Source organism: Magnolia sinica, chromosome 11 (assembly GCF_029962835.1).
Source record: "Magnolia sinica isolate HGM2019 chromosome 11, MsV1, whole genome shotgun sequence".
NCBI classification, from domain to species: Eukaryota; Viridiplantae; Streptophyta; class Magnoliopsida; order Magnoliales; family Magnoliaceae; genus Magnolia; species Magnolia sinica.
In genome coordinates this window covers 769,072-838,167 of record NC_080583.1, presented here as the reverse complement: position 1 = coordinate 838,167, position 69,096 = coordinate 769,072, and the positions used below count along the sequence as shown (strand labels likewise).

Here is a 69,096-nt window from a genome sequence, read left to right as displayed (position 1 = left end):
AGTCCTGTGATTTAGACAGTTTATCTGCCAAGCCCATGGATGACTTGTTTCCTAAAAGTTTTTCCAACCACATGATTTAGGGACAGTTTGGATAGAAATTTCAGTAAAAAAATGTGAAAATAATTCTTATATCTTTAGACAGTTTATCCATAGATCTGCTTGTATTGTAGCTACTTTTCATGGTTGACTAAAATAGATGATGAATGCTTCCTTGTGTATAACATGTTTTAGTGAAATTCATATTAGCAAACTTTTCATTGCATCGACTAATCTATTGGGGAATATCATATCAGAATACAATGACTTTTATGTTTGGATGAAATATATTTAACAGGTGTATATCAGGAATCCATGAGAGTCCTTTTTAAGGACGGTCCATGACCGTCCTTTTAAAGGATGGTCTGTGGCCGTCCTTTGAAGGCCCATAAGAGACGGACCATGACAGTCCTTTTTAAGGACGGTCCATGACCGTCCTTTTAAAGGACGGTCTATGGCCGTCCTTTGAAGGCTCATCAGAGACGGCCTACGACAGTCTTTTTTAAGGACGGTCAATGGCTGTCCTTTAAAGGCTCATAAGAGACTGTCCGAGACCGTCCTTTTTAAGAACGGTTCACGACCGTCCTTTTTTAGGACGGTCCATGACCGTCCTTTTTTCGTCAATAAAAATGACGGTTTTTGACCGTCCTTTAAGTAATACGACACGTCAAAATTTGACGGCCCTTGCGACGGTCTATGACCGTCCTTTTTGGTCATTTAAGACGGTTTTGGACCGTCCTTTTTTTGCAGTTTTGGTGTAGTGGGCGGGGGTAGGCGTCCCACCTACTCGGCTCTCTATTTTAAGAGAGACGTATTAGAGACGATGGTCCATACCATGAGAGCCTGTCTCGTTGTAACCGTAGAGGTGACAGCGCCAGCTGACTAATATGAATACTTATATCCTTATAAGGAGGTTTGCTGAAATATATCCTGATGTGTTGTAATACCATACGCATGAACTTTGCCCTTTGAATCTGGGATATCTTGAAATTATCCTAGCCGTTTATACGATGACTATTACTTTTATGTGGATAGTAAATAAAAGCTCTCGATTTATACGAATGGGAGTACAAATAAAGTTCAATCACTTACGTTAAATGAACTTAGGACTTTTATCCATTGCCTACATTTATATTATCCAGAAAAACGGATAGAAAAAATAGAATTTTAACAAAAGGGATCTAGATGGTAAGACCCACGTGATGAACGGATTGGATTTATCACACGTATGCCAGGTTTCGATATGTGAGAGGGCGGGTCCGAAGAAAGTTCAATCACTTGAGCAGTTGATTGCATCTTGCATTTCTGGACACTGAGAATAAAGATATTACCTGCATTGAGTACAAAACAATTATCAATAATAAACTATTCTCATCCTCTCAAATCGGTGACACGTGTACAAGATCCGAATTGTTAATCTGTTGGGCCCCACCATAGATGGGTGATCCATCCAAAATGGCAGCAGCGGCTTCGGTGGATCTCCGGATCCACCAAGGTCGTTGGATCCCTGACTGTGGGGCCCACCTTGATGTATGTGTCCTATATCTATGCTGTCCATCCATTTTGCCAGCTCATTTTTGAGCATGGGCCAAAACTAAAGCAGATCCAAATCTACGGTGGACCGCACCACAGAAAACAGTGGTCATGGATCATTTACAACTCTTTATGGGCCACAAAAGTTTAAGATCACAATGAAATTTGTGTGGTCCCTTTATCCAGGTACGTGTGACCTTATCAACAGATCGGATGGAAAATAAACATTACAGTGGCCCCTAAGAATTTTTTTAACGGTGGTTATTCGATCACCATTGTTTCCTATGGTGTGGTCTACCTGGGATTTGGATCTGCAGCGTGGATATAGGTGGGCCTCACAGTCAGACGATCCTAGCTACTGTTTGGAAGAGTATTTCCTATTGGCTGAACTACTACCGTTCATTTGTAATTCAGGTCCAATAATTAGTGCTTTGAATGGCCAGGGTGGCCCGCTTTGGGCTGAGCTTGGGAGGCTTTTGGAATTTCTCTCTTGGAAGCGGATTGGATGGTGTACCACACACCACCGACTTGGCTGGTGTGGGTACGTGTCGTGCCAAGACGAGGGCTGAAGATCCGAGTTGTACGAACGGTTTAAAAGAGACCAAAGTTACACTGACCTTATATCCACACCGTTCATCTATTTGGCAAGATCATTTTAGAGCATGAACCTAAAAATGAGTCGTATCCAAATCTCAAGTGGACCACACCACAAATACCGTGGGGACAATGACTTTCACCGTTAAAACATTTTTAGGGCCCCATTACTTGTATTTTCCATCTAATCCGTTCATAAGGTTATACAGACCTGGATGAAGAGAGAAAAAAAATATATCATACTGATCCAAAATTTCTCTGACCCCAAAAGGGTTTAAATGGTAGATGTTCAATACCCCACTGCTTTTTGCAGTGTGGTCCAGTTGATCCTTGGATCTATCTTATTTTTGAATCAAGCCTTACAACAAGCTCACCAAATGAACAGACGGTTTGGATATAACACATACCTCATGATGGGACCCACAGAACTTGGTGACACCAAACACACCAGCCAGGTCGCTGGTGTGTGGTACACCAGCCATTCCGCTTCCTGTCCAAATGATCCCAGCCGTTTATATGATGGGCCTTATCCTCGTCCATCAATCGTGAGTGGGAATAACAAGAAAAACCTATCAGGTCGTAGTTGACTTTGGACAGTCTCATTTGCCCGGTGGTGGGTCCCTGGCAACCTCGAGCCAGGCATTAATGATGCATGTATGTTTTAGCTTGTAATTAGTGGAATATATGGGCCGGGCTCGGATCTGTCAAAGTCAGATTTTTGAATAGGTGTCGCCTACGACCCACCCGAAATAGTTCAAAATCTGGGCCAAGCCCGTTGACGGCCCTACTTCTCATAGTTTAAGGTGGGCTCGAGCCTAGATTTACTACATGGATTGGGCAAGGACACAGCTGGCTTAGTGAGAAATTATCATATTTATTTCTAGGTTAATTCTAAATTTCTTTACTTCAACATATGTGACCATATAATAATCAGGAAGTGACAAGTGCAACAAGTATATAGAAAGGACAAAAGGTGGGAGATAATGAAAAGATGAAAAAAAAAAAAAAAAAATTGTAAGAAAAGTATAGGCCGCATGCATAAGAAAGAAAAAAATAATAATAAGGGAGCCAATATTTTCAATGGTACACGACTCATCTATCTCATTTTTATTTGTTGTCGCCCTGCTTGGACTTTCAATCTCCCTCTGCTTTTGGTTGATATCTAGATGTGAGTCGGGGCAATACATAGATGGTATTTCACAAAGTCATCATTGGAGCTGGACATTGAGTGGAGTTGGACGAGTTGGGTTAACCCGGCCCGATCTAGTTTTGAAATATACTTGACCCGAACTTAACCCGACTCCTAACCCAATCCGAGTCCAGATTTGGCCTGAACTAATCCAGACCGAGTTTGACCCGGTCACAAGTACCGAATTGGGTCGAGTTGGCACCGAGTTGCAGTCCAGACCGATTTTGACCTGGTCACAAGTACTGAATCGGGTCGAGTTGGCACCGAGTCGGGTCGGGTGCAACGGGTATCCATAAGCTGAAATCACAACTCAAAACCTACGTGTGTATCTAGGGGTGTACACGAACCGAGCTAGCTAAGTTAGCTCGCTCGACTCGACTCGAAAAAGCTCGATTCGACTCAGTTCAAAGCTGAGTTCGAGCTGAGTCGAGCTGATTTTTTGAGCTCGAAAATGAGTTCGAGCTGGCCCCAGCTCGAATCGAACCAGTTCTATGACTTCGTTACTTTGCGGTTGATGTTGCTTATCAGGTGTTTGATGAAATGACTCAACCAAGTGTGGTTGGTACCTGAAAGTGTGTAGGTTCTCAGTTCTCTTTCCTCTCTATTTATATGCTAATATTGTGTATGAATGAGTCTATACATGTGAATGTGAATTCTTTAGTAATCATTGACATGATTGCATGCATTCTGGTAGCTCATGATCCATCTTCCAGAATTGATTCAAATGGTGAGTGTGTAAACTCTTCTTGGGTCATCGTAATGAATGGTGCTAGTCTCTATAGGCTTAGCAGTTCAAGGATTTTGAAATTTATTTATTTTGTTCTCATTTTGTGCACAAAATTTTGTTCCTTGATAGTAAAGTTTGCAGTGTTTCTTGTCTCAATTTTCAAGGAAGGTATGTACATGAAACAAACACCCTTTTTTTTCTTAGTTTTTATGTTGCATAGAAGGTGTTTGATAAAATACTTGTAAAACCATTGCTTTTGTTTTACAAACAGTGAGATTTTGAAAGTGTAGTTCAGGTGTTTGTGGAAATGCTGCAAAGGCGAACTCGGCTCGAACTGGCCCAATCTGCTGACCAAATCGAGCCGAGCTGGCCAATCAGGCTCGAGGACCAAGCTGAGCCGAGTTCGAGCTAAGGTTAGCTAGTGGCCAAGCCGAGTCAAGCTGAGGCCAGCTCCACTTGGTTCGACTCGATGTACACCCCTACGTGTATCTGCCAGAATTATAGTCTCCAGCTAGCCCCCAGCCACATGACATCTTTTGATACCAAATTTGGAGGTTTATATATATATATATATATATATATATATATATATATATATATATATATATATATATATATATATATATATATATACACAAATCGGGTTTCGAAGCGAGTCAAGCCAGTACCAAGTTGGATTTTGGGTCAAGTCAAGTTGAGTTATTGGGTGACTTGAACTTGATTTGAGTTTGGATTGGATGAAGTCTACTGGATTTGGATCGACTAGCCCACTCGGTTTAGATCGAGTCAGACAAGTCGAGTTTGCTAATTCAAGTCGTCCCGTGCTCAGCTCTAATCCTCATAATATCCCTACCGAGTCTTTGTTGCATGACCACTCTACTATTAAGCTTCACCCAAACTACACACAATAAGGAGCACGTAAGATATAAGTCATTTCAAGACTTTTTTAAGTTGAAATTTGATTCTTAAAATAGGATAACAACTATATTTTTCATTCTTAAAATATACTTAACTTTATTAAAATATCTTTCATGTGTTGGATATGAGTGTGTGGATAACTACTTGTCAATGATCCACACAATTTTTCTTCCAAATATCTCCAAGAAAATATCCCTCTTTTCACTCTCGAAGCTCAAGGTTGAATTTAAATTTAAATAGATAATAGTGATAAGGGCCTACAGGAGCTTTAGACCAAGATGCTAATTGTGTTTCATTCTTAAAATATACTTAACTTTATTAAAATATATTTCATGTGTTGGATATGAGTGTGTGGATAACTACTAGTCAGTGATCCACACAGTTTTTCTTCCAAATATCTCCAAGAAAATATCCCTCTTTTCACTCCCAAAGCTCATGGTTGAATTTAAATTTAAATAGATAATAATGATAAGGGGCCTACAGGAGCTTCTAGACCAAGATGCTAATTGTGTTTCCCTCCCACCCCTGTGTGACTTCACGCATAGGTTGGATGGAAAATGAACATCATGAGCAAACCGTAGGGAGTTTCAATGGTGGGCATTATTGTCCTGCTATTTTCTATGGTGTGATCCACCTTCAACTTGGAACTGGCTGGACTTTGGGCTCCAAGGCCTAAAATGATCAAGAGAAATAGTTGAATTGCCTCTGTAAGCTCTGAGAAAAATATTAGTGGTCCATAGTAAATATTGACAAACTACACTAAATATCAACTATACACAATGAAAATATGGGCGATCAAAAGTAAATATCGATGATTCACCATATAACATTTATCAATTACAACATACTTCCATCTCAATATTCTTCCATTACAATGATTATCCATTCCAACATCCATCACATTAATCGATTACAACATTCTTCTATTATATACACACACACACACACACACACACACACACACACACACACACACACACACATTTATTACAGTATTTTTTTACAACCTTTTTCATTTCACAAACTCTCACCATTCATACCAAATAATAATAATAATAATAAACTTAAAAAACAACTATAAAGAAAATCAAGGAATGAAGAAAAAAAAGTAAAAAGGTAAGAATGATGAATGAGGAAGAAAGAAGAAGGAATAGAATAAAAAAATATCACCCATCCCTGTTATAAAAAAAAATCAAGGAAGGAAGGAAGAAACATTCAAATGACCCCACTTTTTAACCATCTACATCTTACGTGGGGCCCACTAATCTGTTGTGAAGTAAATCCAACTCGTTCAAATGTAAGGAGTTTTAATTTGATTTCATTTATTTATGTTTGATGAGAAAACTCATTATAAATGGACCACATTGAAATAAACAATTTAAAATTAACACATAATGTTAGCGTAGTTGTGGATCATAGAAAACTTCAAATAAAAAAGAATATATATATTTCTTACTGTTGGTTCATAATTGTTCATAGGAAATAGTTGTGATTCGATCATTAAAAACTTCTTATCTTGATATTTGATTTTTTTTTTTTTCCCTTGGTTCCGATTTTTATAACCTCATGATTGGACATAAACATCAACGTGGGCCCTAGGAAATTTTTAGTGGTGAGCATCAATCCCTACTACTTTGGTATAGTCCATCCGTAATTTGGAGATGATTCATTTGTGAGCTCATGCCCTAAAATGAGCTGAAAATTCACATGGACATGCGAATATACTATATATATACATAAAGGTGGGCCCCATGGTTATAGCGACACTGTGGTCAAAAACAGATTGCATGCCACGCTCGCTGATCTCTAGCCATGAACAGACAGTTTGTGGGCGGGCCCACCTATGTATCTTTTTATCATGACTTCTATTCATTTTCTCATATCATTTTAAAGTATGATAATAAAAAAAAATAAAATTTAAGGCCAATCTAACGCTCAAGTGGACCACACTACATAAGACTCTTGCATCTAATGCTCGATCTGCCTCTTTTTTTTTTTTTTTTTTTTGCACATACATTATAATAATAATAATATGAGAAAAAAGGATGGAGTGGGCCCGTCCACAGAACTGCCCCTTCGTGGCTAGAGATGGGCGGGGGTAGGCGTCCCACCTACTCGGCTCTCTGTTTTAAGAGAGACGTATTAGAGACGATGGTCCATACCATGAGAGCCTGTCTCGTTGTAACCGTAGAGGTGACAGCGCCAGCTGACTAATATGAATACTTATATCCTTATAAGGAGGTTTGCTGAAATATATCCTGATGTGTTGTAATACCATACGCATGAACTTTGCCCTTTGAATCTGGGATATCTTGAAATTATCCTAGCCGTTTATACGATGACTATTACTTTTATGTGGATAGTAAATAAAAGCTCTCGATTTATACGAATGGGAGTACAAATAAAGTTCAATCACTTACGTTAAATGAACTTAGGACTTTTATCCATTGCCTACATTTATATTATCCAGAAAAACGGATAGAAAAAATAGAATTTTAACAAAAGGGATCTAGATGGTAAGACCCACGTGATGAACGGATTGGATTTATCACACGTATGCCAGGTTTCGATATGTGAGAGGGCGGGTCCGAAGAAAGTTCAATCACTTGAGCAGTTGATTGCATCTTGCATTTCTGGACACTGAGAATAAAGATATTACCTGCATTGAGTACAAAACAATTATCAATAATAAACTATTCTCATCCTCTCAAATCGGTGACACGTGTACAAGATCCGAATTGTTAATCTGTTGGGCCCCACCATAGATGGGTGATCCATCCAAAATGGCAGCAGCGGCTTCGGTGGATCTCCGGATCCACCAAGGTCGTTGGATCCCTGTCCGTGGGGCCCACCTTGATGTATGTGTCCTATATCTATGCTGTCCATCCATTTTGCCAGCTCATTTTTGAGCATGGGCCAAAACTAAAGCTGATCCAAATCTACGGTGGACCGCACCACAGAAAACAGTGGTCATGGATCATTTACAACTCTTTATGGGCCACAAAAGTTTAAGATCATAATGAAATTTGTGTGGTCCCTTTATCCAGGCACGTGTGACCTTATCAACAGATCGGATGGAAAATAAACATTACAGTGGCCCCTAAGAATTTTTTTAACGGTGGGCATTCGATCACCATTGTTTCGTATGGTGTGGTCTACCTGGGATTTGGATCTGCAGCGTGGATATAGGTGGGCCCCACAGACAGGGACCCGATCCCCTGAACCCTTGTCCATCCAAAACACACCAGTCAGACGATCCTAGCTACTGTTTGGAAGAGTATTTCCTATTGGCTGAACTACTACCGTTCATTTGTAATTCAGGTCCAATAATTAGTGCTTTGAATGGCCAGGGTGGCCCGCTTTGGGCTGAGCTTGGGAGGCTCTTGGAATTTCTCTCTTGGAGGCGGATTGGATGGTGTACCACACACCACCGACTTGGCTGGTGTGGGTACGTGTGGTGCCAAGACGAGGGCTGAAGATCCGAGTTGTACGAACGGTTTAAAAGAGACCAAAGTTACATGGCCCTTATATCCACACCGTTCATCTATTTGGAAAGATCATTTTATGGCATGAACCTAAAAATGAGTCGTATCCAAATCTCAAGTGGACCACACTACAGATAGCGTGGGGACAATGACTTTCACCGTTAAACATTCTTAGGGCCCCATTACGTGTATTTTCCATCTAATCCGTTCATAAGGTTATACAGACCTGGATGAAGAGAAAAAACAAATATCCTACTGATCCAAAACTTCTCTGACCCCAAAAGGGTTTAAATGGTAGATGTTCAATACCCCCACTGCTTTTTGCAGTGTGGTCCGTTTGATTCTTGGATCTATCTTATTTTTTGAATCAAGCCTTACAACAAGCTCGCCAAATGAACAGACGGTTTTGATATAACACATACCTCATGATGGGACCCTCAGAACTTGGTGACACCAAACACACCAGCCAGGTCGCTGGTGTGTGGTACACCAGCCAATCCGCTTCCTGTCCAAATGATCCCAGCCGTTTATATGATGGGCCTTATCCTCGTCCATCAATCGTGACTGGGAATAACAAGAAAAACCTATCAGGTCGTAGTTGACTTTGGACAGTCTCATTTGCCCGGTGGTGGGTCCCTGGCAACCTCGAGCCAGGCATTAATGATGCATGTATGTTTTAGCTTGTAATTAGTGGAATATATGGGCCGGGCTCGGATCTGTCAAAGTCAGATTTTTGAATAGGTGTCGCCTACGACCCACTCGAAATAGTTCAAAATCTGGGCCAAGCCCGTTGACAGCCCTACTTCTCATAGTTTAAGGTGGGCTCGAGCCTAGATTTACTACATGGATTGGGCAAGGACACAGCTGGCTTAGTGAGAAATTATCATATTTATTTCTAGGTTAATTCTAAATTTCTTTACTTCAACATATGTGACCATATAATAATCAGGAAGTGACAAGTGTAACAAGTATATAGAAAGGAGAAAAGGTGGGAGATGATGAAAAGATGAAAAAAAAAATTAAAAAAAAATGTAAGAAAAGTATAGGCCGCATGCATAAGAAAGAAAAAAAAAATAATAAGGGGGCCAATATTTTCAATGGTACACGACTCATCTATCTCATTTTTATTTGTTGTCGCCCTGCTTGGACTTTCAATCTCCCTCTGCTTTTGGTTGATATCTAGATGTGAGTCGGGGCAATACATAGATGGTATTTCACAAAGTCATCATTGAAGCTGGACATTGAGTGGAGTTGGACGAGTTGGGTTAACCCGGCTCGATCTAGTTTTGAAATATACTTGACCCGAACTCGACCCGACTGTTAACCCAATCCGAGTCCAGATTTGGCCTGAACTAATCCAGACCGAGTTTGACCCGGTCACAAGTACCGAATCAGGTCGAGTTGGCACCGAGTTGCAGTCCAAACCGATTTTGACCTAGTCACAAGTACCGAATCGGGTCGAGTTAGCACCGAGTCGAGTCGGGTGCAACGGGTATCCATAAGCTGAAATCACAACTCTACGTGTGTATCTAGGGGTGTACACGAACCGAGCTAGCTAAGTTAGCTCGCTCGATTCGACTCGGTTCAAAGCTGAGTTCGAGCTGAGTCGAGCTGATTTTTTGAGCTCGAAAATGAGTTCGAGCTGGCCCCAGCTTGAATCGAACTAGTTCTGTGACTTGGTTACTTTGCGATTGATGTTGCTCACCGGGTGTTTGATGAAATGACTCAACCAAGTGTGGTTGGTACCTGAAAGTGTGTAGGTTCTCAGTTCTCTTTCCTATCTATTTATATGCTAATATTATGTATGAATGAGTCTATACATGTGAGTTCTTTAGTAATCATTGACATGATTGCTGCATTCTGGTAGCTCATGATCCATCTTCCAGAATTGATTCAAATGGTGAGTGTGTAAACTCTTCTTGGGTCGTCATAATGAATGGTGCTAGTCTTTGTAGGCATAGCATTTCAAGAATTTTGAAATTTATTTATTTTGTTCTCATTTTGTGCACAAAATTTTGTTCCTTAATAGTAAAGTTTGCAGTGTTTCTTGTCTCAGTTTTCAAGGAAAGTATGTACATGAAACAAATATCCTTTTTTTTCTTGGTTTTTATGTTGCGAAGAAAGTGTTTGATAAAATACCTATAAAACCATTGCTTCTGTTTTACAAACAGTGGGATTTTGAAAGTGCAGTCCAGGTGTTTGTGGAAATGCTGCAATGACGAACTCGGCTCGAACTGGCCCAATCTGCTGATCGAACCGAGCCGAGCTGGCCAATCAGGCTCGAGGACCAAGCTGAGCCGAGTTCGAGCTAAGGTTAGCTAGTGGCCAAGCCGAGTCAAGCTGAGGTCAGCTCCACTTGGTTCGACTCGATGTACACCCCTACGTGTATCTGCCAGAATTAGTCTCCAGCTAGCCCCCAACCACATGACATCTCAGATTTGAAACGTTAAATCTGAGGTTTATATTTATATATATATATATATATATATATATATATATATATATATATATATATACACAAATCGGGTTTCGAAGCGAGTCGAGCCAGTACCGAGTTGGATTTTGGGTCGAGTCAAGTTGAGTTATTGGGTGACTTAAACTTGATTTGAGTTTGGATTGGATGAAGTCTACTTGATTTGGATCAACTAGCCCACTCGGTTTAGATCAAGTTAGACAAGTCGAGTTTGCTAATTCAAGTCGTCCAATGCTCAGCTCTAATCCTCTTAATATCCCTACCGAGTCTTTGTTGCATGACCACTCTACTATTAAGCTTCACCCAAACTACACACAATAAGGAGCACGTAAGATATAAGTCATTTCAAGACTTTTTTAAGTTGAAATTTGATTCTTAAAATAGGATAACAACTATATTTTTCATTCTTAAAATATACTTAACTTTATTAAAATATCTTTCATGTGTTGGATATGAGTGTGTGGATAACTACTTGTCAATGATCCACACAATTTTTCTTCCAAATATCTCCAAGAAAATATCCCTCTTTTCACTCTCGAAGCTCAAAGTTGAATTTAAATTTAAATAGATAATAGTGATAAGGGCCTACAGGAGCTTTAGACCAAGATGCTAATTGTGTTTCATTCTTAAAATATACTTAACTTTATTAAAATATCTTTCATGTGTTGGATATGAGTGTGTGGATAACTACTAGTCAGTGATCCACACAATTTTTCTTCCAAATATCTCCAAGAAAATATCCCTCTTTTCACTCTCAAAGCTCAAGGTTGAATTTAAATTTAAATAGATAATAGTGATAAGGGGCCTACAGGAGCTTCTAGACCAAGATGCTAATTGTGTTTCCCTCCCACCCCTGTGTGACTTCACGCATAGGTTGGATGGAAAATGAACATCATGAGCAGACCGTAGGGAGTTTCAATGGTAGGCGTTGTTGTCCTGCTATTTTCTATGGTATGATCCACCTTCAACTTGGAACTGGCTGGACTTTGGGCTCCAAGGCCTAAAATGATCAAGAGGAATAGTTGAATTGCCTCTGTAAGCTCTGAGAAAAATAAGAAAAAAAAAAAAACCATCTCTCTTCGTTAATCTTGTATCTCTATTTCTCTTTAGAGGTTTTTAGAGAGAAATAGCGGATAGAAAAATAAAAAAGACTGTAGGATCCGACTCTTCTCAGAGCTCTAATCCGACAATGGTGCAGCTCGAGAAGAAGCGGAGGAACAAGTTCACTTTTGCTTGCACGATGATCGCTTACATGACTTCACTTATATAAGAGAATTGGGTCTCTCTCTCTCTCTCTCTCTCTCTCTCTCTCTCTCTCTCTCTCTCTCTCTCTCTCTCTCTCTCTCTCTCTCTCTCTCTGAATTTAAAAGAAATGATTTTATTCTATAATAATACATTAAGAGATTATCAACCTATTAGCAAAATTTCCTAAAATCGTGAAGTGGGTCTCTTTTGCTTTTGTTTTGCATTTCTTGATTTTTGGAGATTATATTGAGAGTTGAAAGTTTAAAAATCCGAATTACTTTTCTCATGGCACGGCCAAATGGGAATTTGATTATCTTGTTTTTTGGTTTTTTGGCTTATATATTGGAGTGACGAGTGGAGCAGCTCTCTTTATAGAAAAGGATCTAAAGCTCACTAATGTGGAGATCGAAGTATTCATTGGGATTCTCGATGTCTACTGTTGTAACACCCCGTACTTTCTATACTTGGGTGTTACCATGAAGACCTAACTTAGTGTTTACATAAACCTGACTCACTTGAGCATTCACTCTAACATAAATCAAATCAGTAGGAACCATCTTCGTCCATAGATTAATTCATCCAACCGTTGATTTACAAGAACTATTACTTTGTCAAGGGACTCACATTGAAGCGTAAAAGACCAAATTCTGGAAATCCAATAGGGATGAAACATCAACTAGAGCCTTGATAGATTGACTGAACCGTATGAACTCAATTTTGGGAACCAGATCGTTAGATCCGCCATCCATTAGTCATTGATGTCTAATCCGATAAAACTCCCACCCTAATGTAACAGATTGGCTATTCAATCTCATAGTAGCTATTAAATTCTAAGTAATTAGTCATATAACGCAAAATCATTGAGAAATTCATTTTATGGAATAATTTAACCATCAGATTTTCACAAATTGTGAATTAACCATTAAATTAGAGATCGTGACCATATATCTCAGAAATCAACAGCAAAACCCAATCCAGATTAAACTAGAAAACTCCATTATTGATAATTGAATTGTAAAGTAGTCCAACGGTTGGATCACATAGCATCAATACTTAAAAACCCAACTTTTGTATGATAAGAACCCTTGAATGAATGTAATTAAACATTCATCATAGAATTTGTGGCCTAGATCATTAGGTCCACATATGGTTAGGCTAACATCACTCAATGTAAAGATTCAACACTAACCATCAAAATTAAATGATCTAATCACTAAATCCACCACTAACTAAACCTTTGTATGAAAAGATCTGACCGTCAGATCTTTGAGGATCGTCAAATGATACTCATTTAGGCACATAAACTAAGCATTATGGCCACTTGGACGTTAGATCCTCCTCATCTTTGGCCTGATGACACAATAGTTGTGTCCAAGACGAGTGGATGGAGCAGATTCCATTAAACAAATTTGGAACCGAATTCATTACATCCACAGTTCAACAAGCCTACGACATTCAAATTCATAATTCACTATGTGATCATCATTATCCCAACTTCTGGTAGTTGAACCTACTATAGAAATTTACTTAAATAGGCCTAGAGACCTTTAGAAATCCAATGATCAAATGGAGTAACAATCTGATCGTTAGATTGCTGATAATCAACACGTAAGACAAGGTCGCTTGGCCCACCCAAGTTTTGGATCTAGCCGATCTTGAGCCAAAGGTCCCTACGGAGTCCTCCAAAGTAAATGGATGGATTGGATTCCTCACAAGCATTACAGTGGACCCCACTCTAGTTGCATGTATACCAGTGTGCGGGTGCACTCACAACACACTGAACAAGCCAACTGGTCAAACTGGTGTTGACCCGTAGATTTTGCAAAAAGGCTTTTCTCCATGCGACTGCGATTTGAAAGGGAGACTATCGTTTGAGTCGATCGTGGCCCACCATCACGGACCATTGCACGATCCGAATCGTCTATCACGTTCACAACGCAGATCTGACTAAGATTCCATGGGTCCTACATGTAGTTGCCTTTATGTACGCCCACAAGCACGGGCTCAGGAAGAGCTGTGCATGCGAATGCTTTTCGAAAACGGAAACCGTTTTCTAGGCTAGCTAGCATCACGCGTGTCTCCTCATCCTTTAATACTAGCCCTTCGTGCAGGAATTTCTCAGCCATCCATTCCAATCTACACGAGTAGGGCTTCCATCGCTTAGCAAGAGCTGCCGCTGCATGTTGCACTCAGACCCATTAGGAAAAACACTAATAGTCGTCGGTTGGTGGGTCCCACAATGATCAGGGAACCCATCCAATCCATCCAAAAGATATGGATAAGAGGATGGGGCCATGGATCAAAAACCACCATGATCGGACCCATCATCTTCGTCGTTCATCCGAGAAACCCATCACCTAGTGATGGGGCCCATTCTATGATCAGGGTCGTCCACCTAGAGGACCATGATTTCAGAAGATCGCCCACAACTTCCAATCTCAGCCATGCATGCAAACAGTTTTTAAAGATATCAACAACGATCTCTCCTTGTTAATTGAGATTAGTGGACGGAGCTTGTAACTAATCGGTTGATTAAGAGCCAATCCTTCTAGGTATTTTGGGAGAGTATATAAAGGATCTTTTAGGGCTTCCCTTACCAGGTCGCACCAGGTCCTCCAAGGATAGAAAGTGATAAAAAGAGAGGAAGGAGCGCCGCACCAGGTCGAGTTTGGAGCTTGACTAGCTACTGAGTTAAGGACCGAGTCTAGGGCTTTACCCAGTTGCTTCCAACAGAGAAAGATGAAGAAGAAGAAGAAGAAGAAGCAGAGAAGATCGAGAGAGAGAGAGAGAGAGAGAGAGAGAGAGAGTGTGTGTGTGTGTGTGTGTGTGTGCGGCTAGCGCCGCATTGCATAAAGTCGGATCAAGTCACGATCCAAGTTGGATTGAGATTGCTGAGTTCGGCTGCTGCACGTGAAGGAAGCAGAAGAACGAAGAAAGAAAAAGGGAAATGGAGAAAAGAATGAAGAAGATCAAGAAGAAAGGAAAGGAAGAGAAGATGGGAAAGAGAGAGAGAGAGAGAGAGAGAGAGATCAGACCTGTGCGACCCATCTGCCGCTGCTGTCGTGCCGCACCGGGACTCGGCCCGAGTCTGTCGAATCTGGGCCGCGTCTAGGTCATGTCCAGACCCATTCAAGTTGAAGATCAGATAGAGAGAGAAATCTGAGGTAGAGACAGGAAAGAGGAAGGAGGAAAAGGAAGAGAACAGAAAGAAAGAAGAAGAGAAGGTTGAGAAGTAGAAGAAAAGGGAAAAGAAGGAAGGAGTTGAGTTGCTGCTGCCGAGTTAACTCAGTTGATATATAGCGAGTCGTGAGCTAAGTCCAGACCCATTCATGTTCAGTGAGAGTAGAAGAAGAAAGCAAAAGGAAGAAAGAAGAAAGAAGAAAGGAAAGAGTGGAGAGAAGAGAAAAAAGAATCAGGGAACTCCTAGCCTACTGAATCGACTCGATCAAGGTATGTAGTGTTGAATAGTTTAAAATTCTTCCTCTGTTCTATGTTGTAATTGACGCATTAGTAGCAGAATTAAGTGTTCATTCACCTTTAAAACAATGTAGCGTAAATATCCATGTATGCTATTTTAGGTTAGGTTAGGTGCCTTGAACCCCTTTGTGACCCCTAGCCTGGCAAGAAGAGAATCCACACTTCAAGGTGAGGATTACCCTTCAAGCTTTTCCACATCTTGATAACTAGTCCTGCTATTTTTCCTTGCTCATTTATTTCATTAATTGCTTAATGTAGTGGATTACTTTTATTAATTTTGATTCAAGATAATTGATGAATCGGATTCGATGTGAATTAAATGCCTCTAATCTAATTTAAAATGTATGCTTTAGATGTGCAAGTGATATTTCGATATTATTCTACATGATTTAGTTTATCATCCATAATTACTTGATGGAATGCTTGGAGGTCCTTAAACTAGTGGTCATTCAGTCTAGTAGATTAAATGAAATTCATTTGTGGTGGACTTATCATCTAATAGATCATTGCGCCTTTATGGCTTTTGAGGTCAATTCCTTCTATTGTATCATTGAATGAACTATTTGCCCTATGTGGCGTTAAGAAATCATCTTCATATAACCTTGCAATGATAAGTTCTACTTGTAAAACTATAATTGGCCACTAGTTGTGTAGGTTACCTTTAAACATCATATTTGTTAGTCTCATGAGCCAGGGATGGTGGAATGGGACATTATGCCTGAACTGTCAGCCTATGCTCAGTGATAAACCCCCTATAGTGACCTTTGAACTTTCTTAAATTGATTGTTTAAAATTAGAATAATAATAGTTGGGCTAATCATGCATTTTCATAGCATGTGGACTTTTCCGGGTGCTTAGTTCTCCTTGGACGTACCTTTAAGTATTTTTTCGAGAGACTAGTCAACCTTGGGTGTCCTCATTGCTTGGTTTTTTGTAGGTAGATAGTTATCATTGGGCTTACCCTTGAGTACTTTTCCCGATGGCTAGTTCTCCATGGGCGACCTCGTTGCATGGTCTTTTTCGGGTGGCTAGTTCTCCTTCGGCGTACCTTTGAATACTTTTTCGAATGGCTAGTTCTCATTGGGCGACCTCGTTGCATGGTCTTTTTCGGGTGGCTAGTTCTCCTTGGGTATACCATTGAGTACTTTTCCGAGTGACCAATTCTCCTTGGACGACTTTTTATCAACTGGATGTGCATCCCCAAGTCTGTAAGCATATGCAAGCATTCATATATTTAAATAAGATTATCTTTGTGAAATTTATTTAATAAATGCGTATCTGATGAACCTTGCTTGAATTATATGATAATCACGGTGAAATAATTGTTATACACTGTTCCTGATAACTATATTTAATTATATTGATGATATGATAAATCTTCGGGGTTATACCTCACTAGGATAGCCATTGACGCTATTAAACCATACTCAATGTGCAGGAGACATAGGCGACACATATGCTGGCGTTCATATGGAATAGGAGGAGCTAGATGATCTTGCGACTCTCTATTCCTAATTTCGTTTATATTTAATTGGTACTGTTATTTATCTTAAAAACTTAAGACATTGATTTATATAAGTTTTCGGGTATATAAGTTTTCGGGTAACCACTTGAAATCTTAGTTATGTATATTTGGACTCCCTCTTATACTTAATTATTTTCATCCCACTATATTACTAACTTTGATAATAAATTTTTTTTTAATATACGTGAAATTCGGGTGTTTTCAAATGTTAATACTCGGGTTCTTGGAAAATGAGTAGTGTACTTAGGTTTTGGGAACCAGAGTGCTACAACTATCTATACAGGTCAACACTGGCCGGAAGAACATCCGATTGGATAGGCCGCAGATACACAGTCATCCTCGCCGGGGTGATCTTCTTCGTCGGCACTCTACTGATGGGCTTCTCAATGAATTACACGTTTCTAATGGTTGGTAGATTGGTGGCAGGGATTGGAGTGAGCTACGCCCTCTTGATCGCACCCGTCTACACCATTGAAGTCTCGCCCGCCTCATCTCGAGGCTTCCTCACTTCCTTCCCCGAAGTCTTCATCAATGTCGGTATCATGTTCGGATACGTATCTAGCTATGCCTTCTCCAAGCTCCCCTTACATCTAGGCTGGTGACTGATGCTCGTTGTCGGTGCAATACCGTCCGTCTTCCTGGCCGTTGGAGTCTTAGCCATGCCCGAGTCTCCACGGTGGTTGATGATGCAAGGCCGCCTTGGAGAGGCGAAACAGGTGCTCTACAAAACGTCTGATTCTAAAGAAGAAGCCGAAAGCCGTATCGCCGATATCAAAGAGGCGGTCAGAATACCAGAGAATTGCAATGATGATTTTGTTCAGGTACAAAAGCGTAGCCATGGAGAGGGTGTATGGAGAGAACTACTAATTAGCCCAACGCCAGCTGTTCGTCGTGTCCTCATCGCCGCAGTTGGAATCCATTTCTTCCAGCAAGCATCCGGGTCGATGCAGTAGTCCTCTACAGCCCACGCATTTTCGAGAAGGCAGGAATTAAAGGCGACGACCCAATCCTGTGTGTGACCGTAGCCGTTGGATTCGGTAAAACATTAACCATCTTGATTGCAACATTCCTAGTAGACAGGATCGGAAGGCGGCGTCTCTTACTCTTCAGCAGTGGGGCTGTTTTCTTATCTCTCCTCACACTCGCCGCAGGATTGACGATCATCGATCAAAACCCAGATAAGAAGATCACAGGGGGCCATCGTCATCTGCATCGTCATGGTCCTCGCTTTCGTTTTTTTCTTCTCAATTAATGGACTGGGGCCCATCACATGGGTCTACAGCTCTGAGATCTTCCCTTTGAGGCTACGAGCCCAGGGTGCAAGCATTGGGGTCGCCTTGAGCCGCACAACGAGCGGTGTTCTTACGATGACTTTCATTTTTTAAAATTTTTCTTTGGGTTAGCTTGTTAGTACACACCCATGTCAGTACACACACTCCATGTTAGCCACCCCCGCTGGGGATCGATACCAAGACCTCAAGTGTTGAGACGAGGTATCTCCACTCAGTCTGCCAGATGACTTTCATTTCTCTCTACAAACGCTATCACAATCGGTGGGGCCTTCTTCCTCTACGCAGGAATCGCTGCCGCCGGTTGGATCTTCTTCTACACGTTCTTGCCAGAGACTCGAGGGCAGACGCTGGAAGATATGGGAGTTCTGTTTGAAGAGTCGAGATGGGCATCGAAGAAGAAGGGAGAAGAAAACAATAGCCAGGTGCAGTTAGATAGCAATGGCCAGGGCCATGGCCCAGCTCAGCTGTGATGGCTGTGAGGGTATTTTAGTCATTTTCTTGTGAAGTTTGGACACTTACGTGACTTTGCATGTTTTACTTAGTTTTTAATGAGAATGTCTCTGGTACGGAGACGATTGGCTACTCCCCCTGCCACTAGCCAATGGCTGATGGTCGGTGGTCCGTGGGCCCCACAATTACGTATTTGTTTCATCCATTCCGTCCATTTATTTTTCTAGATCATTTTAGTCTTTGAAACAAAAAATGAGGTATATTTAAATCTCAAATGGACCACATTACAGGAAACAGTGTTGAATGAACTTCAACCATTAAAAACTTTTTGGGGTCCATAAAAGTTTTGGATCAAGCTAATATTTTTTTTTTCCCTTCATCTAGGTCTGTATGATCTAATCAACAGATTGGATGTACAGTGGGCCTTAGGAGGATTTTAATGGTGGATATCCAATCACTATTGTTTTCCTGTGGTGTGGTGCACCTGAGATTTATATCCCTCTCATTTTTGGGATCAAACCATAAAATGAACTGTAAAAATGGATGAACGGCATGGATGAAACACATAGATCATGGTGGGGCCCACGGAGCACCTGCCACCGGGCTAGTGGCAGGGGGAGTAGCCAATCCATTTCCCTCGTGTACAACTCGGTTTCACTACAGTTATGTTCCACCAAGTGGATAAATTCCATCCGTTGATGTATGTATGAGATCTAACCCGTATAATGGGTTTCTACGAATGCTTGCATATTGTTTTTATGGCTGCCCACCTGATGAGTGGATAGCATTGAATTTTGTAATAGATGATCCTGATGGTGGTTCCAACCTATTCGAAGAATTAGATTAATTTTATATTCACAAAAAATTATCAAAGTTACCGTTGGATGAACTGAACCTTATGGTCCAGCTGGTTGAACTTTAGACATTTTCGTTTATTATTAGCTAATCAAGAGACAAATTGTGAAAATGGACAAGGGCTCCTTTTGTCTGTACTGGCTTCCACACGTTAGCTTTGGGCACTAGAGATAAATCCATTCCGGTCATCATTTTCATTTGAGTTCTTTAAAACTAAGAAATCACCATTGGTCGATCGGCAATGATAGCTCTCTTAAGGTCTTTTCTTTAATCCAAAGTGTGAGCGGCTTGGATCTATTGCATGTGTTATTGTGTTAGATGGGTGTAGGTGAAGGTGCAATTCATTAACTACACATGCATTTTTTCTTTCCATAGACTTGGGTAAAATCTAACGGAGACCGCTAGCTAATTAAATAATTGGTTGAGGAGCATAACACCAGATGCACCATATTACGCACGGAATGATGTCACCATGCCGAGCACTTCTCTCTGTAGGGAAAATATATATTTTTTAATAAATTCGAAAATAAATTAATTAATGATAAAATTACAATCCTTTAAATAATAATATCAAAGGTTTCATAATTAAATTCCAACTCAAACTCCCTAATGTGACTTACTATAAATAGTAAACTTATTATTTATAGACGGTCATTATTTGTATAGTTTTTGGCCAAAAATAATAAGTGTCGAATTTAGCCTAACGAGGGCATACCTTGTTTAAAGGATCAAGAGTTATGATCAAATTAAAACTTAATATAAATAGTAAAAATAAAATTAAAATAGACTTTCGATCGTTGATATGATGGAATCTTGCAAATCCGGCATGGCAACCCAACATAGCGGGATTAGATTTAAGAAAACCGTATATTATATGTCGAATAAGTTATTCTGATTTGTGAGATACGCTTGCTTTAGGGTTCTAATGGTCCTGATCACTTCTGTCTCCAATCAGGCCTTCTTCGGTCCATCTTGGCCATAAAACTATCCGCGACCCACTCTATATCAACATATGTGGCACATATGTATAATGATTTGAAACATGTTTCCCGTAGGTTTAGCCATTGATTGGAACATCATAATTATCTTTGATGGGTAGAAAGAAAATGGAATTATAGTTGGGATAAATCCATAATCATATCCATACAAGCCTATCTTCTTCTTTTTCGAAGGAGAAATTATATATAATTTTTATTCCTTTTTATTCCGTTTGGAAGCCGATACTGTGGCTCCCATGCCTTCGCGTATGTTTGAAATGTGGGACATGAATGAATTGCCTGTGTCCCGGCCTGTGGTCAGAAGCTATGTTGGGGCTCACAGAGATGCCCGTGACAAATCCACATCATGTTCGAACAGTGGAAGTTATTGTAGACATTGTTTTATGTGTCGTGTGGCCCATCTGAGTTTTTAATCTAACTGATTTTTAGACTCTCATCTCATTTAAGGATTTGTCACGAGCATCTCCATTGGTCTCACATGGCTTCCAATCACAGGAACTTGTGTCCGTGAGCACAGGCAATTCGCGTTCGAAAATGTGGCCCACATGAATGAGATCAAAACTGTTAATTCGTATCTATTATGGTAAGTGGACCGTTGTCCAAAATAAATATTTAGTCAAAAATAGTATGGGTAGCATACCCATGAACGAAGGGGCCGTTTAGGTTGAGGGATATCCAACCACGGATTTGGGATAAATATACTAAATATGGGAAAAGTTGTTAAAAGCCATATAATATCCATTACAAATAAATGCCGTTAAATTGCCATAAATATTTGATACTTTCTTTCCCAAACAGGACTTCCCCATCTAAAAATAAGGCCGATTTAAAAACCACCTGGAACACCCCCGAGATTACTGAAAAACTTTAAATTCACGTGTTTTGGTCCACGTGAGTTCTGAAATTCTGTGATTTTTCTTAATCCTTTCATCCTAACGAGGAAAATCAGATGAATGGATATGATGGCATGTAAACACTACAATGGAACATACACAACAAATGGTAGCAGTCCCATTCCAACTTTTTTTTTCACTCAGTTGTAAGTTGTTCTCAACGTTGTTTCACCATGACTGTCATTTCACCAACCCAGCATTTCAGGGCTGAAAGCTAGACCCATTAAAGTTAGCGCGAAGTGTAGTCGAAAATATGGCAAATGAGTGCTTAGTCATACACCACCTGTACTAATCAGAGGAGGTAGTGGAGAAGTGAGTGCTTAGTCATACACCACCTGTATTAATCAGAGGAGGTAGTGGAGAAGTTTGCCCTGCATCGCCAACTTCATTTTCATATACCCTATTCTCAACATATTTTTCAGTTGTCCCCAATTCTTCATAAATAGTTGGATTTGCTAATGAGATATCAGAGAGAGGTGCACTCGCAAAAGGCATCAAATCACGAATGCCGTGGGTCTTCTTTGGGGCCATTGATCCTATAAGAAGAAAATTTTATTTGGTAAGGGGGTAAATTTTTTTTTTAAATTATAGTTGAATATATAGTGTTCATTTTACTGAAACAATACTATGGAGTAATGAGATTTTGTTGGAGAAAATCCTGTCGATTGGGCCAACAAAGCACCAACCAGAATAGAATGTTTTACTATTTACTAAGTGCTTTTCCAATTTCTGTTTCACAACTTTATAAGACTCAAATTCTTTTCAATATATTTTTTTACAGATCCAGATATAAATTTATTGAGTTCTTGTAAAATTTCAGTTCATTTTGATAACTACCGAAAATCCTAAAATTCATGTAGTCCTACTTGTCCAAAAACAAATAGAACTTGACCTATCTGTACTAATTCACTATATCAATATAGAATTTGCCATGTTTTAAAGACTTGTCCAGCTACGATCTGGCTTTTGGAATCGCCTCGATCGACTTTCTATTTTAATAGTCATGAATTTTTTAAATTAAATGATTTATGTTATCCAATGTTGCCCAACAGAAGGTAATAGGTTAAAATTCATTAAAATTATTTTCAATGCTTGATTTTTTACAATTCCATACTATAGAGTGTAGTATAGCAGAGGCAAGATTATCTACCAAACGAAGTCATTATAGGGGATCCTAATTATTTTTTTTCTAAGTTCTTCTTTCAACCATAACAATCAAACAAAGAATCCTACCTGTAGGGTTTCTAATTTCAATGACCTATTGTTTATGTTTGTATGTGGTGACCATAACCTACAGGCCACACACTATTTAAAACTTAAGGTCTTGACGCAAGGAAGGACGTATTGAGGTCAAGCACCATCTTTCTCGGTGTAACGCCCTGAAATTCGGGGGTCGAGCATAACTCAGCTCCCGAGTTTCAAAACATTACTTATGCAACATATGTAATGATGAATGTATGTTGTCTGTATGAGTGCATAAAACATGGAATAGATTAAGCCAAACTGCAAACATAATTTAAGGATAAGTGAAAGACGTGAGCAGAAGACTTAAAGAAATATATGTGAACATGTGCAAGTCCCTGTGATATGTATGCTCTGCCAGGTCATAATTACAAGTGTTTGTTTTCAAAATATAAGTATCAAAATGAAATCATCTATTACAAAGAAAATCCAAAATCTCTGTAGATCAGGACACGGCTCACATGAACCTGCGTGAGAACTGCATAAAAGAAAACGCGTCCTCGTCATCCTCATACTCCTGCTCTGCCTCAGGGGTCGCATCATCATCTGCATCTAAGACAGAGTTTGGTTGGTGTTGAAACACCGTCCCAAAATGTGGGAGTGAGTGATCAACTTAGTGGAACTATACAGTAAAAGTTAACATGTTATCAAATCAATCAAGCAGTAATGATAAGGCAATACAATCAAACACGTCCTAATTACTCTTGTTAATGCAAGGATGTATGTAGAAATGATGCATGCTCTCGCCTACACTCCTTCAGCGTCTTCATCTTACGGTACGCATGACAACCTCCCGCAGTGCCAACGACGCCAAAGCACATACAATGTGGTGCATGAACATGATTACCAAGTTGTTATTAGTCATTTTCATACAGCAGGATTGGAAAGCTAAGGTACCTTCCTCATATCAATTTCCAAACAGTGATCCATTCTAGAGTCGTCAGTCCTAGACAATCTCATACGATCATATGGTTTTAGGTCACTACAAAGGACTCGTCACCAATCAATACATGCCTATCATACCTTAGTTACTACCCTAAGGCTCGTCGCCTTAATGCAGTATCAAGGTATGCTCGAAGTCACTACAAAGGGCTCGTCACCAATCAATGTAGGCCGACAGCACGAATATAGCGTCTCATACCACCATAATCAGCTCACGAGTCTGGTGTGCTCACTGGTCACTACGGGGAGGTTCGTCACCCTAGCGTACGCCGACAGCTCGACCACGGTGTCCCATACCACCATGCCCAGCTCATGAGTCTTAATGGATCAAGGTACAATGGTTAATGGGATTGCATTGGTAAGTTTGGTACCTTAGATTCAAACAATAGCATCCATACATGGTGTACATCCACCGGGACATATGGGTTACTTGACGAGCTCGACTAGCACGAGCGCACGTTGAGTTGAACGACATAGAGTGCGCAAACCTCCGTGTGGCCAAAATACTGCCAACAACCCTAATACAACTCGGTTTCGTCAAACACGTCTTACGTGGCAAAATAACCTCGGCCACGAACTCAAGGTTTGTTACCGATTCCCTGGACTATTTCATAGTCCCAAACATCTTCAATTATATCAGATATTCATATTAACAATTTAGAATAGTAATGGAGCAACAATTCTAATCATACAGTATGTGAGCATTTGATGAATATCAACTTAACATGGATTTACACATAAGTAGTGCTTGAAGTTAAACAACAAAGAATGTAAATTGCATGTAGGAAATCATACACACCAATAGGATAGTTGAGAATCTCTTCTCAACGCCCGTAAACAGGATAATATCTTACACACTAGATCATTCAGACATTTCTACAGACACTTAGACTACATATTCCAACATACATAACGTATGTTGGTGATAACACACATTTGGACAATTCCTTTCGCCAAGGAGTTGACACACATACAACTAGCACAAATACATGACAATTAATCATGGCAAACACATATTCGTATTTCATACGTATACGATACTTTCTACCTATACATAGAATACACAAATCACAATATATCTCATATATATCAGGAATGCAATATAAACATCGCATTTGGCATGTGAAATTGCACCCACAATAATAATAAACCATTAACCAACATTGAAAGCCTTGAAAACCATAACCTATACGAATATAGTCCGCACCTTAAACCAGAAAATGCACACAGATCTGATTCAGACGATAAGTCTTCGTCAACGGCGACTGGAAAACCCAAGGCATGAATAAAATGAGCTACATCAACACTTAGACTATTCTAAGCTCTAAAACAGACTAGGGTTTGATTGACTTACCCAAGAATGAACTTAGAATCGCCGGAATAACGATTCAGAAGTGATGGTTTAGGGACGTAGAATAACAAGGAAGAATCTCAAGATGATTCACCAACTTTTCTCTCACTTTCTCTCTCTCTTAGCTAGGGTTAGAAAATTCATATGGAATTGAGAGTGAGGATTTAAGGTCTTTATATAGGCCTAAAGTTGATGAAAATAGCCCCAGGGCCAAGGTATACTTAGGTTATAACCAATTCGGGTCTATATCGGTCCAACGGAGCACTTCTGGTGGTCCCTTTTCCACGTGCGGTCGAACTTAAGCTCACTGACCATGGATTTAGGTCAGGCTGAGTTTTTGTACCGATCGGATTTACAGATCAGCCGTGGCGGACCAATCTCAATTCAACGGTCACCGAAACTCGATCAGGTCCACCGGCACTATGACATGCCTGGGCCATCTTCCCTGATCGGAGGATAAATTTGGGTCAGAATCCAATGGTCAAAAAGCTTAGAATCGGCGCGCAAGCGACACGACTCAGATTTCATAAATTCATATTTAATTTCTCACCTTTCTCACACTCTTTACTCCGGACTCAAGCAAATCGACTCAGGACATCATCTAGTCTTAATTTTTGAGGTGATTGTCAAGCCCAACAAGGTGATCATAATTATTTAAGATCATCGCTATCGGACTTTCGACGCACGGTCCAAGTCCGATACAAAGTTTCCAAGTACTCCCGAGAGCAACTGGATTTAGCGTTGAATCCTAGATTTCAGGGTAACATAACGCTAACGATTTTACAGGTTTAGATTCTTGCAGATCAAATTTAAAGTGATTGGTGCTAATTTTACTAGCAATTGAGTTTAGCGCTAATTAACCCACATATTACTTCTAAGGAATTTGAGGTAGTACTCGGGTCTTTACACGAAATTTTTCGGGTCATTACACTCGGGGGAATAACTACTCCGAATCCACGGAGCTTCTCTGGATTCATCACAGAGAGACCTCAAATCCATGAGGAAAATAAGAAACTAAAAATAATTCTAAAAAAATCATAATAAATTACTTGATACTCAAAAACGAGTTTACAATCATTTAAATAATGCTATGAACCCTAGGGAAAAGTTTCGGAATCAAACTATAACTAAAACTCCCAGAAATCATGACTTACTATAAATAGTAAACTTACTATTTAGGTCATGATTTCCACTAGACCTCATGGTTTTCAGCCAAAAATAATAAGTGTCCTATTTGGCTCAACCATGCTATTCTTCTAATTTTTATAAGCACTTTTCATGTTGGACACAATTGCTAAAGCCCAATTGATGGAGAGTTACAATCAAACTAAAACTTACTATAAATAGTAAAAATGAAATTAAAATTGCTTTTCGACCTTCAATCTGATGGAATCTCGCAAATTTGGCGTGTGCAACCCAACGTAGCAAGTTGGGTGGCTAAAGTAGCTTCTCCTACCCCAAAATCATATATGGCACGTCTGGTAACTCATTTTGATTTGCAAGATATGACTGTTTTAAGTTTCTGACGACCTGGATCACTTTCATCTCCAATCGGGCCTTTTTTTATCCATCTTGGTCATTAAATTGTCTGCAACCTACTCTGAATCAGTCCCTTCTACTTCAAAAGAGCTCGTCCTTGTGTTCTCGATCTACGAAGTGTGATTTTTGAAAAGATGATGTGAAATTATTGGGTCATGTGCACTACGCCAAAACTGCGAAAAAAGGACGGTCCAAAATCGTCTCAAATGACCAAAAAGGACGGTCATGGACCGTCGCAAGGGCCGTCAAATTTTGACGTGTCGTATTACTTAAAGGACGGTCGAAAACCGTCATTTTTATTGACGAAAAAAGGACGGTCATGGACCGTCCTTAAAAAGGACAGTCTCGGACAATCTCTTATGAGTCTTTAAATGACGGCCATCGACCGTCCTTTAAAAGGACGATCATGAACCGTCCTTAAAAAAGACTGTTGTAGACCACCTGTGATAAGCCTTTAAAGGACTGTCATGGTCCGTCTGTTATGGGCCTTCAAAGGACGGCCACAAACCGTCCTTAAAAAGGACGATCATGAACCGTCCTTCAAAAGGACTGTCATGGACCGTCCCTTATAAGAGGGTCAATATACACCTGTTACATCATTATATTCTTCCTGATATACACCTGTTATATAATATATTTCATCATATTCACATTCACATTCATCTAAACCTAAACTACGTAAATCCAACATAAACTACATTCATCCAAACACAAACTACATCTATCTAAACCCAAACTACGTAAATCCAACATAAATTACATTCATCCAAACACAAGCAATCTTATCCACATTACATTCATCCACACATAAATACATAAAAGTTTAACATCATAACTAAAAAAAGAAAAAAAATCAGCAACAATTTTCTGTGTCTTTCGCCTGAAAAAAAAAATATTAAACCAACAAAACATTATAATTCAGAATCATGAAGAATTGCATAAACTTCTTCCAAAAAAGTGAGCACTTTTTAAAAATAAAACTGATCATTAAAATAGGTTCAGGTTTAGGTTTTAGGTTTTAGGTGTTAGGTTTTAGGTTTAGGTTCAGGATTAGGTTTTAGGTTATAGGTTATAAGTTTAGGTTATAGGTTAAGGTTTAGGTTATAGGTTTTGGTTTAGGTTAAGGTTAAGGTTTAGGCTTAGGTTATAGGTTTAGGTTTTAGTTATAGGTTATAGTATATAGGTTATAACTTTAGGGAATTAAGAATAGGTTAAGGTTAAGGTTAAGGTTTAGGTTTAGGAAATCGGGTCCGAGTTCGGGATCGGGTTTAGGTTTGGGTTATCAAGTTTAAGTTTAAATTTAGGTTAGGGAGTTGAGATTAGGATTAGGTGTAGGTTTAGGTTCAAAGATTTGAAAATACATTTCGATTTTAGGTTTAGGTTTAGGTTTAGGTTTTAGACTTATGTTTAGGTTATAAGTGCAGGTAATAGGTTTAGGTTTATGTTAGGTTATAGGTTAACGTTTAGGTTTAGGAAATCGAGTTCGGGTTCGGGATCGGGTTTAAGTTTGGATTAGGGAGTTGAGATTAGGATTAGGTGTAGGTTTAGGTTTAGGGATTTGAGAATACATTTAGGTTTAGGTTAAGGTTTAGGTTTAGGTTTAGGTTTAGGTTTAGGTTTAGCTTATAAGCAATAGGTTTTAGGTTTAGGTTTAAGTTATAGGTTACAGGTTTAGGTATAGCTTTAGGCTTAGGTTTAGGTTACAAGATAAAAGTTTAGGGAATTGAGAATAGGTTAAGGTTTAGGTTTAGGAAATCGGGTTCAGGTTCGAGATCGAGTTTAGGTTTGGGTTTTCAAGTTTAGGTTTAGGTTTAGGTTAGGGAGTTGAGATTAGGATTAGGTGTAGGTTTAGGTTTAGGGATTCGAGAATACATTTAGGTTTTAGGTTTAGGTTAAGGTTTAGGTTTAGGTTTAGGAAATTGAGAATAGGTTAAGGTTTAGGTTTAGGAAATCAGGTTCGGGTTCGGGATCGGGTTTGGGTTTTGGTTTTCAAGTTTAGGTTTAGGTTTAGGTTAGGGAGTTGAGATTAGGATTAGGTGTAGATTTAGGTTTAGGGATTTGAGAATACATTAAGGTTTAAGTTTAGGAAATCGGGTTCGGGTTCGGGATCGGGTTTAGGTTTGAGTTTTCAAGTTTAGGTTTAGGTTTAGGTTAGGGAGTTAAGATTAGGATTAGGTGTAGGTTTAGGTTTAGGGATTTGAGAATACATTTAGGTTATAAGTTTATGTTTAGGTTATAGGTTATAGGTTTAGGTTAAGATATAGGTTTAGGTTTCGGTTTAGGTTATAAGCAATGGGTTTAGGGAATTGAGAATAAGTTAAGGTTTAGGTTGAGGAAATCGGGTTCGGGTTCGGGATCGGGTTTAGGTTTGAGTTTTCAAGTTTAGGTTTAGGTTTAAGTTAGGGAGTTGAGATTAGGATTAGGTGTAGGTTTAGGTTTAGGGATTTGAGAATACATTTAGGTTTTAGGTTTATATTTAAGTTATAGGTTACAGGTTTAGGTTAAGGCTATAGGTTATAGGTTTAGGTTAAGGTTTAGGTTAAGGTTTAGATTTAGATTTAAGGATTTGAGAATACATTTAGGTTTTGGGTTTAGGTTTAGGTTATAGGTTACAGGTTTAAGTTTAGGTTTAGGTTTATGCTATAGGTTATAGGTTTAGGTTACGGTTTAGGTTTAAGTTTACGTTATAAGCTATAGGTTTAGGGAATTGAGAATAGGTTAAGGTTTAGGTTTAGGTTTAGGAAATCAGGTTCGGGTTCGGGTTTAGGTTTGAGTTTTCAAGTTTAGGTTTAGGTTTAGGTTAGGGAGTTGAGATTAGGATTAGGTGTAGGTTTAGGTTTAGGGATTTGAGAATACATTTAGGTTTTACGTTTATGTTTAAGTTATAGGTTATAGGTTTAGGTTAAGGTATAAGTTTAGGTTTTAGTTTATGTTATAAGCAATTGGTTTAAGGAATTGAGAATAGGTTAAGGTTTAGGTTTAGGAAATCGGGTTCGGGTTCGGGATCGGGTTTAGGTTTTGGTTATCAAGTTTAGGTTTAGGTTTAGGTTAGGGAGTTGAGATTAGGATTAGGTGTAGGTTTAGGTTTAGAGATTTGAGAATACATTTAGGTTTTAGGTTTAGGTTTAGGTTATATGTTATAGATTTAGGTTAAGACTATAGGTTATAGGTTTAGGTTAAGGTTTAGGTTTAGGTTTAAGGATTTGAGAATACATTTAGGTTTTAGGTTTAGGTTTAGGTTTAGGTTTAGGTTTATGCTATAGGTTATAGGTTTAGGTTAAGGTTTAGGTTTAAATTTAGGTTATAAACTATAGGTTTAGGGAATTGAGAATAGGTTAAGGTTAAGGTTTAGGTTTAGGAAATCAAGTTCGGGTTCGGGATCGGGTTTAGGTTTGAGTTTTCAAGTTTAGGTTTAGGTTTAGGTTAGGGAGTCGAGATTAGGATTAGGTGTATGTTTAGGTTTAGGGATTTGAGAATACATTTAGGTTTTAGGTTATGTTTAGGTTATAGGTTATAGGTTTAGGTTAAGGTATAAGTTTAGCTTTCAGTTTAGGTTATAAGCAATTGGTTTAGGAATTCGGGTTCGGATTCGGGATCGGGTTTAGGTTTTGGTTTTCAAGTTTAGGTTTAGGTTTAGGTGAGGGAGTTGAGATTAGGATTAGGTGTAGGTTTAGGTTTAGGGATTTGAGAATACATTTAGGTTTTAGGTTTATATTTAAGTTATAGGTTACAGGTTTAGGTTAAGGCTATAGGTTATAGGTTTAGGTTAAGGTTTAGGTTAAAGTTTAGATTTAGGTTTAAGGATTTAAGAATACATTTAGGTTTTGGGTTTAGGTTTAGGTTATAGGTTACAGGTTTAGGTTTAGGTTTAGGTTTATGCTATAGGTTATAGGTTTAGGTTACGGTTTAGGTTTAAGTTTAGGTTATAAGCTATAGGTTTAGGGAATTGAGAATAGGTTAAGGTTTAGGTTTAGGTTTAGGAAATCAGGTTCGGGTTTGGGTTCGGGTTCGGGTTTAGGTTTGAGTTTTCAAGTTTAGGTTTAGGTTTAGGTTAGGGAGTTGAGATTAGGATTAGGTGTAGGTTTAGGTTTAGGGATTTGAGAATACATTTAGGTTTTAGGTTTATGTTTAGGTTATAGGTTATAGGTTTAGGTTAAAGTATAAGTTTAGGTTTCGGTTTATGTTATAAGCAATTGGTTTAAGAATAGGTTAAGGTTTAGGTTAAGGTTTAGGTTAAGGTTTAGATTTAGGTTTAAGGATTTGAGAATACATTTAGGTTTTAGGTTTATGTTTAGGTTATAGGTTATAGGTTTAGGTTAATGTTCACACCCCAAGTGCAGGGTTGTGATGTAGTAATAAACTCGGTAAGACCGAGGTCAAATCCACAGGGACTGATACCTGTACGTTATCTGAAACCAAGTAGAACTAGAACTAGACTAAGATGTGATCTAAACCAAATAGAATTTAAGAAATAATTGTGGAAGAATTATCTAAAACTTTAAGGAATTCAGAGGAAGAAACTAGGGATTCAGAGGATCCACTTGTAGAGATCAGGGAGATCTTATGCCTGCATCAATGTTTATGGAATTTAAACTGAACTTACTTGATCTGGTTTTCAAGAGATGAAAGGTATATGAATTAGAATGGATTCCATCATCTAACCATGCCCAGGAGACAAAGCAAACAACAGGATTAACTAATTACCAACCGATCAGCATTATATGAAGATCAGAAAGGGTACTGTCATCCTACCATGCCCATGGGACAATGATGAACAACAGGAGTTCCTGACATAAAAAAAAAGAGAAAAGGAATACTCAAAACCATTGCAAACCCATTGTAATTTCAGTCACAACAGACCATAAAAGACTAAAGAAATATTCCTTTAATAATCAAACCAAAATCAAAGTTAGTTTAGAAATTTAAATTACCAGCATACAATGAAGTCTCCCATCTCGCTACAGGCTTCACCTCTTAGCCCTAGCTAAGAGGTTTAGCCACACATGATATGGCCTAAATAATAGAAATATAAAGGAAAGAGAAAGAAAGAAAAAAAAACCAGAACCGAGGCTTGTCCAGTTTCTGCTCACGTTCCAGCCCAAACCCAAGCCACCAAACTCCGTGTCTCTTTCTTTTTCTCTGACGTGCAGCAACCAAACCGAGCACAGACTTCTGCTCCTCTTTCTCTCTCTCTCTCTCTTGCTGCCAGTCCCACGGTCCAGCAACCCTTCGTTTTTTCTTCCCTCACGTGCAGCAGCAACAACTCCTTTCCTAAACCGAGCTCCTCTCTCTCCCTAGCTCCCTCCGATATTTTAATAATCCTCCCAGCTTTTTTTATTCTCCTTTATAGAAAACCCCTCTGGTAGTCTTGAGTCCCAAAAGGAATAGGTTGGGAAGCTTGTTTACGCACCTGCAGAGATTGCGCAGCTCCAGAGATTTCGCAGCTGCCAAGATTACGCAGCTTAGCTGTCTTGCGTAACCGGAACGGCTGGAATCCCGTTGGCTTGGTTTGTGCACAACGGTGTATTTCCAAAAAAAGGGGAACGTCCCTACGGTCGGTTCTGAATGACCTAACAGATGGATGTTGTGGATTGTTTGGACATCCACTCATAGTGGCCCACAACCCCTCTAAACCGATGTTATCCTTTAATCTCGTAACGCAGGGGCTCTCCTTTGGCTGAGAACTGTGAGTTCGTATGTGCACCCCAACCTTTGATACTTTCATGATTTTAATCTTCGGCAAACCATTTTCATGATGGACGGTTCAGATTAGCCACATGATCATCGCCGAACACACACCACAGCTCGCAAAAAATCGGCCAGCGTCCGGCGCTAAAACAGGGCCTGCGAAAGGCTTTCGCTGTGACATGGTGGGGCTCACTGTCTATTTCAAATGAGAGATCCAAGCCGTCCATTGAATTCCTCTCAGAATTTCAGTTGGGAAGGGATGGTTTTGGATCAGATTCGGCGTGACCCACGAAAGAAATCAGCTGCAATAGTTGTAGGGCAGTCCATTTGTGACCATTGAAACCAACAAGTGTGCATGCATGAGTGCATAAAGTCAACATGGGTTTGGCTAAATCGAGCCCCTCTGCATGATGGACGGCTCGGATTGAGCATTTGGACCATGATGATGGCCCACTGAGATCATCTTCAGTCTCTGTTTCATGACAGAAACGGAGTTCACTAAAGAGTTCACGTCCCTGTGTTGCCATGCACTCTTAGTGCAAAAAGTGTAGTATATACACTGTATAATGATTATGAGAAATCCACACCATTCATCTTGTTCTCCATTTCATTTGAACCGTGGGGACTAAAGTTAAAGCGTATCTGGACAGCGGGTGGGCCCCAAATCAGGATTTTATGGACTGATCTGTTAGTTCAGCCACTTTCACGAGGATCCAATGGCTGAAATTTGACGTGTACGGTTAGTTTATGGTCCTCAGGCCACGTATGAAGTTTCGAACTGATCAGATGGTGGGAACCCTATGATCTTGCATTCTGGACACTTTTCAGGCCACTTGAGCTTCAATTCCTTGATTTTCTTGGGTCCCTGATGTGTAATTCTGTTGATCTTGGGTCTCTGGAGTCCGTCCCACGCTTTGGTGTCATCAGAGCGTTAAGTCCATGCTTTAAGCACCCATTTCGGTCCAGGCTCGTACATACACTCTGCATTATAAACACGATTAATCAGGCCATTAAGCAGTATCATGCGTGTAAATCTATGCAATAAATGGGTCTGATATGCAATATTTGACCCTCAACACAACCCCCAACTAGCATTTTGCTAGTCCCGAGCTAAGTATGCGAAAAATGAGTTGAGAATTACAGAACAATTTATAAACTCGAGTGATTTTTGCAGAGTAATCCAGATACGAGAACTTTTAGATTCATGACTGTTAGATATTACTTTCTCCTAGACTCCAGTACATGGTAAACTTCATAATCAAGTTCAAAGTATTATTCCATTAATTAGAAAAATTCTAATCATTGAGATCCATGAATGTATAATCTAATCTCGACTTGTCAACATTAAGATTTACCTTGATATTTAAGGATATCATTGGTAACAACTGAGAGAATTCACGATAACTCTTCTTAGCTTACACATTATCTTTTTATTCTTTTAATTTTATTTTTTTTAATTTTTTGATTTTTTTCATTAGAAGTAACGCCAAGAAGAGGGATCAGATCCTCACCTATAGGGAGCAAACCTAAGGTAAAGTCTGTACACCCAACTTTTTCACATATCATTCATGGGGAATTAAATCTACACCTATAGGGAGCAAACCTAAGGTAAAGACCATTTGCCCAATCCTTTCAGTTTTCCCAAGTTAATCCTTTAATATCGAACTGAAACCTTAATATGCAAGCGAGATGTGTCCTGCGAATTCATGACTCAACCAATGTTTACAAATTCTAATAATGGATTAATAATTCAAACTTAGCTGTGAAATTTAATAGATAACTGAATCCAAGAGTCATAAAGTACCAACATCACGCATCTTGAAATTCTAAGTGCCCTAAATGGCCGTCAAAATCACTTCGACTTCAACAAAATGTCAGAAATTTTTTTTAAATTTTCACAACTTTTGTTCAAGACCAAGAAAATGCTTCAAGACCAAGAAAATGCTGATTAGGTGACCTAATCTCCCACCCCCAACCTAAAATCTACATTGTCCTCAATGTAAAAAGAAATAGACATGCAATGCACATGAGACAACGGAAAAATAAGAGTGATGGAAAGATAGTACCTGAATGAAAGAATCAAGAGGATTTTCAAAGATTTCTACGTAAGAGCGGTCAGCACAAGAGAGAAACCAACAAATAAAATAACAAAAATACAATCCTACCTATACCACTTTCGCAGGTGCTCTCGATTGCATTTAGCGTATGCAACAAGCCTTTAAACCCCTAGGTTACCCCTAGTGGACGAGTTGTAGTCTCGTGAGGGTTTGCAGCAATGTTACCCACAAACATTGAACTAACTAATGATAAAAATGAAATGAAATGAAGAGCTGGGTTGCCTCCCAGGAGCACTAAGTTTACCGTCTTCAGCCAGACAAATAAAGCAACTACCCTAGTCCTAAGAAAACAGGAAACTTACCTATACCTCCATCAGACTAGGAGATTAATCCTGGTAAACAGGATCAGTCAGAGGCATGGACATGTCCTCTGAATCAAATTTCTCGACAAATGGTTTCAATCGATGTCCATTGACTTTAAACTCCTTGCCATTGTCGGGATCTCTTATCTCAACGGCCCCATGCGAAAAAACAGTAACAACAATGTAAGGGCCGGTCCAACGAGATCGAAGCTTACCCGGAAAGAGATGTAATCGAGAATTGTACAAAAGGACCTTCTGACCAGGCGTGAATGATTTTCGCAAAATGTGTTGGTCATGAAATGCTTTCATCTTGTCCTTGTAAATTCTCGAATTATCGTACGCATCATTCCGGATTTCTTCAAGTTCATTCAATTGAAGTTTGCGTAGCGAGCCAGCATTGTCCAGATTGAAATTAAGATTTTTGATCGCCCAGTACGCTTTATGTTCCGGCTCCACAGGCAAGTGATAAGCCTTCCCATAGACAAGTCTAAAGGGAGACATTCCAATAGGAGTTTTAAATGCAGTACGGTATGCCCATAAGGCATCGGTCAATCGGATTGACCAATCCTTACGATCTGGGTTAACCGTTTTCTCCAGAATGTGTTTGATCTCCCTATTGGAAATCTCAGCTTGTCCACTTGTCTGAGGATGGTATGGGGTGCTCACCTTATGAGAGATACCGTATTTCTTCATTAAGCTCTCAAATGGTTTATTACAAAAGTGTGAGCCCCCATCACTAATGATGGCTCGAGGCGTTCCGAATCGAGAAAGGATGTTTTCTTTTAGGAATTTAATGACCGTGCGATGGTCATTCTTTCGACACGGAATCGCTTCGACCCATTTAGTGACATAATCCACGGCGAGCAAAATATACAGATTTCCAAACGATTGGGGGAATGGTCCCATGAAATCGATGCCCCAGCAATCAAATGCTTCAATGATAAGAATGGGATTCAAAGGCATCATATTTCGACGGGACAATGCTCCCAATTTCTGACAACGCTCACAAGCTTTGCAAAACTCATGAGTGTCCCTAAACATAGTGGGCCAGTAAAAGCCACACTGCAGAATCTTGGCCGTGGTCTTTTTAGCAGAAAAGTGACCACCACAGGCCTCTGAGTGACAGAAGGAGATGACGCTCTGATGCTCATCGTCTGGTACACATCTCCTTAGAATTTGGTCTGGGCAATATTTAAATAAATAAGGATCATCCCAGAAAAAGTTGCGCACCTCGGTGAAAAATTTCTTCTTATCTTGTGCAGTCCACTGTGTCGGTATGGCACCTGTAGCAAGATAATTAGCAATATCAGCGAACCAAGGTGAATGGGAGACTCTGAACAGCTGTTCATCAGGGAACATGTCATTGATATGGGTCGCCTCAAGGGAATCAGAGGTATTAAGGCGAGAAAGGTGATCGGCCACTACGTTCTCTACTCCCTTTTTATCTTTAATTTCCAAATCAAATTCTTGGAGTAGAAGGATCCATCTTATCAAGCGGGGCTTAGAATCATTCTTAGAAAGAAGATACTTCAGTGCCGCATGATTTGTATATATAATGATCTTGGATCCGATCAGGTAGGACCTAAATTTGTCCAAGGCGAACACTACGGCTAAGAGTTCCTTTTCCGTAGTCGAGTAGTTCACTTGGGCAGGATTTAGAGTCCTACTTGCGTAGTGAATGACGTAGGGCTTCTTATCTTTTCTCGGCCTAGGACCGCCCCAAGAGCATAATCGAAGCGTCGCACATAAGCTCAAAAGGAAGGTTCCATCGGGTGGTCGCATGATAGGTGCAGTGGTTAATGTGCCTTTAAGCTTGGTGAAAGCTTCCTGGCATTGCTCAGTCCACTCGTACGGAACATCCTTTTGAAGAAGATTACATAATGGACGAGAGAGGAGACTAAAGTCCTTTATGAATCGCCTGTAAAATCCTGCGTGTCCTAAGAAGGATCGCACGTCTCTGATGTTCTTGGGTGGAGGTAGGTTAGAGATAAGATCGATTTTTGCCTTATCTACCTCGATTCCTTTGGACGAGATGATATGTCCAAGGACAATTCCCTTCTGAACCATGAAATGGCACTTCTCCCAATTAAGTACCAGGTTCTTTTCTTCACATCTTTTCAGCACACATTTAAGACTTTCCAAGCACTTGCTGAAAGATGGACCGTAAACAGAGAAATCATCCATGAAGACCTCTAGATATTGCCCTACCATATCAGAAAAGATACTAAGCATACATCGCTGAAAGGTGGCAGGGGCATTACATAGTCCGAATGGCATCCTTCGGTAGGCAAAGGTGCCGTAGGGACATGTAAATGTGGTCTTTTCCTGGTCTTCAGGGGCTATCTCTATTTGGTTGTAGCCCGAATACCCGTCAAGAAAACTGTAATAGGAATGACCAGCTAACCTTTCCAGGATCTGATCAATGAATGGTAAAGGGAAGTGGTCTTTCCTCGTGACGGTATTCAACTTCCTGTAGTCAATGCACATTCTCCAACCAGTAGTGACTCTAGTTGGCACGAGTTCATTATTAGCATTGGCTACGATGGTGATTCCGGACTTTTTAGGGACCACTTGAGTTGGACTCACCCATTGACTATCAGATATAGGGTATATAATACCCACATCCAATAGTTTAAGAACCTCGGCCTTAACCACTTCCTTCATGTTGGGATTTAGTCTACGTTGTGGTTGCCGAGCGGTTTTTGCATTATCCTCAAGGTATATGTGATGAGTACAAATCGAGGGATCGATTCCTTTGAGGTCCGCTATCGTCCATCCCAGGGCTCCTTTATGCTCAATGAGAGTAGATATAAGCATACTCTCCTGTTCTTTCTCCAGGTGGGCAGAGATCACCACCGGGTATGTCTCATCTTGACCCAAATATGCATATTTCAAATCAGAGGGCAAAGGTTTTAGGTCAAGCTTCGGCGGCTTGAGGTTAGACGGCAGAGGCGCTACATCAGTTTGTGGTAGTTCTTCAAATTGTGGCCTCCATCGGTTAACTTCAAGTACCGGTGCAGTATCAAGCAAGGCGCACGTCTCCCTAATCATGTCATCATCAAAATCATGGGAGTAGGCCAGGCACGTCTCTAGATGGTCGGAGGATAAGGTCAGAGGTGTCGTATCTTCCACGAAAGAGTCAATCATGTTAATATCATGGAAATCGTCATCATCCTCTGAGTTGCTGCCGTTATTGAAAAAAATGTTTGACTCCAATGTCAAATTTCCAAAAGACATAGTCATGATACCATTCCTGCAATTGATAATTGCATTTGACGTGGCAAGGAATGGGCGACCAAGAATGACGGGAATCTGAGTGCTCATGTTATTGATGGGTTCGGTGTCCAGGATGATAAAGTCTACAGGGTAGTAGAATCTATCAACTTGGACAAACACATCCTCAATTATCCCTCTTGGTACACGAACAGAGCGATCAGCAAGTTGTAGTGTGGTTAGGGTGGGTTTTAATTCACCCAAACCTAACTGTTTGTATACCGAGTAGGGAATCAGATTGACGCTCGCTCCTAAGTCAAGAAGTGCGTGATCAATTCGATGGTTCCCGATTACACATGATATGGTTGGGCTACCGGGATCCTTGAATTTCTGCGGCACGTCTTGCTTCAGGATGGCACTCACTTTCTCAGTCAAGAAGATTTTCTCACTACAAGAAATTTCACTTTTAGCGACGAAAATTTTCGTTGCTATAAGTCAAATTTTCGTAGCTAAAACGTTTTAGCGACGAAAGTTTTCGTCGCTAAATTCGTCGCTATAAGACCGATGTCGAAGCGTTTTCTCAGCGAAAATTTTGAATCGTCGCTAAATGCAAGCTTTTTAGCGACGAAAATTTTCGTCGCCAAAAAAACTGTACAAGACTTTTAGCAACGAAAATTTCCGTTGCCAAAAATAAATTACAAAACTTTTGGCTACAAAAATTTTCGCTGCCAAAAAAAATTACAAAACTTTTAGCGACGAAAATTGTAGTCGCTAAAAATAAATTAGAAAACTTTTAGCGACGAAAAGTTTCGTCGCTAAAAAAACTGTACAAGACTTTTAGCAGCGAAACTTTTCGCTACTAAAAAAATCGTTCTATTTTTAGCGACGAAAAGTTTCGTCGCGAAAAAACTGTGCAAGACTCCTAAAAAATCGTTCCACTTTTATCAACGACAATTTTCGTCGCTAAAAAAACTGTACAAGACTTTTAGCAGCGAAAATTTTCGGTACTAAAAAAATTATTCTACTTTTAGCGACGAAAATTTTCGTCGCTAAAAAATTGTACAAGACTTTTAGCAGCGAAAATTTTCGCAGCTAAAAGTAAATTACAAAACTTTTAGCTACAAAAATTTTCGTTGCTAAAAGTCTCTTTTTAAAAAATTATTCTAGCTCAAAATTCCGCACAAAATTCCTGATATACACCTGTTAACAATATATTTCATCATATTCATCCTGATATACACCTGTTATATAATATATTTCATCATATTCACATTCACATCCATCTAAACCCAAACAAGAAAATCCATCCAAACATAAAAGTACATTCATCCAAACACAAACAATCTTATCCGCATCACACTTATTCACGCATAAATACATATAAGTTTAACATAATAAACAAATATACAAAAAATCGTCGTCTTCTTCCTATTTCGACTACTTCCTTACCACCTACTTTCTAGTCAAGTTCCATAGCCATGCACACTTGTTTCCTTGTCCTTGCATCTTAACATCATCGCCATCTTTCTCTTTTATCTACACCACCCAACATTTGGAAGGATCATACATGTATTCACTAAAGAAGATATGCTCAAAGATTGCAGGGTCATCCAGAGATGGAAGATCATGCTTCTTTCTAGCTTCACACTTCCCTACACTGTAATACACCTGCCAATTGAACTGAAAATCATGTGACATCATTTCTACTAGTCACTGGAAACAGCCATATGATTTGTGACTCCATAACATGTCCGTGGGTTCTCTATGAACTCTAATCACAGAGTGATACCCAAAAACCTGACACACTTGGTGGTCAAACTACAACTCAATGCCAACATGGACTGGCACATCAGCCACTTTTGTTGTAACAGGAATTGTTTGATAACCATGATGAAGAAGAATACTTTCCAACAAAGAGCTACCAGTTAACAGCCAAGAAACTCACCTCCATCGTGACATGGCAAGCCAAAAGTTGATAAGGCATGTACTTATAGCCACTGCAAAAAGAAAAAATGAAAAACTGAGTTGTGGCTTTTGGGTTTTCTCAATGACATCATATCTTTTATTCAAGTCACAATACAGAATAAAATTTAAATCTTTCAAGGCCTGATTGAGTTTCATCGACTTAATGCAAAGATAATCTACAAGCTCAAAACAGAGCTAATCACAGGTTCACCAGGCTAGAAATAATCCATTGATCTAAATGCATCTTTTACGCTGCATTTTGAAACACACCTGAGTTGGATTGCAATTGCTCAGTTCAATTAGGTGGCAACGATTGAACTGTATTGACGGTTAGTGTTATTCATAATGGAGTACAAATTGCAATTACATTCCTTTCTAGTTGAACTTGGAGTAATGATCACACAATACAAATACTATGATAGTTTCAAATTGGTCATTTCAGCTTCACTGAAATGATTATTGCATTTCTAGATGATAGCTTCACTGAAAAATGGTCTTTGTGAAAGCTCAGGAGCATTGGACTATTAGATCTCCTTCAACCTTCTGTGTCCAATGCACCTCACAACTTTCTGTGACCAGTTGTGGTCCTTCATTATGGTGTAGAGAACACACAAAATAGTCACTTAAATACATCCAGACAAATCACGGTAGCACTTCTCCAACATTCAAATTTTTCAAAACCAAATTGGAAAAAAGAGAATCAAAGTAAACTAAATCAGATTTGAAAGTTGGTCAAATCATAAATAGGCAGATTATGGACGGAGACATTGTTTTCATTAATAGGCCACCTAGTACTCATAAACATTCATTACAAGCATTTTCTGTCTATGTGCATGACGACCATACTGTTAAGATCAATCCCCTTATTTGTGCTCCCCTAGGTGCAGATTTTGATGGGGATTGTGTTCATATATTTTATCCAGTCTCTAGCAGCAAAGGCAGAAGTTTTGGAGCTGTTTAGTGTTGAAAAGCAAATTTGTAGTTCTCATAGTGGTAGTCTGAATTTACAACTAGTACATGATTCTTTATTGTCACTTAAACTCATGTTTAGGACTTTTTTCTTGAACAAAGCGACTGCGCAACAGTTGGCTGTGTGTTTCACCAGTTTACTGGAACCTGCTTTGCTTAAGGCTCACCATACAGGTCCTCTGTGGACTGTTTTGCAAATGGTACAGAGTGCTTTACCTGCATTTTTTGACTGCTTTGGGGAGAGGCATTTGATCAGTAAAAGTGAAATGGTGAGGATTGATTTCAATAGAGATTTACTGCAGTCATCATTCACAGAGATTGTTACTTCTGTTCTTGACAAGAAGGGAACAGAAGAGGCTGTTAAGTTCTTTAATATGTTGCAGCCATTGCTGAAGGACATTCTCTGTTTAGAAGGATATAATGTTGGCCTGAATGATTTTGACATTCCCAAGACTGTTACTGAAGATATAAAGAAGAAAATTCAGGACATATCACCTTTGCTGCTTCACTTGAGATCAAATTACAATGAACTTGTAGAGTTGTTAGTGGAAAGCTACCTGAAAACTATAAAACTGCCAATCGTGACTCGTATTCTAAAGTTATCTGCTTTGGGTAATTTGATAGATTCTAAAAATGATTCAGCTATCAGTAAGGTTGTTTAACAACTTGGCTTTTTGGGGCTTCAACTTTATGACTAAGGGAAGTTTTATTCAAGGCGTTTGGTTGAGGATATGAGTTTCCACTTCCAAAATAAGTATTCTGTTAATGGTGATATGAGTTTCCACTTCCAAAATAAGTATTCTGTTAATGGTGATATGAGTTTCCACTTCCAAAATAAGTATTTTATTAATGGTGTTGACTATCCTTCTAAGGCATTTGGGTTAGTTAAGAGCTCCTTTTTTCAAGGTCTGACCCCCTATGAAGAGTTGGTCCATTCCATATCATCCAGGGAAGTGTTGATCCGTTCTTCTAGAGGACTTACTGAACCAGGAACTTTGTTTAAAAATCTAATGGCCACACTTAGAGATGTCGTTATCTGTTATGATGGGACAGTGAGAAACCTCTGCAATAATTCTATAATTCAATTTGAGTATGGACAGGTGGACAAAAATAGTCCTGGCAGGTCTCTTGCTGGTGAACCAGTTGGTGTATTAGCTGCTACTGCAGTATCAAATCCTGCATATAAAGCAGTTCTTGATTCTTCTCAGAGCAACAACTCTTCATGGGAGTCGATGAAGGAAATACTTTTGTGCAAAGTTAACTTCAAGAATGATATTATAGATCGGAGAGTTATTCTATATTTGAATGAGTGCTTCTATGGGAAAATGCATTGCAAGGAGAATGCAGCATATTTAGTTCAGAATCGTTTGAAAAAAGTCGCTTTAAAGGCATCGACAAATACCTGAAAGTTCAGAAGCGGATACAGGCCTTGTTGGCCACATTCACCTTGATAAGATGCGCTTGAAAGTACTCGAGCGGAGCATGGATGAGATCATGCACTCTTGTCAAGAGGTTATAAATTGCTTTGGGAGAAAGAAGCACGCTCTTTCACCTTTATTTAAGAAGATTTATTTGTCTTCCTGCGAATGTTGCACACTTCAACAATAATGTGATGAGAAGTGGTCTCAGCTGCCATGCCTGCAGTTCTTCTACAAACAGCAGGAACATTCATATCAAACAGCACTGAGTAGATTGTCTCTTTCAGTTGTCTTCTACATGAGTTATCAGTTTAACTGAAAATGACCCAAAAAAATTGAACGTACCCTATATGGTTGACTTTATTTTTCCTTTCAATCATCTATCCAGTACTATTGCCCCTATCAAGGAGAGATGATACCATTACCAGTTAAACTTCTGATTCCCATTGGGACACTATGCTAACTACACTTTGGGCATAACTTCCTCAATTGGGTCAGGACCACATTCTCCTTTTTTTTTTTCTTTTTTTTTTTCTTTTTTTGCACATAAATAACTAACTTTGCATATGCATTCCATGTTAGCACTAATGCCATTAAGATCTTTTTCAATCAAGTGCAGATTTGAGAACTTGATTATGCTCTCGTATCAATAGAAGACTTTATTTATGTCAGATCTCTCCAAATTAGTAGCACTCCACGCTTGCTTTGAAACAGCATTTATAATTATAGAGACGATATCCTGTCAGCTGAACGAAGTAAATGGAGCACAACAACAGTAGCAGCAAAAACAAAAAAAACAAAAGTCCATGTACCCTGAGAGTATCCAATTCAGGCCCTCCTAAGGCATCATAGTAGTGATCTATTGGTAAAACATCAATTTCAGCAGTCTGTGTACTGTTAACCTCTGGTTCTCATTTTTTTGGAATTGTATAATCATAAAGCAATGGAAATAATGTGAAATTAGATGATATTTTTTTTGGAATTGTACCTTCTGATCACGCATAGGCTGCAGATGAAACACATTCCAGAACTTCTTACCTGCATCAGTTCAAACAACTTAGAAGCACTTTACAGAAGAAATGGTAAAGAAAAAAAAATCAAAGAAGACCAATGATTTCAATGTCCATCTTATGCATTTGAACCAAAATCCCATTCTTTCAAGCATAGAGAGGAAGAGAAGAAATCTAAAATTGACATCTTATTATATTAGAGCAAACACAAAACGTAAGTTCATAATATAATGGATATAGACTAGAAACAAAAGAAGTAACGAACAATGATATATTTATGCCATCAGGGGTATATCCATTCAACTCACAATTTCTGCATTTTGGTCATATCCCCCAATGCAGGGAAAGGCATGCTCGATCCATTCAAATCAGATATCCTCCTGAAAATCAAAATATATTGGATTCAATAAAGTAATTCATTTCATACCACTTCCAAGGCTGGGTATGAATCCAAGAAAATTCTAAGTAATAAAGCAGCAAGAAAAGAACATGGAATGTGCCCTCACAGTTCAGTTAGATTCACCAAGAAAGAGATGTTGGAAGGAATAGGTCCCGTCATAGATGTGCCTTGCATATGCCTGCAGTGGTTTAGAATCATGGTTCATATAGATGTTCTCATATAGAAGCAAGAAGCAATTTACATTGAAAACATATCAAATAAAGTTCTTACAGCCTCTTGAGTCGTGTCCAGTTCCCGATGAAATCAGGGATCTTACAGAAATAATATGAATGGAGTTTAATAAGTTATAATTTCTAAATGGAAAAGACAACCCCAGTGACTAGTGAAGAATTGATATACAAGTCCGTCAAGTTTCTCAAGTTGCCGAAGGTAATAGGTATTTCTCCTGTCAAGTTATTCGAACAAGCAAGGCTGCACCAGTAATATATTGGATTATGTTAGGAAAAAAGTTTTTTTTTTTTTTTTTTTTAAAAAAACACCTATTGTTTATTATCACCATAGGCTGTATGCCAATCACTACCAACTGATCATGATCAGATGGTGGTGATAAGTGAGGCCCACACCTGCTACACGGTGTGGACCCAGTGGGGCATTCCACTCCTTAAAATGGTCGTGGAGTCCTCTCAACACCACATATTGACCGTCAACTGATAGCGTTGAATAGCATAAACACTTCACAATTGGTTGACCCTCGGCCATTCTGTTCACCAATGTAACCTAACAATGGCCAGCATATATTTACACATTAATCACATTTTCTGTTTAATTAGGACATAGGAGGCAACCAGAACTAATAAATAAATAAATAACATTTAAATTTTAGAGATTCTCAATTCAGGTCACAAATCTTAGCAGCTGCTCAAATGTAATAAAGATAAGGGTGACACTATTTGCACCTGCCCTGATTGATAATGGCAACCTTCTTTCAACATTGGTGATACAACAGTACAAATTTGTACTCCTGAATTACCAAAAGTAGAAAGAAAAGATGCTAATGGAAAATATCAATCAAGATGAGTAAAGATATGAATTCCCTGAAAGATAACTATGAAATGAGAATTAGGTCACTATTTTAAAAAAAGAAAAAAAAATTTGCAATGGCAGAACAGAGAATCTTACAATCTCTCCAAGCTGCGCAAATTACCAAGCTCTGGAGGAAGAGGTCCTTCGACCTCGTTAACTTCAATGACTCTGCAAACTCACGAATTGCATGAATAATAGTAGCTAAACGCAATTTCATCTGCCTAATCAAATGAAAGTTGTGAATCACATACAGTGACTTGAGTGTCATGATGTTTCCTAGCTCCTTTGGAATTGTTCTAGAAATGTGATTTCCCAAAAGCGACCTACAATGTTCAAACAATTTTTTGGGTATGTCCCTCAGAGAGTGAGAGAGGAAGAGAGGGTTTTGTAGATTAGTTATAGAAGATTCCAGATGCAATTATGGAAGAGGACTTACAAATCGGTGAGAGGAAGGGAAGCCCATGCTGCAGGGATCGATCCATTGAGATAGTTGCGAGAAAGATCGCTGTTGGACAAGAGCAGAAATTGCGATCTAAGACCCCGATATTTGCTACGAGGCAAAATAAAAGCGAGAGAGAGAGAGAGAGAGAGAGAGAGAGAGAGTGAAATACCTCTCTTTGGGCGCGGCTCTGTTTTGAGCGCGCGCCCAAATTTGGGAGACGGATTGGCTACTGGTGGAGGGTGCTCTGTGGGCCCCACCATGATGTATGTGTGTCATCCATTCTGTTCATCTATTTTTAGAGATCATTTTAGGGCTTTATAGAAAAATTGATAGGTATATAAGTCACAGGTGGACCACACCACAGGAAATCAATAATGATTGGATATCCACTATTAAAATCCTCCTAAGGCCCACTGTATTGTTTATTTGAAATCTAATATGTTGATTAGGTCATAAAGACCCGAATGAAGGGAAACTATAAATATCAGCTTGATCTAAAACTTTTACGGCCCCCATAACGTTTTTAATGGTCAACGTTCATCCAACACTTTTTCTTGTAATGTGGTCCACTTGAGATTTAGATATACCTCATTTTTTCTCTTATATCATAAAATGATCTATAAAAAAAGATGGACGGCATGGATTAAATACATACATCATGGTGTGGCCCACAGAGTACTAACCACAAGCCAGTGGATGGTGTCAGGGGGAGTGGCCAATTTGTTCTCTTTTCTGTGGTGTTGTTCATTTAATTAATATTTGGATATGAATCATTTTTTAAATAGTTCTCTAAAACGATCTTAAAAAATGGAGGAACAGTGTGGGTTAACTCCAAATTTTCGATAAATATAAAACTCAAGTGGACCATGCGACACAAAATAGTTTGGAATAATGATTTCCACCGTTGATACCTTCCTTGGGCGCATAATAATGTTTATTTGACATCCCTCATGTTTATAATATCAAAAAGATATGAATGAAGAGAAAACACAATATGATATGAATTGTTGTGCGCTAACTACGATAACAGTGTAAAATCTACTTCGTCCATCATTTTCTCTGAACCATGATAGAATGAGATTTAAAAAATGAGATAGATCCATTGTCTAAGTGGGCCATACTATGGGGAAACAGTGAGAACAAATACATTAACCATTGCAATCTTCCCGGGGATTACCATGATGTTTTATTATAAAATATTTTAAAATTTTTTTATATATAGATGAGCATGTTAGAGAAAGTATGTTTTTTTAGGATTTCCTAAAAAAAAATTCAATCATTGGCTGTAGATGAGCATGTTAAGAGATAAAAAGCTTTTCACCAATAGATTTTATGCCAAATCTCTACTATGCAAAACCAGAGAGAAGACCTGATCTTGTCAGGTCCAAGTCCTTTTAGGTCCGGATCTTATTTTTGAAGACCTGGACCTAAATCCAATTGGCTTTGTGCACTTATCGAATCATTGGATCTAAGCTTTTAAGTCGGGTTTGAGATAGATAAGATTATTTACATGGTCGAGCTCACCCCAATTAGTTGGGATATGGCTTAAATGATGATTTGTATTTCATTTGTATCAACGAGTTTGTGCAATAGATGTTTGTAGGAGCATAAGAGAGCATGATAAAGTTGTGTTTGTGTTTCTATAAGGTTACACTAATCCTTGTTTAAATCATAAGGAAATTTTCTTGACAAATGTATTTGGACATTTCTTATTTTTTAGTAGTATTTTATATGGTTTCAAATAAGGTCGGGATCACTGCATACATATATATATATATATATATATATATATATATATATATATATATATATTATTTGAAAAGGTTCCATACGGTCAAGCTGTGTGGGCCCCACCGTGATGGGTGTCGAACATGTACCCCATCAGTCAGATGCACCATTCCATGGTGGGCCTGCGGCTTAAAAATCAAGTCAATCCATGGCATGGGGCCCAAAACAGTTGCAAGGTTAGTTACGGTGGTACCAGCGCCATGGGTGCGCGCCTCATATACACGCACATGGCTTGAGAGTCACATTTATATAAATATCCTGCAGACTACTGGATTATTTCCGTCGCCAAAACGCCCTAATCCCTCCAAAATGCCCAAAATGCCCAAACGCGAGCTCCATCTCCCTCTCTTTCGATCTCCCTCTCCCGATCTCCCTCTCCCTCTCTCAATCTCCCTCTCCTTCAATCTCAACCCTCTCCCTCGATCTCCCTCTCCCGATCTCAACCCTCTCTCTCGATCTCCCTCTCACTCTCCCTCCCTCTCTCGATCTCCCTCTCCCTGCAACATCAACCATCCCATGACAGTCCCCACACATGGGGTTTCTAATATTGTAGAAGCAACAACAGCAGCTCCATATGGGGTATGTGATTTGTCGTCCACGGTTGAATAGGGAAGACTGAAGGGAGGGAGTGAGTGCAGTAGCAGCAGTAGAAGCATGCAGACAAGTACATCAACGTTTTCACCATTATTTGCATCTGCTTTGTATAACAAGATAGGCTTTTGTAACTTACCCTGCTCGGACTTGGGTTGAGCTTTGTGTATATGTCCTGGGCTGTACTCGGTCTAGAATATTTTGGCTTATCACGAGCATGGCTTAGGTTCAAAATTACAGGCCGGGCTTAAGCTTGGACAGAGCTCGACCCAGCCCTAACTCGGCCCATTGACAGCCCTAAACTTGCCTCCTCCGGTAGAGGATCAAATGTTTTACGTGATAGTATTGTCCTCGGCCCGAGGATTAGGTTTATCGCCCTCCATCCAATAAGAAGCGGGTTGCGTACTGAGTAACTCAGTACGCCAAGCTTACTGAGTAAACTCTGTGCGCCCCACTGTCATTTATGCATTGTATCCACTCCATCCATCTATTTTAACACATTATTTTAGGGCTTTCTACCAAAAATAGAGTATATAAAAATCTCAATTGGATCACACCATCGAAAACAGTGTGAATTGAACATCTACAGTTGAAAATTCTTGGGGGCAACCGAAGTTTTAGATCAAGCTAATGTTTGTTTTTTCCCTTCATCCATGTCTGTCTGATATCATGAATAGGTTGGATGTCAAATAAACATCACTGGGGGCCTTAGAAAGTTTTCAATGGTGGAAATCAATACTTTCACTTTTTCCTGTGGTATGATCCACTTGAGCTTTGTATATGTATCAATTTTGGGTTGAACCCCTAAAATGATCTGAAAAAATGAATAGACGGCATGGATAAACCACATGCATTCTCGGTGAGCCCAACCGAGTTTACTCTGTACGATAAGAGCGTACTGAGTAACTTAGTATGCAATCCAATTTCCATCCAATATTAGCGCTGCCTGAGTCAATGCGACTCCTGGCCTTCTTCCAAACCAAACCCTAGGCTATACGGTCTCTCTCTCTCTCTCTCTTTCACAGAGATTTCCAGATGGTGGAAGCTGTGAAAATGCCGCAGCCACTACCAGCTCCGCAGCCGCTTCCGGCTCCTTCAAAACCTCGTAAGCTTCTCTTCGAAAATCTCTATCTCTCTCTCTCTCTCTCTCTCTCTCTCTCTCTCTCTCTCTCTCTCTCTCTCTCTCCCCTTGATTTCTTGAATTTTAATCCATGTAGTTCGTTTTTCTCTTGCGGTAGTTGAATCATGTCAAAATATAGAAATTTCATTTCGTAAATGCCGATGCGATCTTGTCACGTGTGCCATCTTGGCACACTTGTTGCCTGATATGGGCCACTCATCTAGTGGGGTTGGGGTGCCACCGGGGGGTTTGCGGCTCCGTGACCACAAAATCGAGATTTCCACTCATTTGGTGGGTCGTTGTCATTTTTCTCATACGTATGTGGCCCACCTGATCTTTTGGGCAAGGGTATGTTTACAGTTGACTCCACCTGATGAATTGATGGGGTCTTTGAGACGTGTTCTATGGTGGCATGTGTGGTGGAATGGCTTGCATTTCTCCATGCATTTTGTGCTCAATGTGTTAATTTTCATTGAGGCAGCTTGTTTTATTTGATTTCAAGACCTGAATTCCTGATCAAGCTCATTTTCAAATCTCTACACTTTTTCTTAGTGGATTACATAGTCATTTTGGGCAGGACTGCAACTGGTACATCAGTGTGACTTGAACCCTGGTCTTTGCCAGTCTGGGGTGTTCACTGCCGGCTCAATCAACATGTTAGGATCTACTCTTTAAGTGTTGTAGGGTGTGGATTTTCACTAATTGTATGATCCCTGTACAAGGATATGCACAATATGGGTTTTTGGTTTGTAATGGTGAACCCATTACCACAGTTTAGCCATCTAGGCTGTTGGGTTGTTGCGCATGCTCGTGTATGGACTATACCCCAAAATTTGCCTTGATGGAGCAATCCTACCCTTTGAATATGTTGACTAAGAATTAATTGTCAGTAAATGAAATACGTCAATGGTTTGCGTTCAACTAAAAAAAGGGATCAAGCTTGGCGACCTAGATATTCCAATTGATGCTGGCACAATTACCCATAGGCAAGATTGCGTGAGTAGCTTAGTAGATTGAAAGAAGCTGCACCAACCCAACAAGCTTCTTCTCTAATGACACCGCCAACTACCAAGCCACCAAGATTCCCCCTTGAACTTCCATATTCAATTTTCACAAGCCTAGGCACCAAAAGCTCAATCTTCTCCCAATGCTTGACATAATTAAAAACTGACCAAGTTCCAACCACCACCCCATATTGAGGCATTGGTGCCTTAAAAGCTTCAGTACCAGTCTTAACTTATGATGAAGTGTTCAATTCTTTCCTTCACTACAAATATCAATGACAAGATATTACAAGAAAGCTCACCTACTTTCTTCTTTCCATATTCCCCACATACAAGCTAAAGGGAGCAACCTCCATACAACTCACCGACTCAATTGGAAGGACCCTACAATCCACCATTTAAAAGATCCACAATCTACTTTGTAATGACCATGAACGTTGAGTAACTTAAAGAAGAAACCCCCAGACTTTCCTCACCATTTATAAGTCAAAGGCTTAAGAGAGGTCAGCTTTCTATAGTCAGAAGAAAGGTCTACTTACTTTTCTATAACCAGAAAAAAAGGTCTGGTTATAGAAAAGTAAAAATATCAATGCAAGAAGTTTTTAATGGTGAGATTTCAATCAACACTGTGTGACCAACTTGAGAATTTGATCTACCTCAGTTTTGGGTTCATAGTATAAAATTATCTGAAAAAATGTATGGAAAGCATGGATGGGACATATACTTCATGTTGGGGTCTACAGAGCACCAACCTCTAGCCATTCCTTAAAATAGAGGTTTTATATGAACCTTTAGCAGATGGTTTGTTGTCATGCAACCTATTCATAAGATCATACGGGCATGGGCAAAGGGGAAACATTAAAATAAGCTTGATCCAAAACTTCTATGGCCCTTAAGAAATTCTATATAGTAGATGTTCATGGGTGACATTGGTTCCATTTCTTTATAGGCCAGAGCATTTTATGAAGAAGTCAACATCTTTTAATATTCATATATTTCTTTTGTTAATGATTTAAATAATCCCTTCCCTTCTCTAATACAATATATATATATATATATATATATATATATATATATGGACACACACACCTGCACATGCACACAGACATATATGTTGAGGTGCATATGAAATAGACACACACAACATCCATGTTGTAATTACAATTATCTATAATGGCATTTATATTTCTAAGGTCGATTATAATCTTTATATGCCATTCTACCCATTCATAAGTGACTCCAACATCCATGTTGTAATTACAGATATCTATAATAATAATAATAATTTGTTCATTATAGTGCATAGACAATAGTTATCATTGTGGTTACAGTGATTCATTATGTGACAGGTTTTTAGGTGAGATGAACGAGTTTCAAAACAAAACCAGTCTGCGGTTTTGAGAAGCAATTCCCAAGATGTATGTGTGTTTCAATGGCCATCTGCACCTTGAAAGCATCCAATGGAAGGTAAAGAAAGCCTAAACTATTGGAGTGGCCTGGCCATTTGGACAGGCCGTGTTTATGTATTTGCTCAAAATTAATGGAGCAGACCCGGATGTGCGTCGGAGCTATCCGGATGAGCGGGGGTCCCTGGAAGGTGGGAACAGCTGTTATGACCATGATGAAGCTGTCCATTTCCTATGGACAACATTGGAGGGGCCTGGCCATTTGGACAGACCGTGTTTATATATTTGATCGAAATTAATGGAGTAGACCCGGATGTGCGTCGGAGCTATTCGGAAGAGCGGGTTCCCTGGAAAGAGGGAACCGCTATTATGATCATGATGAAGCTGTCCATTTTTTATGGACAGCATTGGAAGGGGCCTGGCATTTACGTCGGATGGCCTTGTTTATATCTGTATTTGCTTTGCAGGGACCATACCCTTAACCTAAACCAAAACCTATGACCTAAAACCTTAACCTATAACCTAAACCTCAATCTTAACCTAAACCTAAACCTTAACTTAAAACCTAAAACCTAAACCTAAATCCAAAACCTAAATCTAAACCTTAACTTATTCTCAGTTCCCTAAACCTATATCTTATAACTTAAACCTAAACCTTAACCTATACCTATAACCTTAACCTAAACCAAAACCTATGACCCAAAACCTTAACCTATAACCTATAACCCAAACCTATTCTCAAATCCGATTTCCTAAACCTAAACCTTGACCTATTCTCAATTCCCTAAAGCTATAACCTATAACCTAACCTAAACCTATCCTCAAATCCCAAAACCTATAACTATAACCTAAACCTTAACCAAAAACCTATAACTTAACCTAGCCTAAACCAATAACCTTCACCTAAACCTAAACCTAAACATATAACCTAAAACTATTCTCAAATCCCTAAACTTAAACCTAAACTTATAACCCAAACCTATTCTCAAATCCCTAAACCTAAACCTAAACCTAAACCTTAAAAGCTTCTCAAATGCCTAAACCTAAACCTATTCTCAAGTCCCTATCCCTAAACCTAAACCTATAACTTAAACCTATTATCAAATACCAAAACCTAAACCTTTTCCTTTAATGTATTCTCAAATGCCTAAACCTAAACCTACACCTAATCCTAATCTCAACTCCCTAGCCTAAACCTAAACCTAAACTTGAAAACCCAAACCTAAACCCGGTTCCGAACCCGAACCCAATTTCCTAAACCTAAACCTTGACCATTCCTCATTTCCCTAAAGCTGTAACCTATAACTTAACCTAAACCCATAACTATAACCCAAACCTATTCTCAAATCCCTAAACCTAAACCTAAACCTACACCTAATCCTAATATCAAGTCCCTAGCCTAAACTTAAACCTAAACTTGAAAACCCAAACCTAAACCCGGTCCCGAACCCGATTTCCTAAATCTAAACCTTGACCTATTCTCAATTCCCTAAAGCTATAACCTATAACCTAACCTAAACCTATCCTCAAATCCCAAAACCTATAACTATAGCCTAAACCTTAACCAAAAACCTATAACCTAACCTAACCTAAACCTATAACCTTCACCTAAACATAAACCTATAAGCTTTACCTAAACCTAAACCTATAACCTAAACCTATTCTCAAGTCCCTATCCCTAAACCTAAACTTATAACCTAAACCTATTATCAAATACCAAAACCTAAACCTTTTCCTTTAATGTATTCTCAAATGCCTAAACCTAAACCTACACGTAATCCTAATCACAACTCCCTATTCTAAACCTAAACCTAAACTTGAAAACCCAAACCTAAACCCGGTCCCGAACCGGAACCTGATTTCCTAAACCTAAACCTTGACCTATTCTCAATTCCTTAAAGCTATAACCTATAACCTAACCTAAAACTATACTTATAACCTAAACCTATCCTCAAATCCCAAAACCTATACCTATAACCTAAACCTTAACCAAAAACCTATAACCTAACCTAACCTAAACCTATAAACTTCACCTAAACCTAAACTTATAACCTTAACCTAAACCTAAACCTAAACCTAAACCTTAAACCTAAACCTATACCCAAATCCCTATCCCTAAACCTAAACCTATAACCTAAACCTATTCTCAAATCCCAAAACCTAAACCTAAACCTTAATGTATTCTCAAATACCTAAACCTAAACCTACACCTAATCCTAATCTCAACTCCCTAACCTAAACTTAAACCTAAACTTGAAAACCCAAACCTAAACCCGGTCCCGAACCCGAACCCAATTTCCTAAACCTAAACCTTGACATATTCTCAATTCCCTGAAGCTATAACCTATAACCTAACCTAAACCTATTCTCAAATCCCATAACCTATAACTATAACCTAAACCTTAACCAAAAACCTATAACCTAACCTAACCTAGACCTATAAACTTCACCTAAACCTATACCTATAACCTTAACCTAAACCTAAACCCATTCTCAAGTCCCTATCCCTAAACCTAAACCTAAACCTATTCTCAAATCCGAAAACCTAAACCTAAACATTAATGTATTCTCAAATGCCTAAACCTAAACCTACACCTAATCCTAATCTCAACTCCCTAGCCTAAACCCGAACCCGAACCCGATTTTCTAAACCTAAACCTTGACCTATTCTCAATTCCCCAAAGCTATAACCTATAAGCTAACCTAAACCTATCCTCAAATCCTAAAACCTATAACTATAACCTAAACCTTAACCAAAAACCTATAACCTAACCTAACCTAAACCTATAACCTTCACCTAAACATAAACGTATAAGCTTAACCTAAACCTAAACCTATAACCTAAACCTATTCTCAAGTCCCTATCCCTAAACCTAAACCTATAACCTGAACCTATTATCAAATACCAAAACCTAAACCTTTTCCTTTAATGTATTCTCAAATGCCTAAACCTAAACCTACACCTAATCCTAATCACAACTCCCTATCCTAAACCTAAACCTAAACTTGAAAACCCAAACCTAAACCCGATCCCGAACCCGAAACCGATTTCCTAAACCTAAACCTTGACCTATTCTCAATTCCTTAAAGTTATAACCTATAACCTAACCTAAACCTAGACTTATAACCTAAACCTATCCTCAAATCCCAAAACCTATACCTATAACCTAACCTAACCTAAACCTATAACCTAACCTAGCCTAAACCAATAACCTTCACCTAAACCTAAACCTATAACCTAAAACTATTCTCAAATCCCTAAACTTAAACCTAAACTTATAACCCAAACCTATTCTCAAATCCCTAAACCTAAACCTAAACCTTAAAAGCTTCTCAAATGCCTAAACCTAAACCTACACCTAATCATAATCTCAACTCCCTAGCCTAAACCTAAACCTAAACTTAAAAACCCAAACCTAAACCCGGTCCCGAACCCGAACCCAATTTCCTAAACCTAAACCTTGACATATTCTCAATTCCCTAAAGCTATAACCTATAACCTAACCTAAACCTATTCTCAAATCCCAAAACCTATAACTATAACCTAAACCTTAACCAAAACCTAAAACCTAACCTAACCTAAACCTATAAACTTCACCTAAACCTATACCTATAACCTTAACCTAAACCTAAACTTATTCTCAAGTCCCTATCCCTAAACCTAAACTTATAACCTAAACCTATTCTCAAATCCCAAAACCTAAACCTAAACCTTAATGTATTCTCAAATGCCTAAACCTAAACCTACACCTAATCCTAATCTCAACTCCCTAGCCTAAACCCGAACCCGAACCCGATTTCCTAAACCTAAACCTTGACCTATTCTCAATTCCCCAAAGCTATAACCTATAAGCTAACCTAAACTTATCCTCAAATCCCAAAACCTATAACTATAACCTAAACCTTAACCAAAAACCTCTAACGACCCAACCTAAACCTATAAACTTCACCTAAACCTAAACCTATAACCTTAACCTAAACCTAAACCTATAACCTAAACCTATTCTCAAGTCCCTATCCCTAAACCTAAACCTATAACCTAAACCTATTCTCAAATCCCAAAACCTAAACCTAAACCTTAATGTTTTCTCAAATGCCTAAACCTAAACTTGAAAACCCAAACCTAAACCCGGTCCTGAACCCGAACCCGATTTCCTAAACCAAAACCTTGACCTATTCTCAATTCCCTAAAGCTATAACCTATAACCTAACCTAAACCTAAACTTATAACCTTAACCTTAACATATAACCTTAACCTAAACTTAAACCTATAACTATAACCCAAACCTATTCTCCAATCCCTAAACCTAAACCTATAACCTAAACCTATTCTCAAATCCCAAAACCTATAACCTAAACCTTAATGTATTCTCAAATGCCTAAACCTAAACCTACACCTAATCCTAATCTCAACTCCCTAGCCTAAACCTAAACCTAAACTTGAAAACCCAAACCTAAACCCGGTCCCGAACCCGAATCCAATTTCCTAAACCTAAACCTTGACCTATTCTCAATTCCCTAAAGCTATAACCTATAACCTAACCTAAACCTATTCTCAAATCCCAAAACCTATAACTATAACCTAAACCTAAACCTATAACCTATAACCTAACCTAAACCTAAACCTATAAACTAAACCTAAACCTATAACCTTAACCTTAACATATAACCTTAACCTAAACCTATAACTATAACCTAAACCTAAACCTTAACCTGTAACTTAAACCTAGACTTATAACCTTAACCTAAACCTATTCTCAAATCCTAAAACCTATACTTATAGCCGAAACCTAAACCTAAACCTTAACCTTAACCTATAACCTATGCTTACAGCATTAACATAAACCTATTCTCAAATCCCAAAACATATACCTATAACCCAAACCTAAACCCAATCTCAAACCCGAACCCGATTTCCTAAACCATTCCCTAAACCTATACCTATAACCTAAACCTAAAACATAACCTTAACTAAACCTATTCTCATAATCTATAACCTATACTTATAACCCAAACCTAAACCCGATTCCAAACCCGAACCCGATTTCCTAAAACTAAACCTTAACCTATAACCGAAACTTATACCTATAGCCTAAACCTAAACCTAAACCATAAACTATAACCTAAACCTAGACTCATAACCTTAACCTAAACCTATTCTCAAATCCCAATACCTATACCTATAACCCAAACCTAAACCCAGTCCCGAACCCGAACCCGATTTTCTAAACCTAAACCTTAATGTATAACCTAAACTTATACCTATAACCTAAACCTAAACCTTAACCTATAACCTAAACCTATACCTATAACCTAAACCTAAACCTTAACCTATAACCTAAACTTAGACTTATAACCTTAACCTAAACCTATTCTCAAATCCCAAAACCTATACTTATAGCCGAAACCTAAACCTTAACCTTAACTTATAACCTATATTTACAACCTTAACCTAAACCTATTCTCAAATCCCAAAACCTATGCCTATAACCCAAACCTAAACGTGATCCCGAACCCGATTTCCTAAACCTAAACCTTAACGTATAACCTAAACCTATACCTATAACCTAAACCTATACCTTAACTTATAACCTAAACCTAGACTTATAACATTAATCTAAACCTATTCTCAAATCCCAAAACCAATACTTATAGCCGAAACCTAATCCTTAAGCTTAACCTATAACCTATACTTACAACCTTAACCTAAACCTATTCTCAAGTTCCAAAACCTATGCCTATAACCCAAACCTAAACTCGATCCGAACCCAAACCCGATTTCCTAAACCTTAACCTTAACCTATAACCTATACCTATACCTATACTTATAGCCTAAACCTAAACCTTAACCTATAACTTAAACTTAGACTCGTAACCTTAACCTAAACTTATTCTCAAATCCCAAAACCTATACCTATAACCCAAACCTAAACTCGATCCCGATCCCGAACCCGAACCCGAACCCGATTTCCTAAACCTAAACTTTAACTTATAACCTATAACCTAAACCTAGACTTATAACCTTAACTTAAACCTATTCTCAAATCCCAAAACTTATACTTATAGCCGAAACCTAAACCTTAACCTTAACCTATAACTTATACTTACAACCTTAACCTAAACCTATTCTCAAATCCCAAAACCTAAACTTAAAACCTAAATGTATTCTCAAATCTTTAAACCTAAACCTACACCTAATCCTAATCTCAACTCCCTAACCTAAACATAAACCTAAACTTGAAAACCCAAACCTAAACCCAATCCCGAACCCGATTTCCCAAAACTAAACCTAAACCTTAACCTATTCTCAATTCCCTAAAGCTATAACCTATAACCTATAACCTAAACCTAACATAAACCTATAACCTTAACCTAAACTTAAAACCTAAAACCTAAACCTAAACCTAAAACCTAAATGTATTCTTAAATCCCCAAACCTAAACCTATACCTAATCCTAATCTCAACTCCCTAACCTAAACCTAAACCTAAACTTGAAAACCCAAACCTAAACCCGATCCAGAACTCCGAACCCGATTTCCTAAACCTAGACCTTAACCTATTCTCAAATCCCTAAAGGTATAACTTATAACCGACACTTATAACCTAAACCTATAACTGACACTTATAACCTAAACCTATAACCTAAATGTATTCTCAAATTCCTAAACCTACACCTACACCTAATCCTAATCTCAACTCCTTAACCTAAACCTAAACTTGAAACCCCAAACCTAAACCCGAACCCGATTTTCCTAAACCTAAACCTTAACCTATTCTCAATTCCGTAAACTTTAACCTATAACCTAATTTAAACCTAAACCTTAACCTATTCTCAATTCCCTAAACCTTAACCTATAACGTAACTTAAACTTAAACCTATAACCTATACTTATAACCTAAACCTAAACATATAACCTAAACCTAAAACCTAAATGTAATCTCAAATCCTTAAACCTAAACCTACACTTAATCATAATCTCAACTCTTTAACTTAAACCTAAACTTGAAAACCCAAACCTAAACCCGATACCGAACCTGAACCAGAACCTGATTTCTTAAACCTAAACCTTAACCCATTCTCAATTCCCTAAAGCTATAACCTATAACCTATAACCTAAACCTGATTTCTTTTCATTTGTCTGGATCACCTCTGAGATGTTCTTTCTCTTTTCATTTATTTTTTTCCATAAGAGTGTTTGTGTTTGGATGGATGCAGTTTATGTTTGGATGAATGTAGTTTATGTTTGGATGAATTTACATAGTTTGGGTTTAGATGGATGTAAATGTGAATATGATGAAATATATTATATAACACCTGTTATATAATATTTCGTAGGTAAAAGTATTTAGCGACGAATATTTTCCTCGCTAAACGTTTTATCCATGTTTTTAAAATTGTTGCGGCCTTTAGCAACGAAACATTTCGTCGATCAAAGTAACATCCAGGTTTTTTAGCTACGAAATGGTTCGTAGCTAAAAGTAATTTTTTAAAAAATTGTTTGTAGCCTTTGGCAACGAAACTTTTCGTTGCTAAAATTCTCATCTACGATATTTAGCTACGAAATTTTTCGTAGCTAAAAGTAAATCGTTTGCACCCTTTTGCGGCGAAACTTTTTGTCGCCAAAAGTCTCATCCACGATTTGTAGCTACGAAAAGTTTCGTAGCTAAAAGTAATCCATTCCATTACTAGAAGTAAAACGTTTGCACCGTTTAGCGGCGAAAAATTTCGTCGCTAAACGTGTCACCCACATTTTTTAGCTACGAAAATCTTCGTAGCTAAAAGTAATCCACTCGTTTTTTGGTTGCGGCCTTTAGCGACGAAAAGTTTCGGTGCTAAAAGTCTCACCGATGATTTTTAGCTACGAAAGTTTTCGTAGCTAAAAGTAATTTAATTCGTTTTAGTGGAGCAGCCTTTAGCGACGAAAATTTTCGCCGCTAAAAGTCTCATCCAGAATTTTTAGCTACGAATATTTTCGTAGCTAAAAGTAATCCATTCCATAGCTATATGCATCGTTTAGCGGCGAAAAATGTCGTCGCTAAACGTGTCACCCACATTTTTTAGCTACGAAAATCTTCGTAGCTAAAAGTAATCCACTCGTTTTTTGGTTGCGGCCTTTAGCGACGAAAAGTTTCGGTGCTAAAAGTCTCACCGATGATTTTTAGCTACGAAAGTTTTCGTAGCTAAAAGTAATTTAATTCGTTTTAGTGGAGCAGCCTTTAGCAACGAAAATTTTCGCCGCTAAAAGTCTCATCCAGAATTTTTAGCTACGAAAATTTTCGTAGCTAAAAGTAATCCATTCCATAGCTATATGCATCGTTTAGCGGCGAAAAATTTCGTCGCTAAACGTCTCATCCACATTTTTTAGCTACGAATATCTTCGTAGCTAAAAGTAATCCACTCGTTTTTTGGTTGCGGCCTTTAGCGACGAAAATTTTCGCCGCTAAAAGTCTCACCAATGATTTTTAGCTACGAAAAGTTTCGTAGCTAAAAGTAATCTAATTCGTTTTAGTGGAAAAGGTGGTTGCGGCCTTTGGCGACGAAAAGTTTCGCCGCTAAAAGTCTCATCCATGATTTTTAGCTGCGAAAATTTTCGTCGCTAAAAATATCGTCGCTAAAAGTACACTTTTGGCGACGAAAAACTATTTCGTCGCTAAAAGTTACTTTTGGCGACGAAAATGTGTTTCGTCGCTAAAAATTTCGTCGCTAAAAACCCTCTTTCTTGTAGTGTCTTTTGAATAATTTTCCGTCGCTTGGTCGTGCATAAGTCTTTTAGGAATTTGGCATATGAAGGTATCTGTTTAACGACATCAAGCAGAGGAATGTTGACTTTCACCTGTTTCAACACCTCTAGGATATCCTGAGAGTTAGAGAGAGGTTTTGGTGAAACCAACCTTTGGGGGAATGGAGCAACTGGCTTCTCTAGAAGTTCCGGTTATACTTTTTGTGGGGCATCACTGGATCCATCATTGTTGTCCTCTTCTGGTTCTTGAGGCTTTTCGGGCCTAACCGGAAGAGTTTTATCAATGATCTTCCCACTCCTAAGAGTGGTGATGGATTTAGCATGCCCCATCTGATTTGAAGGGCTGGGATCATTATTCTCGTACTGCGGTTTAGGATTGGGGAGAGGTTGTGCAGGAAGCATCCCCTTTTCTATAACCGTCATACGAGAATCTATCTTTTGCATAAAATCTGTGATTCCCCGCATTGCCTGAGCCAGCTCTTGTATGGGATTTTGAACCGGTTCCTCTTGAGGTTTCACTTGAATTGGATTTTGATTGAAGAAACCTGGAGGAGTCGCCGTTTGTCCATTCCTCCAACTAAAGTTTGGATGATTTTTCCAGCCAGGATTGTATGTGTTGGAGTTAGGTCCAGTAAAAGGTCTTTGATAGTTATTTACGGCATTGGCTTGTTCATTCAACACTCCTCAAAAGGCAGGTATTGTAGGACAGTTTTCAGTTGTGTGAATGTTGCAATCGCAGATGCCGCAAACAATTTCATTGACCTTATCCTTCTTTCCTTCCATGGCCTCAACTTTCCTTATGAGCGTAGTCACTTTACACTTGAGATCATCCTCTTCTTTCAAGAGATATAATCCACCTTTCTCCTTTAATTGAGTCGGCCTAGACGTGGTGTTCGCCATTGGGTAATAGTCCCATGATTGTGTTTTTTCAGCGAGACTATCGAGGTAATCCCATACCTCGTCAACATCTTTATTGATGAACTCTCCATTACACATTGTCTCGACCATTTGGCGCATGGAAGATGTCAGTCCATCATAGAAAAAATTTGTAATGCGCCACGTTTCAAATCCGTGTTGTGGGCATGAACTGACCAAATCTTTGAACCTTTCCCAACATTGGAAGAATGTTTCATCTTCCTTTTGGGCAAAGTTCATGATTGCTTTTCTGAGGGTAATCGTTTTATGATGTGGGAAGAATTTTTTTATGAATTCCCTCTGCATATCGTTCCATGTGCCAATGGATCTAGGACGCAGTGAATGCAACCATGTCTTAGCTTTCTCTTTTAAGGAAAAAGGAAAGAGTTTCAGCCTAATTGTATCCTCAGATACATTAGGAAAACATAATGTAGCTATAATCTCATCGAACTCTTTCAAATGTAAATATGGACTTTCTGATTCAAGTCAATGGAATTTGGGAAGGAGTTGGATAACTCCTGGCTTGATGTCCATTTGTCCCGTGTTTTCAGGAAAAATCATGCATGAGGGCATACTCACTCCCACCGGTTGTAGATAATCTCATAAAGTACGAGGCGGGGGTGCCTGTTGCACCTCATTTTCATCTTGGGTATCCTCCACCCTGGGTGGAAGTAGAGGAGGTTGGTCTTCAGCCATAACTTCAGTTAACTCAGGGGATTTCGAGCGGTGTCTAATCCTGCGATGGATAGTCAACCCCTCAACCAATCCTCCTTCAGTCAAGAGACGTCGAGTGTTGTCACGGGCCCACTTGGGCATGAAAACACTCGCAGCCCTCAATTAAAAACCTAATCCTAAGAAAGGAAAAGAAAATCTAGAAAGAAAGAGAGAGTTGGAAAGAAATTACCAAATTGAAGTCCTAAGTTAAAAACCTGCAAAATAAAACAAAAATAAGTTAGATTCTAAAAAGAAAAATAGCAGTAAATTAATTTCTAAAAGAAGGAATTCTTAAAAGAAAGTGGAGATTTCTAAAATAAATTAGGAAAGATCTAAACTAGAAAGTAGATTATTAAAAGAGAACTGAAAGATAGGAAGTAGGGAAAGAGCTTACCAAATTAGAAATTTCTATCTTAAAGGCCTACAAAATAGGAAGGTTAGTTTCTAAACAAAAATCCTAAAAATAAATGAGGAAACAAATTAGATTTAAAAAGAGTTAAAAATAGAAAGTGAAAAACAAAAGAGAAAAGTTTCTAAAATTAGAGGATTTTTCTAGAAAGGGAAATAACTACCCTAGTTTCTAAAAATAAACTGCTTCCTAAAAATAGAAAAAAATACTAGAATTAAAAATTTCAAAATTTAAACCCTAATTCTAAAAGGTAGAAAAAGTAGAGAGATTAGGAAGGAATTACCAATTTAGAACTTATGTAAGGATCCTACAAAATCAGGAAAATAGGTTAGGTTCTAAAAATAAAATAATAGTTCCTAAAAATAAAATGAAATAAAAACCTTTAACCTAAAGTTAGTAAAATCCTAATCCTAACCCAATTCTAAAACTAATTAATTTCAGAAAAACGTAACCGTCAGTCCCCGGCAACGGCGCCAAAAACTTGTTCACACCCCAAGTGCAGGGTTGTGATGTAGTAATAAACTCGGTAAGACCGAGGTCGAATCCACAGGGACTGATACCTGTACGTTATCTGAAACCAAGTAGAACTAGAACTAGACTAAGATGTGATCTAAACCAAATAGAATTTAAGAAATAATTGTGGAAGAATTATCTAAAACTTTAAGGAATTCAGAGGAAGAAACTAGGGATTCAGAGGATCCACTTGTAGAGATCAGGGAGATCTTATGCCTGCATCAATGTTTATGGAATTTAAACTGAACTTACTTGATCTGGTTTTCAAGAGATGAAAGGTATATGAATTAGAATGGATTCCATCATCTAACCATGCCCAGGAGACAAAGCAAACAACAGGATTAAACTAATTACCAACCAATCAACAATGTATGAGGATCAGGAAGGGTACTGTCATCCTACCATGCCCATGGGACAATGATGAACAACAGGAGTTCCTGACATAAAAAAAAAAGAAGAAAAGGAATACTCAAAACCATTGCAAACCCATTGTAATTTCAGTCACAACAGACCATAAAAGACTAAAGAAATATTCCTTTAATAATCAAACCAAAATCAAAGTTAGTTTAGAAATTTAAATTACCAGCATACAATGGAGTCTCCCATCTCGCTACAGGCTTCACCTCTTAGCCCTAGCTAAGAGGTTTAGCCACACATGATATGGCCTAAATAATAGAAATATAAAGGAAAGAGAAAGAAAGAAAAAAAAAACCAGAACCGAGGCTTGTCCAGTTTCTACTCACGTTCCAGCCCAAACCCAAGCCACCAAACTCCGTGTCTCTTTCCTTTTCTCTGACGTGCAGCAACCAAACCGAGCACAGACTTCTGCTCCTCTTTCTCTCTCTCTCTCTTGCTGTCAGTCCCACGGTCCAGCAACCCTTCGTTTTTTCTTCCCTCACGTGCAGCAGCAGCAACTCCTTTCCTAAACCGAGCTCCTCTCTCTCCCTAGCTCCCTCCGATATTTTAATAATCCTCCCAGCTTTTTTTATTCTCCTTTATAGAAAACCCCTCTGGTAGTCTTGAGTCTCAAAAGGAATAGGTTGGGAAGCTTGTTTAAGCACCTGCAGAGATTGCGCAGCTCCAGAGATTTCGCAGCTGCCAAGATTACGTAGCTTAGCTGTCTTGCGTAACCGGAACGGCTGGAATCCCGTTGGCTTGGTTTGTGCACAACGGTGTATTTCCAAAAAAAGGGGAACGTCCCTACGGTCGGTTCTGAATGACCTAACAGATGGATGTTGTGGATTGTTTGGACATCCACTCATAGTGGCCCACAACCCCTCTAAACCGATGTTATCCTTTAATCTCGTAACGCAGGGGCTCTCCTTTGGCTGAGAACTGTGAGTTCGTACGTGCACCCCAACCTTTGATACTTTCATGATTTTAATCTTCGGCAAACCATTTTCATGATGGACGGTTCAGATTAGCCACATGATCATCGCCGAACACACACCACAGCTCGCAAAAAATCGGCCAGCGTCCGGCGCTAAAACAGGGCCTGCGAAAGACTTTCGCTGTGACATGGTGGGGCTCATTGTCTATTTCAAATGAGAGATCCAAGCCGTCCATTGAATTCCTCTCGAAATTTCAGTTGGGAAGGGACGGTTTTGGATCAGATTCGGCGTGACCCACGAAAGAAATCAGATGCAATAGTTGTAGGGCAGTCCATTTGTGACCATTGAAACCAACAAGTGTGCATGCATGAGTGCATAAAGTCAACATGGGTTTGGCTAAATCGAGCCCCTATGCATGATGGACGGCTCGGATTGAGCATTTGGACCATGATGATGGCCCACTGAGATCATCTTTAGTCTCCGTTTCATGACAGAAACGGAGTTCACTAAAGAGTTCACGTCCCTGTGTTGCCATGCACTCTTAGTGCAAAAAGTGTAGTATATACACTGTATAATGATTATGAGAAATCCACACCATTCATCTTGTTCTCCATTTCATTTGAACCGTGGAGACCAAAGTTAAAGCGTATCTGGACAGCGGGTGGGCCCCAAATCAGGATTTTATGGACTGATCTGTTAGTTCAGCCACTTTCACGAGGATCCAATGGCTGAAATTTGACGTGTACGGTTAGTTTATGGTCCTCAGGCCACGTATGAAGTTTCGAACTGATCAGATGGTGGGAACCCTATGATCTTGCATTCTGGACACTTTTCAGGCCACTTGAGCTTCAATTCCTTGATTTTCTTGGGTCCCTGATGTGTAATTCTGTTGATCTTGGGTCTCTGGAGTCCGTCCCTTGCCTTGGTGCTTCTGGAGCGTCAAATCCATGCATTTACCACCCTTCTTCAGTCCAGGCTCGTACATACACTCTGCATTATAAACACGATTAATCAGGCCATTAAGCAGTATCATGCGTGTAAATCTATGCAATAAATGGGTCTGATATGCAATATTTGACCCTCAACAGTTAAGGTATAGGTTTTGGTTTCGGTTTAGGTTATAAGCAATAGGTTTAGGGAATTGAGAATAGGTTAAGGTTTAGCTTTAGGAAATCGGGTTTGGGTTCAGGATCGGGTTTAGGTTTGGGTTATCAAGTTTAGGTTTAGGTTTAGGTTAGGGAGTTGAGATTAGGATTAGGTGTAGGTTTAGGTTTAGGGATTTGAGAATACATTAGGTTTTAAGTTTAGGTTTAGGTTATAGGTTATAGGTTTAGGTTTAGGTTTGGTTTTGGTTTTGATTTAGGTTATATATTATAAGTTTAAGTTAAGGTTTAGGGAAAGGTGATTTTGATTTAGGTTATAGGTTATAGGTTTAGGTTAAGGTATAAGTTTAGCTTTCGGTTTAGGTTATAAGCAATTGGTTTAAGAAATTGAGAATAGGTTAAGGTTTAGGTTTAGGAAATCGGGTTCGGGTTCGGGATCGGGTTTAGGTTTGGGTTATCAAGTTTAGGTTTAGGTTTAAGTTAGGGAGTTTAAATTAGGATTAGGTGTAGGTTTAGGTTTAGGGATTTGAGAATACATTAGGTTTTAGGTTTTAGGTTTAGGTTTAGGTTATAGGTTATAGGTTTAGGTATAGGTTTAGGTTTGGTTTTGGTTTTGATTTAGGTTATAGGTTATAGGTTTAGGTTAAGGTTTAGAAAAAGGTATTTAGGTTATAGGTTATAGGTTTAGGTTAAGGTATAAGTTTAGCTTTCGGTTTAGGTTATAAGCAATTGGTTTAGGGAATTGAGAATAGGTTAAGGTTTAGGTTTAGGAAATCGGGTTCGGGTTCGGGATCGGGTTTAGGTTTTGGTTTTCAAGTTTAGGTTTAGGTTTAGGTGAGGGAGTTGAGATTAAGATTAGGTGTAGGTTTAGGTTTAGGGATTTGAGAATACATTTAGGTTTTAGGTTTAGGTTAAGGCTATAGGTTACAGGTTTAGGTTAAGGCTATAGGTTATAGGTCTAGGTTAAGGTTTAGGTTCAGGTTTAGATTTAGGTTTAATGATTTGAGAATACATTTAGGTTTTAGGTTTATGTTTAGGTTATAGGTTATAGGTTTAGGTTTAGGTTTAGGTTAAGGTATAGGTTCTGGTTTCGGTTTAGGTTATAAGCTATAGGTTTAGAAAATTGAGAATAGGTTAAGGTTTAGGTTTAGGAAATCGGGTTTCGATTCAGGATCGGGTTTAGGTTTGGGTTATCAAGTTTAGGTTTAGGTTTAGGTTAGGGAGTTTAGATTAGGATTAGGTGTAGGTTTAGGTTTGGGGATTTGAGAATACATTAGGTTTTAGGTTTAGGTTTGGTTTTGGTTTTGATTTAGGTTATAGGTTATAGGTTTAGGTTAAGGTTTAGGGAAATGTGGTTTTGATTTAGTTTATAGGTTATAGGTTTAGGTTTAGGTTTAGGTTTTGATTTATGTTATAGGTTATAGGTTTAGGTTAAGGTTTAGGTTTAGGTTATAGGTTTTGGGATTTAAGAATGGGTTCGGGTTTAGGTTATAGGTTTAGGTTAATGTTTATGTTTAGGTTATAGGTTTTGGGATTTGAGAATGGGTTCGGGTTTAGGTTATAGGTTTTGGGTTTTGAGAATGAGTTCGGGTTTAGGTTATAAGTTTTGGTTTTGGTTTTGGTTTAGGTTATAGGTTTTTGGATTTGAGAATGGGTCATGGTTTAGGTTTAGGAAATCGGATTCAGGTTCGGGATCGGGTTAGGTTATAGGTTAAGGTTTAGGGATTTGAGTTTAGGCTATAGGTTTAGGTTTAGGTTTAGGTTTATGTTAAGGTTGAGGTTTAGGTTATAGGTTAAGGTTTTAGGTCATAGGTTTTGGTTTAGGTTAAAGGTATGGTCCCTGCAAATACAGATATAAACACGGCCATCCGACACAAATTGTCAGGCCCTTCCAATGCTGTCCATAAAAAATGGACAGCTTCATTATGGTCATAATAGCGGTTCCCTCTTTTCAGGGAATCCCGCTCTTCCGGATAGCTCCGACGCACATCCGGGTCTGCTCCATCAATTTCGAGTTAATACATAAACATGGCTTGTCCAAATGGTCAGGCCACTCCAATGCTGTCCATAGGAAATGGACAGCTTCATCATGGTCATAACAGCAGTTCCCACCTTCCGGGACCCCGCTCAACATCCGGATAGCTCAGACTCGGTCTGCTCGATCAATTTGTATTAAATACATAAACATGGCATCCAAATGGCCAAGCCACTCCAATCATGATTCAAAGAAGGGACTTCATCATGGTCATAACAGCGGTTCCCACCTTCTAGGGACCCCCGCTCAACATCCGGATAGCTCCGACGCACATCCGAGTCTACTCCATCAATTTCGAGCTAATACATTTAAAAACAACATAATTATATCTAAAAGCATCTGGATACCCGGAGAAGGCCTCCCATATTCGTATTGTTGGTTACTCATCCCTTTGTCTATAAGCCACAATCGACCAACACTTTCTATTGCTACCTGTACTCTGAAACCAACACAAATATAACTGGGAAATAATATAAGGAATAAGAAAAAATCAAGAAAATATTTACTAAATAAAAAATTTTCAATTTATCAGTAAGGTTCAATTTATTAGTCAGATACATCCAGCTAGACCAAATACTGCTTCTTTTTTTCTAGATTGAAACAAGGTAGATAGTTGATGATCTTTTCATATATAACCAATGTGACATATGGAGAGATGGACTCACAATTATGCCATGTGCCTCACTCAGACATCTCCTAACAAATTTTCTTTCTAATATAACAAAAAAGCTCATCACTTGTCCATCCTCTGTTCATGAAACAAAATGAAGGTTCTTCTTGAAACAATGCTGGGTTTCAAAATCAATTTGAAAACACTATATATAAGCGTGTTTTGCATAAATGATAAAAGCCATATATATAAGATCTTGATGTCACCAAAGAATATATCAAAATCAATTTGAAGGCATTGTGGATAAGTGCATTTTGCAGATAAGTATGATAAAAGGGTGTGAAATACCTGCAGAGACTGTCCAGACATCACACGAACATATCATGACAGTTTTACATTCAAATAAACCATTCCATTCATCCATCATATAGATGGATCTAGCAACTATAGCTAGTAATGAAGGCTTGCACATTCAGTTCCAAGTAATCATATACAACAAATGTATAGGAGACCATAGGTACCTGCATATAACATAGTGGTAAGAGTAATGGAAAAGAAGTAAAACTAGTAAGTAGCAATCCCATGAAATAGGACACCCTTCTACAACCTAAAAACTCACTTTCTTTTATAAGAAAGTGTGTGTGAGATACAGAGATAGGATATACCCTAGAGAGCGAGAGAGAGGTTTACCTTGACAATTGCTATAAACATCTCCCTTAAACTCCACTTCCTGAACCAACGGACACTCACACACCCTTCCACGGAATGTATCCTGAAGAAACAAAGTAACTATCAGCATACATGGAAACGTCTCAACTTGTATGCTAGGCTAATTGTACCCTTTAATGTACAGTCTCTTGAATTGGTGCAAACCATACCTGAATTGTTGTACACATCATTTGATTTCCAACCTCCCCAGGGAGTAGATTGATCAGATTGAACGGTCTGCTTCATTGCTAACTTCTTTTTCATCAGCATCTGCACCTAGACATTCATTGCTTACTTCTTTTTCATTAGAAATGGTGCTTAGCAAATGGAGGAAATCATACACATCTGTTACAACATCTAGATTTGATGCCACCTAGCAAAAAGAAGAAAGAAGGTGATTCATATTTATGCTTATGAAACAAAGTCTAATAGTTTACATAGCTAGGTTATTAAACTAATAAATTCTACGAAAAATAGCAAGTGCCAAGACCTATGGCATAAAAAAATAATCGTTGCATGGATTAACAATCAAAGAACAATGGTAAAGGGAAGAAAACTAACTTCTTTCTTGCTCCACATAATCTAGTTGGGGCATCATATTAGTTCATGTAAGATTCGCGGACACCACATGCATATAAATTAGTTCATGTAAGACCTGAGGACACCACATGCATATAAATACAATCATTAAAATCTGAAAAAACATTAAAATGAATCAATGTGCATCAGATAACTA

The 69,096-nt window shown here is 38.8% G+C and overlaps 1 long non-coding RNA gene, 1 other non-coding gene and 2 pseudogenes across 2 annotated transcripts; 3 read left to right on the top strand and 1 right to left on the bottom strand.

The window, feature by feature from the left end:
* The first annotated feature begins 11,802 nt into the window (after positions 1-11,802).
* LOC131218225 (polyol transporter 5-like) lies at positions 11,803-19,040 on the top strand (annotated as a pseudogene).
* A 2,023-nt stretch (positions 19,041-21,063) lies between these two features.
* LOC131219043 (DNA-directed RNA polymerase V subunit 1-like) lies at positions 21,064-42,424 on the top strand (annotated as a pseudogene).
* A 1,308-nt stretch (positions 42,425-43,732) lies between these two features.
* LOC131218484 (uncharacterized) lies at positions 43,733-44,162 on the bottom strand. Its single transcript, XR_009157765.1, has 3 exons — positions 44,117-44,162; positions 43,953-44,024; positions 43,733-43,826 (listed from the first exon to the last, which is right to left on the bottom strand). It is a non-coding gene; the product is annotated as an uncharacterized LOC131218484 (long non-coding RNA).
* A 16,926-nt stretch (positions 44,163-61,088) lies between these two features.
* Positions 61,089-61,195, top strand: LOC131219853 (small nucleolar RNA R71). The gene has a single exon (XR_009158495.1). It is a non-coding gene; the product is annotated as a small nucleolar RNA R71 (small nucleolar RNA).
* Positions 61,196-69,096: the final 7,901 nt, after the last annotated feature.